This window comes from Alnus glutinosa, chromosome 7, assembly GCF_958979055.1.
Source record: "Alnus glutinosa chromosome 7, dhAlnGlut1.1, whole genome shotgun sequence".
NCBI classification, from domain to species: Eukaryota; Viridiplantae; Streptophyta; class Magnoliopsida; order Fagales; family Betulaceae; genus Alnus; species Alnus glutinosa.
In genome coordinates, this window is record NC_084892.1 from 12,856,952 (window position 1) to 12,929,040 (window position 72,089).

Below are 72,089 nucleotides of genomic sequence, written 5' to 3' on the forward strand. Positions count from 1 at the left end.
AGTTTCCATCACAAAATAAAACTGTACTATGATGATCTATCAGCTCTACAGTCCATTGTCCACGAAGGAGTCCCCAGGTACTAAAACTGCTACTATTTACAAAAATCTATATCTTCAGCTAGTCCACAGTACAGTAAGTCCAGGTTGCCCACGGATGAGGCCAGATCTATGGATCACTGACAACCAGGAGTCCTACTGGTACTCCTCCCCTCATAACTATTATATAAACCTTCATCTGAAAAAGGTTATAAGGAAAAGGGGTGTGTTCGACAACTCAGTAAGGAAATATCAACACCAGAAAATAAAACATGCTATAAAATCATTAATTATGCATAATGACAAAAATATCAAAATGAGCAATTAAGACAGAATTTATAAGTATAATTAACAGAACTTAAAAATAGATGAACAAGAAACATGAATAATGGCATAATCAAATCAACTCTTTCAATTTATTTTCTCTTTTATCCTTTCACTGTGGTTTAACCCTTTACAGACTCTAAACCGTTGTTACCCGTGAGCGGAGCACGTTGGCTTTTGTCACACAGACCTATGGACTCAGCCTGTCGTCACAGGGGAGAGCCGTTCCGAGTTGGGGATCTTCCCTAGGTGAAGGCCAACCTCGGCTGGTAGCACACACCAACTTATAGTATGCTTGCCATGCTACCCTATGGGTACCAATCCTAACTGTAATAGTGCCTCAGGGTTAAACAATTACTGCACATGAACGTTTTCTGTAATACTATAGGCTCTGCTTTATCTGTATACTTTATTTCAAAACTGTAAGAGCCGCTTTCATAACTGTAGTCATGTGCAGAATTTAACTTTAGATTCTCTTTTCTTTCAAAACTGAATTCATGAATAGAATCATATACTTTGGAATTCTCTGCAATCATATCTTTGAAATACTCTTTATCATAACTTTGAAATACTCTTATGCATAATCCATAACTTAAAAATGCTCTTAATCATAATTGTAAAAATGCTTGAAATTGCATGAATAAAAACATATGAGAAATAACAACTTGGCATTTAAAATTTCACATAAATATAATGCTTTGTAAAATTTTCCCAACATTTTTCTCAAAAGTTTTGAAATAAAATATTGTTGGGATTTTTCGGTGTTGTATCCCCTTACCTGGATTTGCTCTTAACGACAAGATTGAGCTTTTACCTAAATAAAACACAAGGGTAAATTTTTAGAGGATATTCTGAAGTTTAGGTAACCGTTTATAATAGTTAAAAATAAACCTTAAAATCTAAATTAGAGCTTATACTTACACTATCATTTTATTTATACCTTTTCTTTTAAAAAAAAAACTTATTCTATCTAATTAACCAAAACAATCCCACAATTAATCCAGAAAAAATACCAAACCTTGAGATAAATTAACTAATAAAACTTAAGTCTCAAAACTCTACAACTTCAACCCCAAACTCACGGGTCTTCCCAAACTCATACCAAACACAGAGTTAGCTAGCACTAACACAAACAAAACACACCAAGATCAAAAATCAACACGTCTAGAACCACCAAAATAACAAGGAATTCAAAAACACCCTCACAACCGGTCCTTCATCAACAAAAACCCATTCCACAAAAAAAAAAAAAAAAAACAACAACAACATCACCTCATCTCCGTTCATAGACCCATCCGAAAAAAAAAAAATACTCCACCAAAACATCAATACCACAACTCACAATAGATAACCAAGCTCAAACCCTTCCATCAACTACTTTGAACACCATCACCAAACCAAATTTTATCTTGAAACTAAGAAACTTCCCACAACTCAACCGGTTTACCCAAGGAATCTACTCCCAAAATCAATCCAAAAATCAACCCAAAAATATAAAAGTACTAGGATTTCACTTACCCATGGAAAATTTGGCTTCCAAAGGTATGGGTACCGGCAAAGTCGCCGGAAAAAGCTACCAGGGACGTCGCAAGCACGGGACAGTGGCCGGCCGTTTCGGCGGCTTCTTCCGCCCAGTCCGGTGGTCGACCAACCGACTGGGTCCCCAAGTTCTTCCTCCCCTCCCTCACTCGGCCAACCTCAACTCACACACGTCTCCCTCTCAGTTGGTGCAAGGAGAAAATGAAGAAGAACAAGCAGAGAAGAAAGAAGAAAAGAGGAAGGAAAAGAAGAAGAAAGGAAAGAAGAAGAGAAAAAACAAAGTGCTGTCTGATGGGACACGCACGGTTATTGAAAGAAGAGAAAGGAAACTGAAAAAAAAAAAAATAAAGAATAAAATAAAAGAAATAATATACACATGCCAAGAATGTTAAAGAACTAGAGAACAAAACAAAGTGCACTAGAACTCAAGATAATACCTGCTGGTTTCTTTTTCTGATTATGAGCTGCTCAGTTCACTAATGGAAGGCGTGAAGAAAAAAAATAAGATAAGCTCAGCCCTTAAGTAGATGACCGGTTTAAAGTTTACTTGGAGAAGAAGAAGCCACTTACGTGTGAAACACGCAGATTACGCACAACCATACAAAATTGAAGTTACTCCTTTGCCACGTGACCCTTTAATCTGCCAGAATTTTTTTTTTTTTTTTTAACAACTTATTATCTAATCTTAAAATGTTTTAATTATTATTATTATTATTATTATTATTATTATTATTATTATTATTATTATTATTATTATTATTATTATTATTATTATTATTATGGGGTGTTATACTCATATAATTGATGGCTTGGGTTTTCATTTATCAAAACATTGGATATTCATTGTGTTTCGTTCTACGGATACATTTGATGATTTGGTTTAAACTGGATATCTTTTGTGATTTGTGCAAAGAACGGATTCATTGAATGATTTAATTAATTTTTGAAGCAAAGTAGAGCATACCTAAGATTTGTATGTGAGAACTTCAAATATGTGTTGATGAGCATGAGAATATGTTGCTATGATTTGGTGGGTGTGGATTCCAAAACCTTAGAACCTTTTATTTTCATTAATTTTGTTTATGTTTTATTTTATCAAAAACCCCTAAATTTGGAACTAGGTTAAAATATGATTAGTTTAAATACCAATTAATTTTCGCAACTCAATTCCCTGTGGGATCGACCTCGCACTTGCAAAACGCTATATTGCAAACGATTCGTACACTTGCGAGTACATTAAAATTTTCACAACATGCACCAATAGAAGGTGTATTTATAAAATACAAGAGAAACTCTAGTTGATTTCGTGGCTGTCTAGGAATTCTAGTCCAACTAAGAGAAGGAAAAGATCTTTCCTTTTCTGATTTTGCCCTGCTGCTAGTTTTGTCGCCTCTAAGTGCGCTCCAGCCCTTTGGATGTGCGCTCGAGCCCAATTGTGCTCGAGCTCTTATGAAAGGGTGCTTGAGCGTAATTTGCTAATGTGGTTGGGCTCCAAAGCTCGATGCATGCTCGAGCACATGTTGCTCCTAAATTGCGCTCGAGTGCTTATAGTAGTGTAAAATGTTGGATTTGTCTTGTGGATTTTAGCTCTTTAAGTCCAGAGAATTGCTTGTGTTTTTCCCTTTAGCTCTTGAGAGTACTGTTAACATAAAAAACAAGTAAAACATCAAATCACAATGAGACTAAGAGGCTAACATATGCGAGTTAAGAGCTTGAATGTGCAACATTCAATCCTCATCACACCCTCAAACTTACATATTGTTAGTCTCGTAGCAATAGAAAACAAAACTAAAAATGAAATGTAACTGGTCTTTTAAACCACTAAGCCTCCCTAGTAGACGAGTGAAGTCCCGTGATGGTTTGCCAGGAATGCTACCCACAAACATTATATAAGATCATGTTTTTCCTAATAGTAAAGTGTCATAAGAACAATGATTTTCTATTTGCCAACAAACTTAACAAAATAAACTTCATCTTCAAATCTGAAAAAAATAAATATTTGACTTCTAAATACCAAGTGTGTGTTCGTGTGCAACAAAATATCTTAAATGCAAAATATAAAAGAGACAAGATATTTGTTGACAAAGTGGAAACTCTATGAAGAGAAAAACGACTCCGGGACAACCAAACCCAAGAAATTCACTATCCAAAGACAAAGCAAGTTACAAAGCACTCATACTCACAAAACCTATTGCAGTAGTCATACCTTTAACTATAACACGAAGCCCATCGTGAACGCTTCACAGCCAAGTCTCCTACTTGAAGGGGTCTTTGATGAAATATTTTACCTTAAGGTCGACCCCTAAGATAGACTTCACACGAACAAAGAGCACACACCGGCAACGGCTAGAGAGCTAGCGGATCTTCAATTCTCCCTAAACACCTTCTCTATGCACTATGAAATTATATATTGAATTCTTACAAAAACAAGCCTAGAGCTATCTATTTATAGGCTTACAGAAAACCTAATTCTGCTCAAATTTGGACTCTGGCGAGATGGCGTCCGGACGGAAGTTAGCCTCGTCCAGACAGTCTTCTGCAACCGCCTTTCCAGAATAGCGTGATTCTTCCCATAACAAGACCACGTCTGGATGGCTTGGCCAAGCATCCGGATGGTCTTCACTGTCACTCCTTTCTGCGTCTGTAAAGGAAACCCGAAATATTCTAGAATGCAGGGTAGCGTCTGGATGTGTTGCCACGTCATCCGGAGGTATAGAAAAACCTTCCCAAATAGTGTCATCTGAAATCCAACTCCATGTCAAACTCGGAGTAGCTTGACCTAGTGTCCTGACGGTGTAGCTCGGTCGTCTGGACAGCTGCAACGTTGAAGCTTCTAGACACTGTGGGGCGTCCGGACACCTTTAAAGGACCGTCTGGACGGTTGCATAGGAACCGGCTGTTTTGACATGAAAATTGCATTGAATCTTCATGGACATCTTATAGAAACTTGCGACCAACACATGGCATGAAATGAGACATTGTCCATACTACATGAAAACTCTGAATAGAACTAAAAATCCTGTTTAAAAAGCAACTGTTACATAAAGTGTTTTTGTCAACCAAAATATTGCCAATATAAAATACTAACAAAATCATTTAAGAATTCCAATGTCTACACATTTACCAATGACTAACAAAGATAACCCAAGCTCAAGTTGGTGTGAAATGAACTAACGCACATTTATGAAGCTTCAAATTGATTTCAATTTGCATGACTCAATACCTCAAAATTCATTAGGATCCCCATTAGAAGAAGTAACAAAGGCATGAAGATATTTTTATTCTCTTTTATCAGGTTGTGCAATGCTTAGCTTCTTTAAGCTTTCTAATTGACTCATGCATCGAGTGTTAGGCCAATGACTCCTAAACCAGATGATTTTAGGGCATTAAGTGTAAAACACCCCAAAGACTTACTAACTCGAGTAAAAAAGGCTACAAAGCTAAACTTAGCTATATTTTATTCAAGCCACTTTTCACACCTTTTGACATTAACACTCAATGCTTGATGAGGCAAGAGATCCAGTTACTCAATGGAAAATTCAATTCTACATATCTTTTTATCTTTCTTTTTTTTTAATCTCATGCCAAGATTATATATCCAATAAGTCACCTACTTTATTTCAGGATATTTAAAACCGACACCATTGATTTCTCATGTCATACCTCACAACCATGTGCTAATGTGCTTGTGTAAGTTTTTTACAAATTGAAACAAGTGAAATCTTATTTGCCAAAGGTAAATGCCAAGACTTAGGGTACTACTGAGATGATCATGTGTTCATATTTTTTAAGCTTGCCAATGAATTGCAAATCAAGGTTCAAGTTCAACTTTGTTCTTAGAAATAACATGATGCAATTGTTTTTTTTTTTAAAAAAAAAAAAAAAAAACAAAAAAAAAAAAAAAAAAAAAAAAAAAAAAAAAAAAAAAAAAAAACAAAAAAAAAAAAAAAAAAAAAAAAAAAAAAAAAAAAAACAAAAACAAAAAACAAAAAACAAAAACAAAAACAAATTAAAAAAAAAACATAGTGCGCTCAAGCCCAATAGAGTGTGCGCTTGAGTCCACTGTTACAAAAACAGAAAATAGAAAAACCGAAAGAAAAATTTTCCAAACGAACTTAAAATCTAAGCAAAACATTAAACAAATAAACATAAAAGCAAACAAACATGGTAATCCATACCCCCAAACTTAAATCGCACATTGTCCCTAATATGTGGACAGAAAAGTATACCTAGAGGTGTAGGAGCCAAAAAGGCTCATGGGATCATGGAGGTGGCAGGGCAAAGGGACCCAAGGCAGGTGGAAATCTCTTCAGAAGAGGCTGCAGCAGCCGTTGAGTTTGTATGTGAGCCTGCTCATTCCTCAGTTGGTCTTCTTGGTATTTGCAATGATGATCGGCTATCTCGAAGGATAGCCTAGCCACTTCATCACAAAGATAAGTATACTCAGCACATGCGATGGTGTCGTGCATGGATGGATCATCTCCATCCTGATCATCACCCTCTTCAAGTTGAGCGGGATCCGCCTCAGCTGTATCTTCATCCATCTCCTCCTGTGCACTTTCTTCGTCATCATGTGCCTCCGCCGCCATGATTGGCATGTGTTGGCGCATATGGGAGGTACTCTGATTCCATAGTGGCACCCTGAACTAAGGGAAGTCTGTTAGGGTGTGGTCTTCATCTAGAAACTCTACACCCCTAACCAGCAGCAGCTTGGTTACAAGACATGGGACTGGTAGGCTCCAAGTGTCGGCACCTTTGGTGTGTTTGTTGATCATGCCATCCCAACACTTGTGCATTTGGTCCCAAATGAGGGCTGGAGCTGAGAACCAATAGCCCATGTGGACAGCAGACAAGGCTCGCAAAAAGGTGTCGCATCACGTCCCTAAAGGGCATACATTCTTTTGGAGCACCGAATCAACAAACCAGAGAGTAGGTGGCAGCATGGATTTACTAGTGCAATTGCGAAGCTCATTGGTGTATCGGCCAGCACACATGTCATTAACCATTGCTTGGACTGAGAGACCGGTAGGGAAAGGGCCGTATCTGGGAGTGCCATCACTGTGAACCAAATCGGGTGGACAATCGAGTGCAAGGGCAATATCCTCCACGGTGATCTCCATGGCAACCCCATCGAAGGAGGTTGAAAGAATGACCGGCCTATTACAGTCATAGGTCAAGTTTTGGTAAAAGAGGTGAACATGGCGTGGGAACACTGTGTCAGTGCAAGGCTTGAACAATACATCCAATCTCCTCTTCTTGAATGCTCGTACGGCCCATTTGGTGGCTTCAAAATGCTTGAAGTCATCTTTGATGGAAAAATGGGTGTCAAGGGTGAGTGCCCGACTCCTCCATTCCCCATTAGCGAAGCTACTGCGGGTGTTGGAGGAATGAGAAGTAGAGGTTTGTGTGGTATGCATAATGAACACTAGTTGGGGCACTTGATCAAACAACTTTTGGGCGTGGGACAACGCAGCACGACAAACCCCAAACTTGGAAGAGAAAGCGGCTAGGCAGCACCAAGGAGAGATTTTGAAGCTTTCCAGGGTTGGAAATTGAGGTACCAAGGTGGAAGAAGGCCGGATTGAAGTGCTCAAGGGAGAAGAGCTACGAAACTTTCGTCTGAGAGAGAACTAGGGCTCGAGCGTGTTGAGATAAAATGAAAAAATGAGGTTGAATGCTCTTATAAAAAGAGTCATGTGCCCTACTCTGTGCGAGTGCGCTCGAGCTCAGCTAGTAATGCACTTGAGCTCAATGGTGCGCTCAAGCTCAATTGTGCGCTTTGGCCAAGTTGAAAATGTGCTCGAGCTCAGATTCCTGTGCTGGATGCGCTTGAGCTCATATGAAAGTGCCTTCGATCGCATTGAGGAACCCTAATCTAAAAACATAAACTATAGTTAAAAAAAAAAAAAAAAAAAAAAAAAAAATGTCACAAGATGGGTTGCCTCCGACGAGCACTAAGTTTAACGTCTTCAGCTAGACAAGTCAGATCAAAACCAAAAAGAAGTTAAAAACAAAGAAAAAAGATATGAAAGACTCATTTTAGTCTAAGTAGATGGGATTCGTCAAGTTGATGGAATCGGCATCCCCATTCTATGCAATGCCCTCTATGTAGGGCTTCAATCGTTGCCCTTGGTAAATCTGTTATTAACCTTCTTGGACCATTTTGAGAGAGTGTCGAAATAAAATGAATCTTTGTAGGATAGGGTCTATGTGAGGGTGTGTCAAGCACCAAACGATGTCATAAAGAAAGTACTTGTATTAAGAAATAAGAATAATCCATCTTTGGTTGGAATGGATCGCCCACCTAACTACTAAAATGCGGAACAATCTGTTCTTCCCTTGGTATGAATTATCAAATCAATTAATTAGCATACACGTAATCAAGGAATAAGCATAACTCATCTTTCAAAAAGAACAAAATGATTTACCTAAATTAAACTAACTAGGGTGTAAAACAATTTGTTCTTCCTAGGCATGGCCTATCAAACCCTTATGATTTCGTGTCCATTAATACCATTGTAAAACCATTGTTCAAACAATCACAGAAAATATGAACGTTGAGTTCCATCAAGATAAACATTTTTCTAAGACAAGATAAAAGATTTATCAAAATTGAATTTAGACATTAAGAAATATTCTCAAGATAAAACAACCAATACTCATGATATGAAATTCCCAAGTGATAATACAATTATACCATTATTACTTTGAAAAGGGCTACATCAATACCCTATGAAGGATTTAGCCGCTCATGGAGATGCTGGAAATTGCCTTTGTTGAAGAGCATTCCATTCCAAGAAGCTGCTAGAAAAATAAGAACTCTTTTCTCCAAACCATAGCCATTAATCCTATTGATTTCTATTCTCTAAAAATTTGTATGTCATGCACCAATAGAAGGTGTATTTATAAAATACAAGAGAAACTCTAGTTGATTGTGTGGCTGTCTAGAATTCTAGTCCAAGTATGAGAAGGAAAAGATTTTTCATTTTCTAGTTTTGCCCTACTGCCAGTTCTGCTGCCTCCGAGTGCGCTTGATCCCTTTGGATGTGCGCTCAAGCGCAATTGTGCTCGAACTCTTATGTTGCTCCTGGATTGCGCTCGAGCCCTTTGGAATGCACTCGAGCGCTTATAGCAATGTAAGATGTTGGATTGTCTTGTGGATTTTAGCCCTTTAAGTCCGGAGAATTGCTTGTGTTTTTCCCTTTGGCTCTTGAGAGTACTATTAACATTAAAAATAAAAAGTAAAAAAATAAAAATAAAAGAGGAGGCTAAACGTCAAATCACAATGAGACTAAGAGGCTAACATATGCGAGTTAAGGGCTTGAATATGCAACATTCAATGTTCATCAAGGTCCAACTTCGAACATTCAAGATCAAGCGTCCAAGGACAAACTTCGAACATTAGGGAGACAAAGGAATTCTTAAAAGTCCCAAATTCTACCTCTTAACACTTACAATAACCACAATACTCAATTATACCAATTAGAGAATACTTAATCTGAATTAAATGTCGGGATATTACACGGTTGCCCCTCACAGGTGAGTGGGCCGCCCCTTGTTGATCTAAGGGGAGATTGCCACCTTGTGAAGGCCACCATCCCTTCTTTTTTGTTTATCTTTTTTTTCTTTATTATAATCTTTTTTCTTTTTCCTTTTTCTTTGATGCTAATATAACTTTCAATAGAGAAATGTTATATACTACACTTCCATCCCGCTTTCATCCCACTAAGCTGGTATGGTAGTGTCTATCAATTTTTGGATATTTTATTTTTAACAATGGCTGATCCAATGGCTAATGGACACTGCAACATCAATCCAGTGGAATGGGGGTAAGGTGGGGTGGAAGTATAATATACAGCATTACTCATTTCGTTAATGATATGGCCTTTTTAATTGACATAGCATTGACGTGAATCATGCGACATGGCAACAAGGTTGGCTAACTCATCAATTACGCCACTTGTCATGCGAAGAAAGGTGTTGACATGGAGGTCTAACAGTTTCAGTCTACCAAATGTAGACCATGGACTAATTTGAACAATTAGCTTACGCCACATATCTACAAGATAATTTTGGTATATATTGTAAGGATCTGTTTGGTTCAAGTGCAAACTCAAGAGAACATATCAGTAATTTCTCCTTTCTTTAATAACAAAAACTTGAATCATTAGAATAAGATAAGGGGTAAGAACGTTTGAACATCCCTCGAACCTTTGGGATTAGTGATCCTTGAAAAGTAATCAATAATGCGATAAACCTTGGAATAAAGTTTCACTATGCTCTGGTAATCAACATCTATGCCCATTCAGATCACATCATATGCATGCTCTGATCAATTCCTATGGTATGTAAAGCCGATTGTTCTGATACCACATTCTGAAATTAATTAACAAAAATAATTAACTCGGAGTATCATTCGTAGTGTCTCCAAATTAATTAATTGATAATTAACTTGAAGTGCGATATTTATTAACAATTATCAAAATAAATGCAGGGAAAAACAACACTGATCTAAGCTAAAAGGCTAATTACCTTTGCATTCTTTCTATCATCAAAACAAAACAGTTGAAATACACTTACTCTCTTAGGAGTATAACTATACACAAATCATACACGTAAATCTGCATCTACAAGCCTTCACTTAGCGACTCGAGTCCTTGCAAAGAACTTTAATCTACACCCTTGGGGCTAATTTGCTAATCTATAAAATAATAATGTTTTACAAATGAAAATAAAATACATAAGTTCACGACTTAGTAAATTGCAAACGAAACTTATCCCATGCAGAGAGTTCGGTTTATGCTCCGTTTGTTTCGGCGTAAAATGATTTCCAGAAAATGATTTCGGTATTTTACAGTGTTTGGTAGGGGCGAAAATAACAGTCAACGAAAATCATTTTCGGTTTGACCGTAAAACCTTCTTTAATTTTTGGAAAACGATTTACGGTTTTTAAAACCGTAAATCGTTTTCCAAAATTATATTCTTCGTCCTTACACGTACGTTTGATATCTGATTGTCCAAATCCTACAATAGTCGGTCGTTCGAAAATAGGCAGCACCGGTATCCGGCATCATCAAGTCACTGGAATAATGCCGGCGTCGGAATCCGACCACCGGAATCCTGCCGACTGCCGGAATACCGCCAGCCGCCGGAACACCGCCGGCCGCCGGAATCCGGCCATGGACAGAAATCTGCCGGAACCCGGCCTGATCTGACCGGATCCGGCCGAAATGGCCGGGATCCGGCCGGATCTGACCGGATCCGGCCATTGACCCCGCCGGATCCGGCCGGATCTGACCGGATCCGGCTACTGATCCGGCCGGATCTGGCCCAAATGGCCGAAATCCGGCAGGATCTGACCGGATCCGGCCACTGATCCTGCCGAGATCCGGCCAAAATGACCGGATCAGGCCGGATCTGACCGGGCCAGGAGGTGTCCTGCCGGAATCCGGCAATTTTGGCCGGATCCGGCCAAACATGTTCGCCGGATTCCGGCGACGGCGACCGGTCGTCGCCGGATTCCGGCGACAGTTGTATTTTCCCTTTTCGTAATTTTTCCGTGCGAACCAAACGCCGAAAAATATTTTCGAGAAAATAATTTCTTTTGAAATTGATTTCGTCGAAAATATTTTACGACGGAAACCATTTTACGTCGAAACAAACGGAGCATTAGTTGGAAATATTTGTATAAAGAGGAACTTTTTCAAAAGTGTTAGGAGGTTTTGAATAAAATAAGTTTGATAATCATTAACGTGTTAATTAAGCCAATATGGAAAATAGTACATTTAGAAGGCAATTTATGGCATAATCTAGAAAACATGATGCAATTTTAAGACAGAAAGTCATGTTGATAGAATGTATAATATAATAACAATAATGATTTCATACTCCATAACCATCCTCCATATGGTCTATCTAAACTGTACTTGTAATCTTCGTACGGTATGGCTTGCACGTTCTGTGGGACTTCAAATTCAACATCGGTGCATCGATGGGGTACAATAACCAGTCACTACTAGTTGTCCGACCAAGTCCGACACCGAATGATCCACATGATTAACAATGCCGCTGGGTTTTACCACCATCTATAAATGGTTGCGCCAGTCACTTTAGCCTTCAGATCCAAGGTATAGAACATTAAAAATAAACATGAACCGTAGAGTCAAGCCTGTATATTAGTGTGCACACACCCCATACTTTTTACTTCTTTTTCTCATGACAATACGCCACACAACAACATTATAATCCCAATTATGAGAGCATAAGTTATTTCACAAGTATCACAGTAAATATCAAGACTCACAAAATATATGATTTTTGAGTATGGCGTTCTCATTGGCAATTACTTACCTCAAGCGCTGAATCCCCCCACATGATTGATAGAACAAACTCAACTTTATCCCACACCCATAACACGTTGAGCCCTAAACACTAGCACTACATGATCATTGACGGTACTCAAATGACTTCTTAGAGTTTCCTTATGATAATCTGCATTACTCAACCGTAATAATTTGACTCTATTACAATCCATAAACTTGAATGAGAATTTAGTTATCTGCGTCAGGAGTGTCATTTCTCAGGTTTTGCATAGACAAAATGGTGCAAAAAGAACACATCATGATAACCACTTGCTTTGCTAAAGTTATTTTCTCAAAAATCATTGCAAACATCTATTTTTTTACGCATAATATTGATCTATACTTCAATCTTCAAGAATTTTTGCCAAATGAGGCCTTCCTGCTTTAACGAAATTGCATGCTATATCGACATGGAATGGGTGAGAAACAAAAGGTAATGTAATAGATTTGCTGGTTTTTCCTTTCCCCCTTACATTTCTGCAGATTGGAATACACAAAACAGAGGTAATGCATGTACCAAGGCCTGCCACCTATGTGACTTTGACCTGAAAATGCATCTACCCGCTGGATTTTTGTAATCAAATATTTACACGCACAAAAAACAACATATATCCACTCCAATGTGAAGCCCCCCCAACCTTTGCGTCAACTCCTCCAGTTTGGCCAGTTGAAAGATACAATTGAGTCCTTTTGAGTACCAGAGAAGTGGTTTTAGCTAGAATGTAGATGTTCCTCCTCTGTCATAAATGTAATACAAGGGCTAGTAACAGAGAAAATGCCCATTGAACAGCAGGAAGAAAGGCTGCAGAAGCTGCAAAATTAGAATATTAGCCCGCTAAGTGTACTATATATCTAAGATCCATAAATAGATTAAAAGAAGTTTAAAACTGTGTCCGTCAAAATGATGAGACCAACGGTGACATGCACAAAAGATTTGTCACAAAACTGAGAGAAGATAAAGATAAATTGGTCATATGAGATCTATGCTATCTTTCTTTCTTTTTTTTCTTTTTTTTGACATGTAATTTTTTTCATAATTAATCAAAATATCATTAAAAGCGTAAGCCGCCCAGGTATAGAGAAAGTATACAAAATAAAATACCTAACTAGAGGGAAGAAAAAAAAAACAAGTTAAGCTTCTCCTATAAGCTGAACCATTTAAAATAATTGTATGACACAACAGCAAATTGTATCAGATATGTCAAAATTGTTGGCTATATTTGGGAAGTAAACTATGGTCATTATATTTAGAGTACTCACATTTAGATGGTGATGGTGCAACTGACGGCATAGTGTCAGGATGTTCTGAATCTGATTCACTCTTCGATGGGGGTTGAGTATGAGCAAAAACTACATTTGGCAAGGGACTAGAAGCAGGTACTGTATGAGATACGGGTGTCGGTGGGACTACTGGCGCTTGTGGTGAGGCAGCAGGATAATGAGGAGAAATATATGGTGATGCAGCAGGGGCTAAGTGAGACTGCTTTCTGGCATGCCCTGAAGAACTCCTTTTATATCCATGTCGGCAACCAGGAGGCTTTGCTTCATAACTTCTCTCAGGAGCAGGCACACTTCTCTTTGGGGCGGGTGAAGTATCCTGAGGAGCAGGTGCACCCTTTTGAGTTGCAGGCACACCCCCCTCAGGTGCAGGAGTGGGAGGAATTGCAGGAGCTAGATGGTTATCATTGTGATGGTGGTGATGATGGTGATGGTGGTGGTGGTGATGGTGAGGATGGGGCACAGGTGCAGGAGAAGGTGAGGTGCCACTGCCATCACCACCATGGAGGGAGTGTTGCAAGATAGATGAAAGACGAACTTGCTTAACCTTACCAAATACAGTGTTATTCAGGCCAAGGTTTCTTGAATTAGAGCCTGTAATGGTTTGAGCCAGTTGCTTTAATCTTTGCGTTGAGAGAGTATTCCCAACTGCCAGGAGAACAGACGACTGAACAATAGTGGGGGGAGCTACGGTTGAACCTTTTGAGTTTGATAAGCGAACATACAAGTTCTGCATCCAGATGACAAAAAATCTCTCAGAATCTGTATAGTGCATACGAAGACTAACAATTCATCAGACTCTTACGATAAATAACTTGAAGATATCTGCAAGCATTAAATAATAGAGCTTCCATGATCTATAAAACTAATGAAATTATAAGTTTCTTCCTTTGTAGCAGAAAGAGTTCCAATTATAGTTTATGATAGGTTAAAATATATTGTGGTCCCTGGACTATGTGCCAGATTCCAATTTGTCCTTAAATTATTGATCTTTTTAATTTTGTCCTTGAAGCTTGCCTTATCATACCTTACCACCACTCAAAGAATAGTAATTTTTTATGCAACAGAATTTATTTATTTTTGGCACACATCTTCATAATGCTGATATAGCATGTTAGATCAGCTTGTCTCACAAAATCAAAATATATGGAGACACATTAATTTAATTTAATAAATAATAATTAAACAAATAGAAAACAACATGCATGTCACGTGTTTTATATGTTCGTATTTTTTACACCAAGAAGTAACCTAAAGTGTCATGTCAATATCATAAGTATATGTGGAAAAGGGGAAAAAAAAAAAGGTTTGGCACAATAGCAATTGTCATTTGCATAATAACAGTAAGATAGGATAAAATTAACATTGAGGCGTTTTTAAAACTTTTTTTTGATTGATAAGTTACGCGCACCCCCCACCGTGGGACTTGAACCCACCTTGCTACAAAGAGAGGAAGTACCATTTGAGCTAAAGCTCAATGACTAAATTAATACAATCAATAGGTCAGGAATAAAATTGAAAAATGACATATTTTAGAAATCAAATTGCATTTTAAATTTTATGATATTATCATTATACACCTTCCTGCACAAATTTAAAGGCCAAATCCTTCCCACTCGCTTCAAATGCAGAAACAACCCGAACAAGATTTTCATGTGTAAAATATATGGAAATAGTGGGCAGGATTGGGCCATTCAATTTACACAATGAAGTAACTCAAATCAAGAAATTGGTGGACATTGATAAATTGGAACATGCAGCCACTACATCATAGTTTTCCTCAGGCAAAGATATGCATAATAGAAGCATTCAACAGAAAAAGGAAGATTGCCAAACCTCATAGGGCACCAGATTTAATCCCGACTTCAGCTGGCTTGTCAATTCATCAAAATTTTTTTGTATTTGATCGATAGGGAAGTTTAAGGTGAAGTTGAAAAGGATTTTCACTTTCTGCAAAAGAAATGCACTCTGAGGAGGGATTATAGTAATTCCTCCTGGGAATTTTTGCACCTCAAAAAGGGATGGTTCACCAAACAAGGATGTAGTCAGGCGAAGAGGAGGTTGCTGTATAACCAGAGAAACAAAATTTTCCCTAATCAAACTTTGCACAGTTTGGGATATTTCTGAATATTTTGCATCAGGATCAACTGCAAACACAACCATTGTTGAATTTGGTCGAGCTATGGGTTCTAGAGATAAGATAACCACCTGGTTCAAAAAATATGATTAAATCAAAATACCAAAATATGAAGAATTAAGTATGTAATAAAGAAAATAAATGAGAGCTAATACTTTGATGGAGGGAAAGTTTATCTCATTAAATATGTCTTCCTCAAGCTGCAAGATATTCTCTTCCAGCAAAGAAAATGACTTGTTAAGATAGAAACTTGCTACTATATCATGATCTGGACAACAACAAAAAAAAAATTGTCAGTCACATATTATAAAAACTAACCAATTTCACTGCAGAGAATTCAAATCGTGCTCACATCATCTAGAATATAAATACTTTCTGCCAATAAATTTCACAATCCAAACCTGTGAGATGATTTATGAGGAGTACCAGTAAAAAAAAAAAGGGGGAAAAATATAAAAAAGTCCCCTGAATTAACAGCCAATTTTAAAATAGCCCCCTGATTTCCAAGTATACTAATGTGACCTATCAAACTATCAAAGTGTCAAAAATGCCACTTTTATTGAAATATTCCTATAATACCCATATTTTCTTAAAAACTAAAAAAAAATAAAAAAAAAAATAAAAAATGGATAACTTCATAAGGGTATCGAATTATACGCCGTTTTGAGATAAGGGTACTGAATTAGCAAACGTTTCAAATTTAGGTATCCACGTTTCCAAACGTCTCACTTAAGGGTATTCCGTTAGGATTTGTTGTTAAATCCTAACGAAGTACCCAAAATACCCTTCTTACTTTTTTTTAGATAAAAAAAGAAAAAGAAAAAATACTAAGATTTAGGTATTGGTCAAAATTTAACGAAATTTACAAAAATACCCATGCCTGAATCTTTGAAAAATTTTATAAAATTTTTTTTAAAAAAAAAAAATATATATATATATATATATATATATATACACACACACACACACACACACAGGGGTATTTTGAGAATTTTGGCAAGATTTAACAGCAAATCCTAATGAAGTACCCTTATATGTGACATTTAGAAACGTGGATATCCCAGTTTGAGACGTTTGCTAGTTCAATACCATTTTCTCTAGACGTTTGCTAGACGTGAATGCATTAAACTATTTTTTTTAAAAAAAAAAAAATGCAAAATCAATCCATGTGGTTGGCCTAAATTACAAATTGCTCACTGCGGAATAAAAAATAATTCAAAGGTCTTCAAGGTAGGTAAAAAATAACATTTTAGTCTGTAGTCAAATTCTGTCAAAATACTTGACGGATTCTCTTAGTGTTAACATCAACACCAATAAAATGATGATGTGTCACTCTTACTAAAAGGATATCAATATATTAAAAATATACATTTATAAAACCAAATTACTCCCTGCAGTCAAATTCCGTCAAAACTCTTGACGGATTCTGTTAGTTTGCCACGTTAGCATCAATAAAATGACACGTCACTGTTAATAACATATATATATATATATATATATATATATAATTTTTAGTTTGGGGTGGCTTGAGAGCCACCCGTTGTCTTCTAATTTTTTCGTTTTTTTTAATTAATTTTTTAAGTTTATAATTTCTTTCACTTTTTAGTTTTATATTAATAGTTTTTTTAATTTTATTTTTATTTTTTATTAATATTCTATTTCAGGTTTTAAGAGCATAAAGGCATTATAGGAATATTTCGACAAAAGTGGCATTTTTGGCACATTTTGGTAGTTTGATAGGTCACATTAGTGTACTTGGAAATTCAAGGGGTTATTCTAAAATCAACTGTTAGTTCAAAGGGCTTTTTTATATATTTCCCAAGAAAAAATAAATAAATAAAAACAAGAACAAAAACAATACAAAACAAAACAAACAAACAAACAAAAAACAATCTGCACTGTTTTTGTAATAAAGTACAAAACTTGACAGAACACTTGAACTGAAGCACACAATCACATTATCAAGGTAGAGTTACAGGTACACTTTTGCATTTTCCATTGCCCCAGACACTCTTTGACAGTGATGTATCACAGATCTTGTTATGTAAATCTACACAAGCAATGGATGGTACATAACACGAGGGCCTCAGATGGTAAATGGAATGTCTGTCAAACACACCTCAATAACAATATCTTAGCACCAGATTCAGATTCATCTCACGTGCAGCAGTTAACACTCATGCCGCTACAGAAAGCATAAGAGCACTACAATAAGCTCTTTATATTTGGTTTATCTCTAAAATTTTAACAAAATCCACAAAAACTACCATTTAACAAGCTCTTTATGAAATGTTAAGTTTAACATTTGTCAGTCATCCTCTTTACACTCAAAGAGCCAAAAACATGAACGTTATAATTTTTTAATATTATTTTTTGCATTGAATGCTTCAAACGTTTGGCTTGAATATTGAATTTAATGCATTCTTTTGGCAGTTAATTTTATCAATAAAAAATAGTATTTATTTAAAGTAGAAAAACATTTAGAGAGTTTGTTGTTTGATAGTTTTAAAAAGTGACTAGCTAAATCAATAAAAGTAGATTTTTAGAGTTAAATTTTGAGAAATTTTAAAGAACTCATTGTGAATGCTCTAACTATCAATGATCACCATAATGCACCAATGCCACTAATCACAGCATCTTTTTGCTGCTACACCATCCAATATCCACTCCTTTTTCTTTCTTTTTCACCCGAAGGAAGAATCAATATTTTCATCTCAATAATAACAAATTGAAGCAAAATGGTGCCAAACTAATGATTATAACCATGAATGCAAGACTCCACAATCCCATTTGCAAATACAAGAAATCTAGGAGTATTGGCAGAAGTGAAAACAGAACATTATTGATCCCAAAACACACAAACTAACATATTTCCTGGTTTCAAAATTCAGAAACATTAAAAATAGAGTACCTTTTTAGTTGATTTATCCGCAAACATCTAAAAACATGTTATTAACTAATCCTTCATTGTTTACAAATTAAAAGTACTTTTGAGCACAAACACCAATGTTGTTTGCTTCTAGATATGCACCTGAACTCAGCTTATCAGAAGACTTTGACTCAATTATTTGTGTCCATCTATTGAGGTGCTTCAGTTTTAGCTATGCAAGAGGAACAAATAATTGTTCTCAACAAATTTAGCAAAGAGGCACGATGTTATGAGAGAATATCCAGAGGAAAGTAATAACTTTACAAAGAACAAAGGCAGTACAATATCGGTAAAGAGCACCTACACTATCTAACCTCAGATATTCTAAGAAAATATGGAAGACAAAATCAACTCAATCGAGAAACTGATTAGCATCAGCCAAGTGGCCAAGGACCCCATTACTTTTGTCACAGAACAAATAAACAATAAGAGCACATGAGAAAGGTGAAAATCTATTTGATCAGCAATCAAAACTTAGCAAGCCAATAAGCAGATTATTCTGTATGAAGGGGATTCCAAATTATGGTTCCCACATATCAATTTACATTTAGAGCATGTGGGAAATGGCCACAACAATTGATAGCATCCTCACTAGGAAGCAAAATATAAACAATTAAAAAAGTAAACCAGAAGCTTGTCTTACAGCCAGTAAATGACAAACACGTATAGTATATATGCACCCCGACACACTTTCAAGTATAGTATGCTGAACTCAAACTCTACCAGACCTTATTGAAATGGCAGCTTCATGAATTTCAATGTATACAAAACACCCAATAAGGCAACAATAAAGGTTTCCATTAACAGTAACTTCCCAGGGAAATCAAACTAAAAGTACATTAGAGAAAATAAATAAATAAAAAACCATTTTGACGCCTCAGATTGCAGGAATGATAAGACCGCCGTGCAATTGGTACAAGCTAGATAGCCAGTTGATGCCAGATCACAAAATTGTCCAAACACTGTCAAACGTGAACACCCTCAAACCAAATTGGAAACTCAATCAATGTAGGTTTACCCAAATAAGTTCAAACACACACACGTGTGTTGTGTGTGTGTGTGTGTGAGTGAGACAACAAATATCAAACATAACCATCCAGCTCAAAATAAAAACGCAAAAAACTCACCCATCAATACTCTGACTCAAAACATCTATATTTAGCATCTATAGCCAATTCCTGAAACCTAGGTCCATATCCTTATAAATCTGAATACTAAAAATAGAAACGCACAATATAACAACCTTAAATTCGGACATGATACAGGATACCCAATTTTTTTCTCTTCTGATTGCAATTGGCCTAAAGTGTAGGAAAAGAACCGAGACTAAAATCCTAAATTAGAGAAATTCCATATCTTGGGAACCAATCATAGGAAAAACATCTAAGCCTAGTTAATAAGTTTCTGAAAACTTTCCAAATTAAACAACGCAAACAAAACACTTCATTTACTTCCTTATCTTCGCTACATTTTCCCACTATAGCAACCACAAACACCCACCGACAACCACCACCCAGAAATACCTTCGACAACTTCCCCAAATCTTTATGCCAAATTTAACAGAGAACCCAAATTAATAAATCTTACGAATAATGTTTTCCTTCCCCTACATCTTCTCATCAACCAAACAAAAAGTCACCACCAAACCCCAACAAAAAAAAAAAAAAAAAAAACCCATTAAACAAATCTAGATCTACACCCGTCATACAATGTTGCAACCCACAAAGCCCAAAATCAAAAAAGAAACTCAATACCCAAAAAATAAAATAAAAGAAAAAGAACAGAAACCCACCTTTGAACTTTGAATCAAGATCCAGATTCTCCTGATCTGCGAACCGCAGAAACGGGGGCAGCCAAAAAATAGCGGAGAGGAAGACAGCGGCGGAGAGCAGCAGGACCAGGAGACATCTGATCCCAATGAGCCTCCGAACCCCACCACAGCAGCACCCAAAACCACAGTTCCCACACCACCGTGCCTGCGCATTCTGGTCCAAAGACTCGGCCCCCACCCTGGCCGGCACCGCCTGGCCTTCCTGGGCCTTTCCCATGGGCACCACTGCAATGCAGCTTTCTCAAGTGGGTCTCGCTCCATCCCCCAATCTCTCTACTGGGTCGGCCTCAAATGCATCCATTCTGGATTCTTCTGTGAGAAACCAAAGGAGAAAGATGGCAAGAAAGAAAGAGCTTGCTTTGGTGCTTAATGGCTGTGCTTGTGATTTTTTTTTTCAAATTTTCAAATTTAGTAATTTAGGGTTTGAGAGAGAGAGAGAGAGAGAAGAGAGAGAGTGAAGTAGCTTGTGCTGCAAATGACAAGTATGGTCTTTTAGTAATGAGATGGTGGTTGTTTATCTGTTTTTATTTTTTATTTTTATTTTTAGTTAATTTTCTATTTATTGATTATTTTTTTGTTTTTCTAGAGTTTCTGCGCACTAGAGGAGAGGTGGGGGGGTATCGTGGAAAAAGGAGAGATGCTGTGATAAACAATGGAGAAGTGGGAAGCACTGCATATTTAATTATTTATAAAAATAAAAAAAAAAAAAAAAAAAAAAAAAAAAAGTGGAAGTGGTGTTGGTTGTTTAACTTGTTTTGACTTGGGTTTAACTTTTTAAGTGAGATGGAATTTTGGAAAATGTCAAGTGCAATACAAACACAGTGTTTCTTTTGTATGTTATCCCTTGCTTTATGTTTTTTCACCACTCCATCATCACTAGTCTTTCTCTATATTTTGTGGAATTAAGTGTCCACATATCACAAGTGGATAAGGACATTAATTATTCTTTGAGTTAGATCACTAGTATTGACTATGGCTCTACAAGCAAACACTTTATTAATATTTAATAGCAACTAATTACTACTTACGGTTATTCACGCGTCCGAATATGAGTAGCGATTTTTAAGGTAAACGAATACGACTAAGAACCGTATCAACATCCACTTTTAAATGTGTTGCATTTAGACTTAATTTGTGTTTTTTATATATTTGCTGGGTTTGTAGTTTGTTTTTTTAAAAAAAAAATGTTTGGTTGTACACTCTCATTTCACTCCTATCCCACCCATGTCTACGTGGACCAATAATGTTGTTAAAAAAATCAAGATCCCACTACACTCTCTCTACTATCTCTCACCTTTCACTAGCTTTGGGAATGGACGAAGAGCTGTCGTTCCCTTTAGTGATTTCGCACGTTAAGGTGAAGGGCATAATCGGTAGTTTATGAGAAATATAGCACGTGTGTCGCATGTGAGGGGGTCTCCTTTAGGATTTAACAGAAAGTCCTAATGAAGGACTGAGATTGAAATTTTTTTAAAAATAGATATTTTAAATTGAGACATTTTAAGGTTTAGGTACCTTATTTCAAAATGGGTGAAAGTTCAGAAGTTATAAAATAAGTTTTCCATATATATTATATATATTTAATTAAGTGCACTAAAACGACATCGTTTTGAATTTGATAAGTTTAGAACATTTAGGTTATGTTAGGTTTTTTCACTATCATCTTAAAGTCATACATCAATACATTTATTTTATTTTTTTTTCTTTTTTTTCGGTAATCCAAATCTCGATTACTCTATGAGACAATGATCATTTATGACTAATAATCGTGAATTGTATAACAAGTGAAATTTTAATTTATTTAAGCTTGTATAGAGTAATAACCACATTATTTAATTTTGCATATAAATTTAGATAGTAATCCAAAACACATAATATCTTATATGTGGATAGCGGATAATAACCACATTTAATAACCGTAGTAAGTGCATGATACAGATGCAGATACCTAAAATTGATACCCGCATTATGCGAATGCGGATGCAGATATTGCTAATAACCGCATCCATATCCGCATTTTCACCCCTATTGGAAACTAGCCAATTCTGTGTTCCCAAAATCATATCAACCACAACTCAATTGGAGACAATGGATTCTGTGTTCCAACACATCAAATCAATTTGGGTTGATGTGTAGGTATTATGTACAGATCAGACCAAGGGAGTTGTTTTTCCACTAAAATATTATCGATAAGAAAAACTCATACTCCCAAGACTTTTTATGATATTGATTATAAATCCGGAGAGGATTGTGTACTCAAATGTGAAATGTAGATCACTTTGATGTATTTATGGATGAGACTAATATGATGATCAGCATTCTCGGTACGTTAGGTGATCACAATTAACATTGTGAGAAAGCTTTTCTCAATAAATAATCCAAGTCCTTTATTAAAAATGATAAGACATTTCCATTGAGACAAATTTTATGGATTGGATTATTCTCGATCACTTTGATGCATTTTGGTACAAGAATAATGGAAAAAATTTGTGACTCAGAATAGAAAGGTAAATAATTAAATTACAATATCTTGGCTTTAATTCTGCTACAAAAGATTTAATGGATGAATCAAAAGTCAATATTAAATAAGTTTGAAGGATTAATTGTTCTAATAAAAAAATATAAATTAAAGTGCAATTACAATTGTTTAGTGGAATTAATTATAATTAAATAGTGACTTAATGAGTTGGAACTATTTTGGCTAGTTTTTTTATTTTTCCTTCAGGTCTCTTACCAAGCTGATTTAATTTAACCATGACCATGTTTAATAAACCCCTCCCCTCTCCCCTCCCCCTTAAGTCCCTGTTCCCCATAATACGGTCCTGCTGCGGTTTCAACATCCCAAAAAGCAAGTTTTGAATCTTGCTAAAAACAATACCCATTTTACCCCCTACATACCAAAACAGCAGAAAACTTTACTATTGCTCGCCTATCAGCTGCAGCTGCCATCACCCCCGCATACGCTCCCCTGTACCGAGAAAACCGCTTCCCTTCCATAAGCAAAACCCATAAAGCTCCCATTTTATACACGGCTTCCGCTTCACTGGAACTCACAAATTTTGGTGAAATTTCAGAGTCAACAACCTCTGCATCAAGCTCTTCATCCTTTCATCCTTCCGCTTCACGCCATTTGTCTTTTAATAATTTTTTTTTCTTCCCCACTTCTCCCCTTTCTTCCTCGGCGCCTCTTTCCTTTCCTTTTCTGAGGATTTCTCCCCTCTCTTCCTCAGCCGCCCTTTCCTTTTCTTGTTCCTTTTCCTTTTTTGAGAATTTAGGGTTGACAAGGTTGACGACAGAGATGCATAGAACACCGAGAACGCCGGACCGCCAATAACCCAGACATCCCCGAAACGCCGAGAACCAGACAACGCCAAAATGCCTGAAAGCCGAGAACCCAGACAACGCCGAGAACCCAGACAATCTTGTGTTTGACCTCGAATTTCCCTTCCCAGAGGTGAGTTTCATAAATTGTTTTCAATTGATTTAAGGTTTCGATTCAATTGATTTAGGGTTTGAAATTGTGGGTTTCGATTCATCTTGTGTTTGACCTCGAATTTAGGGTTTCGATTCATCTTGTGTTTCAGCTCGAATTGGCTTGACCGATCTAGTTATTTTGGTATTGTGTTGATGTTTGGCTGAATCTCTGGTATTCTGTTGATGTTTGGCTGATTTTGAGATTTCGATTCTCTGGGTAGCCGATTGTGGTGAGATTGTTTTTGGTAGGCAAATTTTGATGTTCATATAGTTGGAGTTCGTGCTTGGTTGAGATGAAAAACATGTGCCAGTGTGTGTGTTAAATCTTGAAACTCTTGACCTAAAACCTATTTCTGCTTACTAGCCGGTTTGTTATTGCTTAAATGTTCTCCGGTGAAAACTGCCTGTACTTTATACATAATGATTTGGAGCCTAGAAACATTTGTGGATGTTCTCAAGTGTATATATGGGTGCCCAATGGATGTTACATCGAATAATTTGGTTCCTCTTGTTGAGGTAAACAATTGCATAGTTTTGATGTTTATATTATTTCACCCCTTTGTTGCTAGTTTGTAATGATGGGCAAAATGGACCGAGCGATCTAAAAAATGTTTTACGTATTTGTCTTACAAAGTTTAAGCTGGTAAGCCCAATGTTCAATCTGATTTCTTTATTATGTTACTTTTTTAAAAAAAAAAAATTCACTTATAACACCAGATTTGTTGTGTTTTGATTTGGTAGTCTTTGATTTGTTGGTGTTAAACGTGAGTCTATTTTGTGTAGAGTGTGCTATAATTTTTTTGATGACTGTTAGTTGTTGCTATGGAGGTCTATTCTGTGGTGTTGATATTTATGTGATAAATATATTCAATGAATTTGGGGAAGACACGCATGTCATCACCTATGCTTGTCAATGTAGGCACGCGTAAATATGTCTACTACTAGCGACATATCAAGTTGTCCTCCGTTATGTAAATGTGGAGTTCCTTCACAAGTAAGATACTCTTGGACCTCGACCAATCCCGGTAAAAAGTGGTACGGATGTATTAACTAGAAGGTAATTTTAGCCGTTACCTATGTCTTATGTTCTGACGTTAGTAGTTCTTGACATTTTCACTATGTCCATGCAGAAAGCCGGAGATTGTGATTTTTTTGTATGGGCTGATAGGGAGATGTCACCGTACGAGAAGGGTTTAGCGAAATATCTAAGAGAAATGGAGGAGAAAAAGACTGCTGATAATGACAGAATTAGTGCATACATTAGGGAGAAATGTATAGAACAATACGACATATTACGGCGGGACTTAGAGTTGGGTCAAAATGACAAAGTTGATGCATTGGTTGGAAAAAAAATGCAAGAAACATTATGCCAAACTACGGCAGGAGCTTGGGTTGTGTCAAAATAATTCGAAGCTGTTGAAGGCTTCATTCTTAGTAGTCATTTTGGTTTTACTGTTTTATGTTAGTGGTTATAGTGAAACTAGAAGTACTAAGTTAATGTTAAAATGACAACTACGAAAACAGTTCCCTGTACGTTTTCATTTTGAATGTTATGTTTATGTATGTACCTAATTGAGCTTCTACGTGTTTTGAATGCTATGGTGGTATTAAAAATAGAGCATTCCGAACATGTATTGATGAAAACAGGTTTTATGTATTCAACACTGCGAAAAATGTACATAGCATAAACAAAGCTTCATTTCCAAACATATCCAACTCCTAAGTCAAATATCATTAGCCAAATACCATATCCATCGCTAATACCGACCAAATTACAAGTTATAAAATTACAGCCAAACAATACATCACCAAATAGCAAAACATTGATATTGTTGACGTTTATGCCCTATTGACCCAATCCCACATGCTATTCTTCATTGTGTTCCGATATGCCCCCATGTATTGTGCACTTGCCTGTGATTGATCTGGTCGAAGTCCAGGTGTTACATGCGTTTCACCTGGCATATTAACCCGCTGTGAGATATCGATCCAAGCTTCACCATATAGTTGTTGCAGAGCGTGTCTGAATAATGGATCAATATCCCCACAGTCCTTGCGGATGAAGTTGTGTATAGTACAATACGCAACCACAAGTAATCGTTGGTCCGGTATCGCGTACGAGGGCATATTTTCCAAAATCGGGAACTGATTCTTCAAAATCCCAAACGTCTGTTCCACCGTCGAGCGCAATGAAGAGTGTCTATAGTTTAACAACTCTTTACCATTCCTGAGTTGGGTTCGGCCACGGCGAAAGTTTTCTAAGTGGTACCTTTCATGTCGATATGGGGGCAAGAAACCCTTGTAGCAACCATAAGCTGAATCCACCAAATAATAATATCATACAAATTACATGTTTTCCATTTGTTGTAAGTATACCATTATCAAAATAGTAAACTATTAAGTCGCGAAACACAATTGTGCTACTAACAGTACCTTCGTCAGGCGTTGGGAAGTTCATGGTTGGATCGTTTATTGTCTCAGTAAAAATTCGTGCGTCGTGGGCGCTGCCCTCCCACCCACTGCAGACGAATGTGAAGCAAAGGTCGAAGTTCGTCACGCACATCACATTTTGCGTCGGGGTTGAGCTTTTGCCTTGAAAAGGGAGGTCGTTGTGATTCGTCACGAGCGCCATCAGGTGTGTGCCATCAATAGCACCTAGACAATACTGAAATTGGATAATTGTTAAAATTCAAATATTAACAAACACAGATTATAAAATTTATGTACCTTAAACCACGAGTTAAATCACACATCACGGGCAACGTAAGGATGGGGAATCTCGGTGCTACAAGGCGAGATGATCATCTTGCCCAATCTGCAAAGTGCCTTGCATACGCGATTAGCATATGCACTAATAGTACCAGTTGATCGCTGCAGCCTGTCAGACACAGTCCTTTGTGATTGTGCTTGTGCAACTACTAGGCAAAATGCTGCTACTTGCTCTGTGATTTTAACATAGCGGCTATTTCTCAGATAGCCGTTATGTTTTAAGGTGCAACATAGTTTCATGAAGGTGCGAGGGTACATACGAAAGCGCTCGTAGCATGTATTTGGGTTAGGGTTGCTCAAGACCCAGTGGATCCACATTGGGCCCTTCAAGGCAGACGTGCGTTGCGGAATATGCACAACTCGATCCAAGTGTTGTACGGTATAATTCAACTCTTGAAGCACCTTGAACAGTTTATGAAATGCTGCCTCTAACTCCTCAAGGACCTCTTGCGTGTACCTTTGCCCATTGTCTTCATCATCATCCATGTCGTTCTCCAAATTGGGATCGTCATCTATAATATCTACCCAATTTACAAACTCGCTTGATGAACCAGGGTCATCCATGTCAACCAACCGAAGCAAAAGGTATCACCTACATGCGGGTACTAACAACTAATCAAAATAACGAAATAGAAAGCAGGACGTAGGATAAATATCAAAATAACGAAATAGAAAGCAGGATGTAGGATAAATATCATAAACTTGAAAATGAGACCCTACATAGTTCTTGTTAGTCATAACATAGCCAAACTACAAACAACATTGAAAATTTAAAATGTCTAGAGAAATGCAAAACAACGAAATATAAATAAGGCTCAATCATCATCGCCGTCAATGAAAGTCGCGAGCCAGTCTATTTGGCAATCTTCTGTCATCGCTAAGAACACCTTCGCGATGCTGTTGTTTGTCATCATGGCTTCACATGCCTTACGCTGTTGACTGGTATTCAATCCAGTCTCAGGGGCCAATTTGTTTACTATGCTGACTGCGTCAAAGAGCCATTCTCGTTTACCGTCGGTGCTACAACCTACATTCCCAACGGATCCAATCGTCTCAGACTTTATCAGCGTATGCTCAATGTGATCTGCGATATCGTAAAATTCTTTTTTAAGGCCATGCAAAACCGCCTCTCCTTGCGATGACCGTTTGCTGCTATCCGGCGAGGGGTTTGTCGGGGAAGCAGCCCTCTTACCTTTCCTCTTGTGACTCCGTGGGGGAGGCTGTTGGGGGTCAGTTAGGTCGATTATGGCTGGTGAAAGGTTCAGGTCGACGCATGCGATGTCGTCGCTGTCGGAACTTTCCGGTGGGGACCGTGTGCTTGCATGTCTGTATTGACCAGTTGCAGTTGACCCTCCAAAGACGCTGTTCATGAGGGAGTAGTTTGCAGGTGCGCCGTTCCTGAATCTGTAATATTTACTTGTACCGTGTTGCTGCAACACAACATGAATGTGTTAGAGGATGAATAAAGTTTGACAAGTTTATATTTTGAAACAATAAATGATAATGAGATACTCACAGATTTCAGTTGTTGCCATTGGCGCTCGTCTAGCGCGACCGTGTTGTCCATCTCGTTCCAACCCACACCCGTCGCAACGTGTCCGGTGAGGAGGTCTGTGAATTCCTTCTAGTTTTTCTTCAAGTTCTCTATCTTCTTCTTCACCTGATCCTTACTGTAGTGAACGCCATCCATTTCTATACGTTTGTTCAAATTCTCGGTGATGGTCCCAAAATGGCCCTTGAACGACTGCCGCACACCTTTTGTGGCTAGGTCCAAGAGTTCGTAAACAAGTGCCAGTTCATGCTCTTTGTTCCATTTAGAGGAACGGGGTCTTGACTGTGTGGAGGCCTTGGCTGGTACCGGGTGTTTCCTTGGAGACTTTCGTGGGGTAGATAAATATGACATCTATGAAAATGTTGAGATATACATGTACAACAATTTCCAATGTAATATATGTTAAAGTGATGACAACAGGAAATCACATCACAATGTTTAAAACCGATGACCAACCGTTTAAATTTGAAACAGCATCATACCTTTTTAATTGTCAGACGTGGGCGTAAGAAGTACCGTGGGTGCTGGAATGAACAAAGCTATTAAACAAACGGAATATAAAACAATATATTAACAACACTAGAAAACAAACAGAATATAATAGTTAAAAATATTAGGAATTGTATGTGTTAGACTGTGTCATTTTCGAATGAATGATATTTGTTAAATCCTTTACATGATTGCTCCTCTACAATAAACTATAGAATGATTTTTTTTTATGCAAGATTTAGTCCAACAAAAACTAATCATCATCCAGAACACTCCAATAAATCTACCGATATTAATGCACTCTAGAGCAAGAAGAAAGTTCAGATATCAGCATCCATGTCAAGGCCTAGCTACAGGGGTATAGACAAAAAGGCCTGAAATGGGATTCTCAAAATACATCCAAATATCTGTTTACTCATCAAAATATTGACAAAAGAAAAGAAACTTTACTATTGCCTCCAACCACAAGACAAAAACTTTAATATGCACACGCTTCACATCCAACATTTTCCCAAATGGGCAACTCTCAGAAGGTAAAATCTAGCAAGAGAATCAACGTGTCTGACATATGCGTTTTTTCCCAAATTAGAAACTACTTAGAGATTTCACAACTCAATCCAGGAGAAAAAAAAACAAAATAGTTTAATTTACCCAGCATGCATTTAAAAAAAAAAACAATATAAGGAGAATCCGTATAAACCCCAGAAGCTAAAATTATAAAGCAGAAACAAAATAAAAACAGGCAAAAAAAAGAAACGAAAATCAATTTGTATTCAGGACATACCCAATATAGAAAACGTAAACTGAAAATACAAAAGAAAATTAAAAAAAAAAAAAAAAAAAAAAAAAGAAAAAGAAAAAAAAGAAAAAGAAGAAGAAGAAAGAAGAAGAAAAATCTTCTTGACAGACACATCTTTGAAGAACTTATTTACTTATTCATCCATTTGTTTCGTTAATAATTTCACATTTACCTTGCCATTTTCTCTGAGAGTTAGAGGAGGATGTTGAACCAAATCATATACCATTCAGAGAGAGAGAGAGAGAGAGAGAGAGAGAGAGAGAGAGAGAGAGAGAGCTCTGTTAATGAGCTTTCCCTTTTGTCAACCAGCATAGTTTTTATCTTTGAGTTGTCGAAATATAGACAAAAAAAAAAAGAAAAAAAGAGAGAGAGAGAGAGAGAGAGAGAACAAAGAAAGAAGAAGAGAGATTTCATTACTGTGGAAGCTAAATGGCAAAGAAATGTAGCAGGTAACCTATTTCTATTTCTTTGATTCTTTGAAATTTACTTAGCAGCCAAATGCAAGGTTATTGGTCTTGTAGATTCAGAACCACTTATAATTTTACACTCGTGATAGGGATGCAGATTTGGTTCGAAAGATTGGGGAAGCAACAACACTTGAAGTTAGGGCAACCGGCATTCACTATACTTTTGCTCCCTGTGTGACTGTAAGTATTATAAATTTGTTTTGAAGTGATTGCATTGTTTAAGTTAACCGAGAAATTAAGTTTCAAAGCGTGATACCAATTGATAAGTAACCCAACTTGGTGTAAACGCATAGTTGCTACTCATATGGCTGGAGAAAACTAGGCAACTGACCCTTAGAATATGGCTAGAGAAAACTAGCTCTGGGTACAATAGCTACTCATAAAATCTTTTACACTCAACACCTACTGTTGGCTATGTGAATCCTGTATTTCCATTTGCTGTATTTAGGGTGCTACTTTTGTTAAAAAAAATACCCATGACCTTCAGGGTAAAACAGAGCATCACCAATAAAACAAACAAAGAACAAAGAACAACAAACAAAACCAGACCTACACAAAACAAAGAAAAAACTAGAGAAGCAGATCAGCGGCAGTGAATCCAACTAACTTAAGTAACTGTAATTTGCATTTCTTTATTATTTTAATTCTTTCTTTTATCTGCATTTGCATTCAACAATGACACAAAAAGCTTGGGTTGGAAATCTGTAACAGCAGCTTTTATTAGATATCTACAAAATAGTATGCAGAGTTGCAACGATCCAAGAGAAACAAGCATAAACAATCAAACCCACTCTTTAATCGATCCAAGACACCCCCAATAAATTCAATATTAAACATATAATCTTAGCTTGTAGCATTATTTTCGTGTTCTACATTTACAGAGTCAAGCAATTTATATGGACCAACCATTGTTCGACAGTTTTTTTTTTTTTTTTATGAAGTCAAGCTTGATAACCAAACCAAAAGGAGAAAAATGGAACTCATCCAAAATCATAGACACTGTTACAAACCAGCAAAACGTCTAATAGAAAAACAAGTAGCACAGAAAGAGAAAAGGAGAAAAGAATAAATTAGCTGCACACCTTGGAACGTGATCTGGTAGTTGGACCCGTGGCTGTAGAAGTCGACGACCGTCGAGCCAGACATGCACCGCCGGAGGCAAACCACCTAGCTTCCCGTGTAGACCAAAGTCCGATCGACCCAATATGCACCGACACCGGATGTTGCTGCATTGTGGAAAAACTTCGATCGGTTTATAGGCAAATAAAGAAGGATTGCGAAAATCCAAACAAAAGGGTTGATTTGCACGGAGTCTCGGGGGAGCAGATTCAAAGGACGGGCGATGTGAAATCCGTCTGGAGCGGATCGTACGGTCTCTGGCCGAGAATCGAAGAGTGGTTGAGGCGTAAATGATCTTCTTGCCGTTGGGTGGTTGAAGGACTACTAGGCATGCTGCAACAGGTAGACCTTAACAGGGGTGTGAGAGATTTGACGGAGGAAGGATTCGCTCAGTCCGGAACACTATCAGCTGCAGAAGTTTCAGGGGCATTCGGGTCTGGCCACTGTGCATGGAAATGAGAATTGCAAACGTGGAGAATCACGTCTCGGATAAAGGTGAAAATTCACACCTGCATGAAGTGATGTGAGAGATGGAAAGGGCGATAGGCGGGAAAGGAATTCATGGGTAAAATGGGTATTGTTTTTAGCAAGATTCAAAACTTGGTTTTTGGGTTTTCTCAAAGGATGAAGAGCTTGATGCAGAGGTTGTTGACTCTGAAATTTCACCAAAATTTGTGAGTTCCAGTGAAGCGGAAGCCGTGTATAAAGCAAAATCGGGTAGATTATGGGAGCTTTATGGGTTTTGCTTATGGAAGGGAAGCGGTTTTCTCGATACAGGGGAGAGTATGCGGGGGTGATGGCAGCTGCAGCTGATAGGCGAGTAATAGTAAAGTTTTCTGCTCTTTTGGTATGTAGGGGGTAAAATGGGTATTGTTTTTAGCAAGATTCAAAACTTGCTTTTTGGGAAGTTGAAACCGCAGCAGGACCGTATTTTGGGGAACAGGGACTTAAGGGGGAGGGGAGAGGGGAGAGGGGAGAGGAGAGGGGAGGGGTTTATTAAACAGGGCCCATATTAGGCTTTTAATTTGTTGGGCTGATTGTTTTTATTTATTAAAAATATGGGATAGAGATAAACTATGCATGAGATGCAAGATGAGAGATTAGACTTTGGGATAAAACTCAAGCCCAAAGGGATAGCAGATGACTCATGGGCTGTAGAATTAATCCTTAGCCTATGTGTTATGTACCTAGTGGGAGTTGTAGTTCAACTAGAACTTCTACTACAGTTTGTCCCACATTTTTTATATTTTCCACTCTCCTAGTATTCAAGCTTATAAATATATATGACTGTAGCTTTTGTAAAATAGTAATTGCAATAGTTCTTTAGTTTTTGGGGTAATTACCTTTTCCCCCCATCAACTACCAGCCATTGTCAACATGCCCCCATGAACTGACACCTCGACCAAAATAGAGCATCCAACTACCAACTTTACACACTTTGCCCCATTCTGTCAATGAATTCCGTTAACTTGGACGGAATATTTCATTTTTGGGCGTTAATTTTGGTTTAAAGACCAAAATGCCCTCCAACAGTAATTAATAAAAAAAATATTAAAATTAATATGTTTAAAAAAGTTGAGGGCATTTATGTCTTTTTACGAATTAAACTGACGGAAGGGAGCAAAGTGTGTAAAGTTGGTAGTTGGATGCTCTCTTTTGGTCAAGGTGTCAGTTCATGGGGGCATGTTGACAATGGCTGGTAGTTGATAGGGGAAAAAGGTAATTACCCCTTAGTTTTTACTAAGAACTAATCTTCTTGAGTTAACTCTTGAACATAAGTTTTAGTTTTGAAAAGCAAGCTGAGAATCCACGCTTTTGATTATCATCAGTTATTGGTGAGAAGATTTGAAGGTCTCATAATCCTTGAGATCACACGTTCTTAAGTTTTTTCCAAAAAGCCAAAGAGTTGCTGAATTCTTCAAGTAAGTGTTTTTCCTTTGCAATTATTTTATGGTTAAATACATTTTTGCCCCATGAGTTTTAACAACTTTATTTTTTTTCCCCTTGGTTTCACTTTCGATCACATGCGGTACCTCGCTTATGAGCATATATCCAAATAGTACATTCATCAAGAAAATTAACGAAATTCCACATCAAACCAATCAAAACTCGACACATGTCATACACCTTATTAAAAAAATAAATAAAATTAGAAATCAAGAAAAAAATTTAAAAAATAACTAAAAATAAATAACCAAAAGGGTAGCCCGAGCCACACTTTTGGCCCACCCCCATTTTGGCCTATGGGGGTGGCTAAACCTCCCCCAAGGTTGATCTGGGGGTGGCCAAAACAACCCCCAAGGGTCTTGGGGGTGGCGTGGCCACCCCCATTTAGCCTGGGGGTGGTTTCGGCCACCTAAAAAAAAAAAAAAAATTTGGTAGGGGTTTGACCCATTGGAGATGACCGAACTATCCCAATGGGCCTAGGGTGGCCAAAGCCACCCCATAGCCCATGAGGATGGTTTGACTACCCCTAAAAGGCCAAAAAAAAAAAGAGAAGGTAGGGGTTTGGCTCCTTGGGGGTGGTTTGGCCACCACCAGATTGGCCCTGGGCGTGGCTCAACCTCCCCCATAGACCAAAATTGGGATGGTTGGCCATCCACATTGGATAAAATGGGGGTGGCCAAGCACCCCATTGACTCAAAGGGGTGGCTCAAGCATGAAGGTTTTTTTTTTTAATTAATTTTTTTTTCTTGATTTTACATTTATGCTTTTAAAATTTATTAATTTATTAATAAGTTATATGACATGTGTCTAGTTTTGAGTAGCTTGACAGGAAATTCCGTTAGTTTTCTTGACGGCAGATGGACGAATGTACTATTTAGGTATATGCCTATAAACGAGGTACCGCCTCAGATCAAAAGTGAAATAGATGGGGAAAAAAATAAAGTTGCTAAAACCTATGGGATAAAAAGGTGTTTAACCTTTTATTTTAAAATAGCATTTTTCTTCACCTATTTCTCATAAAGTTAGATATTGGCTTGGGAATGTTATTTTTTGTTGCGCAAATATGATTTTTTAAACTAATTCCCAACAATGAGGGGCTAGTGAAATGGAAGCCAACACTCCAACCGGCCAATAGACAACTAGCCTAAACATAGCTTGCTTGAAGCACACGTTTAGAAGGACAATCCACTGTGAAAAGTAACATATAACGGAAATAATGGAAACACAACTCATTAAAGGGTAGCAGATTAATTATAAATTGCTTTATGAAAGCACACGACCAAAGATGTGCTTAGCCTATATAAGGTAAATAGGAGGTTAGATTAGGGATTCCAGATCAAGGACTAAGCGTGCGTAGTCACTGTTAATTCGGCACTAACAGTTAATTACACAAGTAGCCTAAGGGAATGTGAGACTACTGGAATAGAAGCCCACACTTCCACTGACCTAGTGGACAACCAGCCCAAACATAACTTGCTTGAAGCACACATAAAGAAGGGCAATCCACTATGGAAAGCAACGTATAACGAAAATAATGGAATGACAACTCATTAAAGGGTGGCAGATTAATTACAAATTGCCTTATGAAAGCACACGACCAAAGCTGTACTTAGCCTATATAAGGTTAGTAGGAGGTCAAACCATGTATGCTCTCATGTTATAATCTCCATCTATTTTCTCAGTTTCACCTTCATGCTTTTACTAACTTAAGCATCGAAGGTGGTGCCGCTACCCCCTCCCCCCTTGGCCATGCATCACTCTAATGTTTTGGCTATTTTTGCAGGGATCTATGATCTAAGCGTGCATAGCCACTGTTAATTCGGCATTTACAAAGATCATGATCAAAATTTAATGGGGTAATTACATTTTTCTCCTGTGAACTACCAACCTCTGTCAACATGTCTCCATGAACTGTTATTCTCATCACCAGATCGCATCGAACAACTATTTACTTACGAAAACTCCCCGCCGTTAGGGAATCTTGTTAAATTGAATGGAATATTTTATTTTTAGATGTTAAATTTTGTTTAAAGATATAAATGCCCTAAAAAAATTAATAAAATATATCAATATTAAAAACTTAAAAAAAAAATTAAAAAGAAAAATTAAATAAAAACCAAAAAAAATATATTTTTTTAAAAAGACTTGAACTAAAAAAAAAAAATTGATAAATGCAAAATCAGTTCATGTGGTTGGCCTAAATTATAAATCGCTCACTATGGTATAAAAAAATAAAAAATAATTTAAAGATCTTCAGGGTAGGCCAAAATAATAATTTAGTTCATATATTCGAATTCCGTCAAAACATTTGATAAATTTCATTAGTGTGCCATATTAGCACTAATAGTATGATGACACGTGTCACTCTTAATAAAAAATATTGAAAATTCAAATATATAAAACCTAAAAATTTATTTATTTTAATTAAAAAAAAAAAGAAAAAAGGAAAAAGGCAACCACCCCCTTGGGGGAGGGGGGTGGCCACGCGGCCCGCCGACCCCACTTGGTGTGGCTTGCCGGCCACCCCAGAGCAGGCTTAAGTGGTCGTGCGGCCACCCCTAAACTATCAAAACAATGTCAATGTTTTCTCAATGACAAAAATACCCTTCATAAAATTAAATTTTTTTTTTTTTTGAAAATTATAACCAAAAAGCTAGAAAAAAAATTAAGAAAAAGAAATGAAAAACCAAGGGGGTCATTTTAATTTTTTTAAAGAATTATTATTATTATTTTATTATTATATATATTTTTTATTTTTTTTGTCGAATTTATAAGGATATTTTTATCTTATTTAATTTTTTTTTTTTTTTTTAAAGTCATTTTTGTCTGTTTGCTGGCATTGGGGGACAATAACATTGTTTTTGTAGTTTAGAGGAAATATTGACAATAAGACGATAGTTTGAGAGAGGTAAGTGTACTTTTTCTAATTTAATTCAAGCTCAGACTTAGGCTTCGTTTGTTTCGGCACAAAATATTTTCTGAAAAAATGTTATTCGTATTTTTCGGTATTTGGTATGACCGAAAATAATAGTCAAACTGAAAATATTTTCGATTTGACCAAAAAAGTTTATTTAGTTTTAGAAAATGATTTTTATTTTTAAATTTCATAAATCATTTTTTGAGTTCGAGTTTATTCTTCTCAAATCGCTGAACCACCATCAAGTCATTGCTAGACCATCACAGATCACAACCAAGCCACATTGGACCATTGCCGAGCTACCCCCGAACCATTGTTGAGCCACCTCGGACCACCACTGAGCTACCCCCGAACCACCACATTTTTAATTATTTAATATTAGTATTTCTATGTTGTGAATAATAATTGATTTTTATAGGTTTCAGATGAAAATATACAAAATAGTTGCGATTTTTTGTACGCGCTAAACGCCAAAAAATAGTTTCAGCGGAAAACATTTTCTTGAAAAAATGATTTTATTGAAAACATTTTTCTACGAAAAATATTTTATACCAAAACAAATAGAGTCTTGATACCAAAAAAATAAAAAATCTATATTTATACCTTAATCCCCTTTAAAAATCATTAATAGATATACTTGATCAAAGGAAATAAAATTTTCTCTCTCCAAGACTATGTCATGTGGAGTGACCAACTCTGTGATGGCGGGCAAAACAAGTTAGCGTGTTGGGTTCGGGTTGACCAGCCAACTCGAACCCGACACGATTAGCTAGCTTAGCATCTTAAATTCAAACACGACATACTAATTTGCTTGGTAACCTGACATGACACGACTGATCCGGGTTGACACGACTTGTCTGTCTCGATCCGTTTAATTAATTAATTAATTATTTTTTTAAAAATAAACTTGAAAAAAAATCTAGGATAAACAATGTTTTGAGAATGTTTTAGGCGGCCACTCGCGAATGTTTTGAGAAACAAGCCTTTAGATTATCATCATCAACATTTCGAGAGAGGAAAACCATATTCAACATTTCAGGTAATACATCGGGGAGCTAAAAAAAAATGCTTTCCTCAAGGTTCAGAAAAAACCAAAAACGTTAGTGGCTTAGTGCTGAGGCCCTAGGCATCCATCACACATACAATTAAAAGAACAGATCAAAAACAAAAATTTCAACAACATTATAGAATTAATCAGAAAAATAATAAGTTTGATTTGAGCTAAAAAAGAGATCAAGAGAGGGGAAGTCAGAGATGATGTACTCACGGAGACGAGACGACGGGCTTGGCGGCGCCGAAGTCTAGAGAGTGGTGGAGACAAGTTTGAGTTGGACGGTGCCGTTGAAAGGTTAGGAGGTGAGAAAATCAGAAAATGTGAAATAATGTTAGGGTTAGGAGGTTTTGTGTGAGTGTATGTGTTTTTTTTTTTTTTTTTAAGGGTAAATGTATCATAAATTTTTGAGTTGGAGCGCGATTTGAAACTGATCCATCACTTTCTAAAAATCAATATTGAATTTAAAATCAAATACTCCATCACTTTTCCATTCATTTTTGCAACTTTCGTTAGTGTCATGTTAGCTTTTGTGCCACATTATCTTAAAATATTATATTTTTAATTTTGTTTTAAATTAAATTATTAAAAAAATAAAAAGGTTAACTCGTTTATGTTCTGAACTAAATTAATCTAAACCTCATAATTTCAACGATTCCGTATATATTTATATCGAATTCGTGAATCATGTAAATAATTGTCCGCCAAAATTATCCATAACATTGAATAAAAAAAATAATAGAAAAGACGAAGAAATTGTCCATCACATGGTGTTATGTTACACGATTTGCCCAATTGATCAAGAGGAATTAATTTTCCCCTATAAACAACCTTTTATATTTTGATTGTTTGCTCGTCGCTCGCCTATTCGTACATTCGAACCGCCTCTCTCTCTCTCTCTCTCTCTCTCTCTCTCTCTCTCTCTCTCTCTCTCTTACAGACACGCGTACGAATTCACAGATCTTCGCTTCGTCCTTCACTGGCAATTCTCTCACACAGCTTTCTTGGGCTTCGCTCGGATTCTGTCAAGCAGTCACAGACTTTCTCTGCCTTCTTTCTCTGCCTCTCTTTCTCAGTTTCTTCTTCGTTGCCCTAGTTTCCTTGTACAACAATGGGAAAAACCGTAGTTTCTGACGAAGAAGGTAAGCCCTCGAAAACCCCCCAGACTCTCTTTCTTTTCTTCGACTTAAAAAGCCCTAGAGTTTTCAGGGTTTCTCACATTGCTCGCCGTTGTTGTTGGATTCGGACGCAGATGAGGTCGAAGTCGAAGAGGAGGACGAGAGGGAACCTATCCATGGAGGCGCAGCCCGCGATGCCGATGACGATGAGGAGGATGAAGAAGACGGTAAGGGCTTTTGGGTTCCAATTTCTAGGCCTAAATTTGTTGAGGTTTGGGGCTCTGGGTTTCATTTACGTTTTGTTTTCGTTCGGTTCTAGTGGATTGATTGGTGGGTTTGGGTTTTAGTGTTCGAGTTAGGGGTCGTTCGGTTGCATGGAGGGTAAGGCTCCGTTTGGTTTCGTGGTTTGAAGAGGTGCTATTTGAAAACACAGCTAAGTGTTTCGAAAAATCTTAGTCCAAACCGGACCTTTAAAATCGTACAATTTTTTTAAAAAATGAATCCCATGACATGCGATTTGAAATGTAGATTTTTCCATGTTTTCTAACCTTTAATTTTTAAAAACGAACTCCAAACGATACACTTTAAGATTTGTTTATAAATATCTGTTTGGGTTTGCAATTTAAAAATAGAGATTTAAAATTCGTGCTTTTTAAAAAATACACCCATTGCCTGCTATTTGAAAACACATATTTTTGTATGTTTTCAAATCGCAATCCAAATTATACATTTTTTGCTATTTGGTTTAAAATCACACTTTTGGTGGCAAAATTGCAGTGCCAAACGTATTCCAATACCGGTCTCGGGTTTGGATTCAATATGGATTTTGGGCACGAAAATGATGGGAAAACGGTAATGGTGTTTTGTTTGTTGAGAAGCTTAGGGAGAGGCTTTTAAGGTTTTCATTACTTTGGACAAGAGAGCTCAGAAATTGAGAGTGAGCTGTGGATTTTTTTTTGTTGGTTTAGTTGAGACATGAGATTCCAAGTCTTATTTTTCCCTAACACTGAGCTTTGAATGGGTTAGACTTGATGACATTGTTACATAGTTCTTTTGAAGTTTCTGGGAAAGAATTGATTTCAGAAATTTATTTTCCTGACATAATATATTCCATCTTGGAATAATTTCCAGTTGGTGGTCAACTAACGTTTCAGTTGTGGTTTTCGATTGGATAGCATTTGTGGGTATGACTGCAGTCTGGAAACTTTTTTTATTTGAAGTTTCATCTAATACTTCTTTATAATTGATTGTTTCTTTTGGATACGAATCAACATGTATACATGATGCTTTCATGTTTACCCATAAAATTTATATTCTAGTTGGTATGGTCAAGGCCAAGTTCATATCTTTACTACATGGCCGTTAGTAATACCTGTGTTACGTTTTTATCTATTTATATTTTTATTTGTTGATAATGTTGTGCTATTGTAAAGTAATTCAACATTTATTTTTTTGGGACTCTTAGCTGGGTTATCCACTCTAGGAGATTATCGACGTGAATATTCTGGTGGAGACTATTTTTTTTTTTTTTAAAAAAAATTATTTCATTGTGCAGAAGAAGGGCAGGATGAGTATGAGAAGGATGGATTTATAGTGTTGGATGACGTTGATGAAGAAGAGGACCAAGATGAAGAGGAGAGGGCAGACAGTGATGAGGAGAGGCAGAAGAAGAAGAAAAGGAAGAAAAAGTGAATTTCTTTTCTTTGAGCTGTTAACTTTTTAGAAAATGCACGTTTCCTTTTTATGAAATGGACTCTGTTGTTGCATGGGAAATTGTAAGAAAAAAGAATAGATAAATAAGTGTCTTTAGTAATTGATACCGATAGAAACAAATGATAGTCATTTTTTTGGATCTAACATGTTAACTTTGTGGCTAGTTGATATGATATTTGTTTTCTTTTCCCCTCTAATGAATTTGAAAGTTTTATAAATTGCAAATCCTTGTTGTCTTTTGTGGTACTTGTGGAGGGAACGCAATGACAGACAGTTTGAGGACAAAGAAAGAACCATTGAGGAGCTCATTTCCATTTGCTTTCATTCTTTGTACTCTTGGACGGCTGCGTTTCTCGCACCTTTAGTGATTAGCTTTAATGATTTCCTTGTTTTGTTTCCTTTTTCTTTTTAGATGCCTTTTTTGTATACTCCCTGTGTACTTGATTGCGCTTTTTGCGTTTTTAATGATATTACTCTTTCTTATAAAAAAAAATAAAAATAAATTGCAAATCTTTTTCATCATTTCCTTAGGTTTTTTTGAAATACCCTAGCTGGGTTAAGTTCTTGTTTCTAACTACTTACATTTCCAATTTTTTAGAGAGAATTATACACTTGATGAAGATGATTATGAGCTCTTGGAGGACAACAATATTACTATTCCTCGTCGGAAGGTTGTGAACTTTCCTGATATCTTTTCATTTCATCCTCTAACATTGTTTTCAATCCTTCTAGAGAGGTATATGTAAGTATTATAGCTCATGTCTCAAGGTTTTTTCTTGAAACTTTTTCAGCAGAGCAAAAAGTTTAAGCGTCTGAAAAAAGCCCAGGGGGTTGGTGAGGAGGAATCCTCTGGGTTTTCTGATGAGGAGGAAATTTTTGGAACTGGTAAAAGTGGGCGAACTGCAGAGGAGAAGCTTAAGCGTAGTTTATTTGGTGATGATGAAGGTATTGTCTTCTAAAAAGGATCGGTTTATGTGCCCATTGACTGTGGACTTACTATATGCTGTGATAATGTAGGTCCTCCACTTGAGGACATTGGTGAAGAGGAGGAACAAGCTGAAGATGAAGAGGATGCAGACATTGGTGAAGAGGATGAGATGGCAGACTTTATTGTTGATGAAGAAGATGAGCATGGAGCTCCTCCCAAGTATATTTCATAGTGTGTTGTGTGTGCGTTTCTGCTAAAACTGACATGTCCTATTGTTTAACCAAGCAACTTATTTACTTAATTGACTCTTGTAGAGGAGGGAAGCGGGTAAAGAAAGTTGGGAATAGGAGGGCACCTGGAGTTTCCTCGTCTGCTTTGCAGGAAGCTCATGAAATATTTGGTGATGTTGATGAACTCCTGCAGCTCCGTAAGCAAGGTTTAGATTCTGGGGAATGGAGGGAAAGGAGACTTGAAGATGAATTTGAACCAATTGTTCTGTCTGAGAAGTATATGACAGAGAAGGATGACCTGATTCGGGAGCTTGATGTTCCGGAGAGAATGCAGGTTTGACATGCCTTTAGGGGATATACATTTATTCCATACGTCACCTAGGTGTTTTCATGTGATAAATAATATTTTTATATATATATATATTTTGGCAGATAACCGAACAAAACACTGGTTCCCCTCCATTGGATGAAGTTAGCATAGATGAAGAGAGCACCTGGATACATAGTCAACTTGCAACTGGTACGATACCATTGTTTGGCAAGAGAGGCAGGGGGACTCCGAAGGATGGCTGGGATCTATCTATTAACAAGGATGATATCATGAGATTTTTGGACCTATTGCATGTGCAGAAGTTAGATGTCAGTATTCTCTTATCTAAATTGGTATCCGCTCTTTGTTTGATCTGACTTTTATCTTATTAGTCTGGCATTTTCTTCATGCCTTCAGATCCCCTTTATCGCTATGTATCGAAAGGAGGAGTGCCTAAGCCTATTCAAAGATCCTGAGCAACCTGAAGTTGATGATGATATTCAGGATAAGAATGAGAGGACTCCCACTCTTAAGTGGCACAAGGTAAATGTACTAGTCATGGAATGAACTGGATAGTGTATTGCACTTGTAGACATAAAGTTTACGTCTAGTTAAGAGCATGACTAAACCAGCAAATAACTTCTATTTGCTACATGAAGGTACTTTGGGCGATTCAAGACTTGGACAGAAAGTGGCTACTGCTGCTGAAGCGAAAGAGTGCTCTTCAATCATACTACAATAAGCGATTCGAGGAAGAATCTCGACGTGTATATGATGAAACAAGACTCAATTTAAATCAGCAACTTTTTGAATCAATTATGAAGGCACTCAAGGCAGCAGAATCAGAAAGGGAGGTTGATGATGTGGACTCCAAATTTAACTTGCATTTCCCGTCGGGTGAAGTTGGTGTGGATGAAGGACAATACAAGAGGCCTAAGAGGAGATCACTATATAGTGTTTGCGGTAAAGCTGGCCTATGGGAGGTTGCAAGCAAGTTTGGTTACAGCTCTGAGCAATTTGGATTGCAGCTGTCATTAGAAAAGATGGTAAATTAATCTGATTTCTTGGATTTTTTATTTTTTATTTTTATTTTTATTATTTTTGTTCTTGTGAATGAATACTTAAGTTTCTTATTTCATTGGAATTGTAGAGAAATGATGAGTTGGAGGATCCTAAGGAAACACCAGAAGAGATGGCTTCAAACTTTACATGTGCTATGTTTGAGACACCTCAAGCTGTGCTTAAAGGAGCTAGGCACATGGTATGCTAGTTGTTGTCATCCATAGTCATCAATGCTAAAGCTTCTGTATGTGATGCTTGATCATAGGGTCATCTTGTAATTTTTGACTGACGATTTTCTGTGACTTGTCCAGGCAGCTGTGGAGATAAGTTGCGAGCCATGTGTTAGGAAGCATGTTCGTAGCAATTTTATGGATCATGCTGTGGTGTCGACATGTCCTACACCTGATGGGAATGTGGCAATAGATTCTTTCCATCAGTTTGCAGGGGTAAAGTGGTTGCGTGAGAAGCCATTAAATGCATTTGATGATGCACAATGGCTCCTTATGCAGAAGGCTGAGGAGGAGAAGCTTCTTCAAGTTACTATTAAGATGCCTGAAGAGGATTTGAATAAGTTGATAAGTGACTTTAACGAGTATTATCTTAGTGATGGAGTCAGTAAATCTGCTCAACTTTGGAATGAGCAGAGAAAATTGATATTGCAGGATGCACTTTTTGGTTTTCTTCTACCATCAATGGAGAAAGAAGCAAGATCTTTGTTAACTAGTAGAGCCAAAAACTGGTTACTTATGGAGTATGGGAATGTTTTGTGGAATAAAGTTTCAGTGGGACCGTATCAACGGAAGGAAACCGATATTAGCTCAGACGATGAAGCTGCACCAAGGGTCATGGCTTGCTGTTGGGGCCCTGGAAAGCCAGCAACAACTTTTGTGATGTTAGATTCATCAGGGGAGGTTCTGGATGTGCTTTACACTGGGTCCCTCACTTTGCGGTCTCAAAATGTTATTGACCAGCAACGTAAGAAAAATGACCAGGAACGAGTATTGAAGTTCATGACGGATCACCAACCACATGTTGTTGTTTTAGGAGCTGTCAATTTGTCTTGTACTCGCCTGAAAGAGGATATATATGAGGTGAGCATTATTTTAGCTTTCCATGGCAGTCACTGAATTCTTACTGTTGGGTTAATCTTCTTTAGATGATAAGCATTATCATATCTCTGGGACTTTTGGCACCCTGTGTTGCTTCAGTGGTTCATGGATCTCGTAGTTTTCTGGTACTCTTTCTTATGTTATCATTAGCATTTTATGCTGTGCTTGTGAGATGCAATGTGCACTTGTTCTTGTGTCTTCCCTTCTTCCTAAACTGGATCTGTCAGATTTTTCTCTTTTAAGATATTTCTAGCATTGCTCCACCAATTTTTGTCGACTGAAATGAAAACTGCTGTCTAAGAAATATATCTTATTTAAGTTTTAGGCTTTGGTTTATATGCTTCAGTAAAGATGGATGGATCCACGCAGTACTGCTTTTGATTCCCCCCCCCCCCCCCCCCCACCAATTTCCGAAGAGTTAAAACCTAAATACTTAAGCAATGATAGTGGTTTTTTTTCATTAATATTATTTTAAACAAAAAGCTATTTTGTTTTGCAACTTCTGATGTGAAATATGTAATGCTCCACTGTTGTTTCATTTTGTTTTCAGTGTATGTTCTTATTATAATGCTGCTTTGATAGGGTTCACTGTAGTTATGTTCCTTGGAAGAGTATATGGGTGTTAAAGCGCATCTGAGAGCTACTTTCTTTGTTTTATCAGCTGTTTTAGGGAAGATTTTAACAGTGGACAATCTGAGAAAGAGGGAGAGGATTATTGATGGTTGGTGTTGTCTGTGTAAATCTAGTGAAAATCAGTGGACCAATCATTATCCACATTCGAGTTGCCTGGGAGCAATGGGCTTAGCTATTTTCACTTTTTGGGGTGCAATGGGTGATGCAATGGTTATTAAATTGCTTGCTTGATGGAAGGGAAAGCTTGGGAGTCCTATAAGACTATGATGGGATGATTGCTTTGGGCTGTATATACTGCTCTTTTTTTTTTGATTTCCTTGATCTCCTTAATCTTAGACTAACTTTTGGGGATCCTCTTGTACCCTGTTTCTACTTTTTTTTTTTTTTTTTTTTTATAAAAAAAAATGTAATTTGAGTACTTACGGAGAAAAAAAGGCATCTCATGTTGTTGTATGTGTTGTGTTTCCACGTTTGGATGTATTCTTGATTCTCTAATGGTTCTAACATGGTCAGATGGTAATAGATTGCATTATGTCAATTAATAAGCACTGGGACAGAGGAATGACATTGACACTTATGTCATGTGTTGTTCCTGTTGATTAGATTTTCTAGCGTTCAGTAATTGAAATCTAACATTTGCTGTTACTAGTTTTCACTTCAGCTTCCTAGAATATGACTTGTTGTATACAGATGGAGTAATAGGTGCCAAACCTTCTGCTATCAGTGTAAACGAATTTAATAAATTTTTGTCTGCATCCTTGAATAACATAGACCACTTCCTTTTGGTTTCTTCCTTTTCTTATTTTCATTTGTGTTCCTTGTACCTTTGGGGTATTATATAAATGTGTTTTTGCTTCCCATAGACTTGAGTTCCATTGCTATGTGACACTTTATGAATCTCTTTTTGTTTGGAATCAGTAATGCACTTCATGTTCTTTGTTTCTCATTTGATGCACGGGGTCTTATTTTAATTTCACTTTGCGTTTATCAGATTATTTTCAAGATGGTGGAGGAAAATCCCAGAGATGTTGGCCATGAGATGGATGGGCTAAGCATTGTGTATGGTGATGAATCTTTACCTCGTCTTTATGAAAACTCTCGGATCTCATCTGACCAGCTACCTGGACAGTCAGGTACATACTTTGTTACCTTTTTCCTGTCTCTCCCTTAATGTGTTCTTTTAAATTTCTTTAATTGATTTTGTTCTCTCCTGTCAGGCATTGTTAAGCGGGCTGTCGCTCTTGGGCGATATTTGCAAAATCCATTGGCAATGGTTGCTACCCTATGTGGTCCTGGAAGGGAGATCTTGTCATGGAAACTTAGTTCACTAGAGAACTTTCTCACCCCAGATGAGAAGTATGGGATTGTTGAACAGGTTATGGTAGACGTCACAAATCAGGGGGGCCTTGACATTAATTTGGCTATTAGCCATGAATGGTTATTTGCTCCTTTACAGTTCATTTCTGGGCTTGGACCCAGAAAGGCAGCATCTCTACAAAGGTCCTTGGTAAGAGCTGGGGCAATTTTTACCCGAAAGGACTTTGTCACAGTGCATGGACTTGGTAAAAAGGTATTTGTCAATGCGGTAGGTTTTTTGCGTGTCCGGCGGAGTGGATTGGCTGCTAGCAGCAGCCAGTTCATTGATTTGTTGGATGATACAAGAATACATCCAGAGTCTTATGTCCTTGCACAAGAATTGGCCAAAGATGTTTATGACGAGGACATAAGAGGTGATGCGAATGATGATGACGATGCACTGGAGATGGCAATAGAGCATGTTAGAGACCGGCCTAATATTTTGAGAATCCTTGATGTTGATGCATATGCTAAAGGCAAGAATCGTGAGAATAAGAGAGAAACTTTTTACGACATAAAAAGGGAACTAATGCAGGGTTTTCAGGATTGGCGTAAGCAATATGAAGAGCCAAGTCAAGATGAGGAATTCTATATGATTTCAGGTGAGACCGAGGAGACCCTTGCTGAAGGGAGAATTGTGCAAGCCACAGTCCGCAGGGTGCAAGCTCAAAAAGCAATTTGCGTGCTTGAATCTGGTTTGACCGGGATGCTCATGAAGGAAGACTATTCAGATGACTGGAGGGAGAGTCCTGAGTTATCTGATAGGCTACATGAGGGTGACATTGTCACCTGCAAGATTAAATCGATTCAAAAGAACAGGTATCAGGTTTTCCTCGTTTCTAGAGAGAGTGAGATGCGAAGTAATCGACATCAATATGCTAGAAACCTTGATCCCTACTACCATGAAGACCGGAGCAGGCTACAGAGTGAGCAAGAAAAAGCTCGCAAAGAAAAGGAGCTTGCAAAGAAGCATTTTAAGCCAAGGATGATTGTTCACCCTCGCTTCCAGAATATAACCTTAGATGAAGCAAAGGAGGTATGTTATCAACAATAATTTTGTTAATATCCAATGGGCATGAGACTGTATGCTTATTTATGTAGACTCGTGGACCCCATAGGAGGTTTGAGCAGAGCTTTCTTGCACTCGTCAGGCAGTAATCTTGAGTATGTGAGGGAAGTGGTGTCAACTGTTTGTGATTTTCAGGGAAATCTCTTTTTGTACATGAGTCTTCTTCCCTTTATCAATAAAATCTCCGATTCCTTAAAAAAAGAAAAAGAAAACGGAAAACAGTGGTTTACCCGTGATCTCTTTGAAATCTGTAAAAAATGATTTCTAGAAAGGCAACCCATGCCCATCTACTTATGGGTTTCAGAATTTTCTCTCTGAAAAAAAATTATACTTACAATGGCGGTGACTTTGTTAATTAAAAACTTATAAAAAAAAAATAATTAAACTGAGCCTGTGCTCTGGATTTAGTGTAGAACGAGTACTATTTTAGTTCCACAGGATTTTGTATTTTCTGTGTAGGTGCTCTGCGTGCCATTGTAAGGATAAAGCTTTTGTTCAAATAAGTGTTATTTATTCACTTGATTAGTTGAGGTTTTTTGTTGTTTTGTTTTGTTTTTTTAATAATGATTTTGAAGACTAAAATTCTACTGTACTTTTCAGATTTAAATGGCTCAAGATATTTCTAAATTGTTTTGAGTCTTATCTGTTAAAATTTTGAGCTTTGATTTTACTTGAATTGTAATATTTAAATCATACTGTACCATTTCTTGAAGGGACCAAGATATAATTTTATTTACGAGAATATAGTTGTCCTTTTATTGTGTCATTACTTTCCCTTTATATTGGCAAGACTTTAAATTCTCCTCCATTATATCCTACAGTTCTTGTCTGACAAGGATCCTGGCGAAAGTATTATTTGTCCCAGTCGTCATGGGCCTTCTCATTTAACTCTAACTCTCAAAGTTTATGACGGAGTTTATGCTCAGAAAGACATAGTCGAAGGTGGAAAGGAGCACAAGGACATCACAAGCTTACTTCGTATTGGGAAGACATTGAAAATTGGGGAAGACACTTTTGAGGATTTGGATGAGGTAAGTATTGTTTTTCAAAGGGCTTTTTGCTGATTAGTTGTGTTTTATTTATGATATTTATGATGATGGCAAAGTGCTGAAAGTTCTGAATCTTCTTGATATTTTCTTTTTGACTAGTAATCTGTACAACATGTATATTTGATTAATGGGGCATTCTGATAACTGATCTCAGGAGCTTCTCAAAGCGAGCTGAATCTGCTTGACATAACCTAGCAAATCAGCTTATGTATTATTTTGGAATACCTTCTATCTTGAATTGGAACGCCTTCTGTCTTGAATGAGTAGAAGTGTAGAACTAATCACAGAATAACATCTAGAATTTTATCAAGGAAAAGATGGAATGCATTTAACTGTCCTAAGGTTTTTAGTTCTCGTTCCTAAATGGGTAGATGATATATTTATCAAATTTGTAGGAGTTGTATTTATTCTGGTAAGAAAAAATTCAGCTCAAAATACTTTAGTTTACAAATTTGTAGACAAATAGACATTTGAATAAAAAAATGATTTTGAAGCCAAGTAATATTGTATCCTTCTTGTGTTTGGTGGGTGGGGGCATGAGCTTTTGTGCCTCTTGATGTTACTCTTATGGATATGAGTTTAGCAGAGGTAAACTGATAACCGTTTTCTATGTGTTCACTGAATGAAACCGTAGGTAATGGATCGATATGTTGATCCCTTAGTGTCTCACTTAAAGTCAATGCTAAATTATCGCAAGTTCAAGAAGGGCTCAAAAGCAGAAGTTGATGAACTCCTGAAGATTGAGAAATCAGAGTATCCTATGAGGATAGTTTATTGTTTTGGCATCTCTCATGAGCATCCAGGCACATTTATCTTGACTTATATAAGGAGTACAAATCCACACCATGAATATGTTGGTCTATATCCTAAGGGATTCAAGTTCCGGAAAAGGATGTTTGAGGACATTGATCGGCTTGTGGCATACTTCCAGAGACATGTTGATGATCCTCAGTCAGCACAATCTCTGAGATCAGTTGCTGCTAGGGTGCCAATGCGAAGCCCTGCAACTGGGGGCTCATCAGGAGCATCCATGGGTAGTGGCTGGGGTGGTTCATCGAATGAGGATGGTTGGAGAGGTCAGTCTTACGACAGGGATCGTTCTTCTACTCCTGGTTCTAGAACAGGTAAACTCTGCAGAAACATCAAATGTGTTTTTGCGACTTCTATGTTTTATGCATCAACACTTGGTTCTGTTTTGTGTTATGGTGCCGTTCCTTTATCTAGAAATTGTGACTTTTGTGTGTTTGGTTTTACAGGAAGAAATGATCACAGAAATGGTGGTGGTGGTCGCGATGGGCATCCAAGTGGGGTGCCTAGGCCGTATGGTGGGCGTGGTCGAGGCTCATATAACGGCAGCAGAGGAAATAGTTCCGGCAAGGAGAGACAGGATCCGAGTTATGATGGTGGTAAATGGGATACAGTTAGCAAGGACGGGGAAGATGGTTGGGGGAATTTTCCAGGTGCTAAAGTTCAAAATTCTCCTGGCAGGGAGGCTTTCCCAGGTGGTTGGGGTAGTGGTAGTGGTGGAGGTGGCAGTGACAACGGTGGGTGGGGCAATGGAAGTGGTGGTGTTGACGGAGGAAATTGGGGTGCTGCTGGTGGAAATGATGCTGCTCCTGATAATAGGAGTTCCGGTTGGGGAAGTTCCCCCTCCCCCGCCCCCAAGAGTTCTGCACAGTCCCAGCCTGGGAATGGATGGTCTGGAAGCAGTGGTGGAGGTTGGTGAACCACGTAAAGCTTTAATAAACTTTCTTTCCAAACTAGTAAGTAACGGATGTTTTGAAATGACAGCAGCTTTACCGGTCCTATTTTGGACCTCTCGTAGCCTCCCGGGTAGTGATGGAATTGATTGTAATCACCCTCACGCTTGTATCTAGTTATTTATAAATTATTTTCATACATTAGTAAAAGCATCTTGTTCAAATGGTTGGCTGGACTTGTGCTTTTCCTTTCACCTATTTTATTTATTTTTTTTTAAAAAAACTGCATCTATTTCCTCAAACTATCACCTAATTTGTAATGCTCACTTTATAAGTTCTTTATAAGTTAAAAGTTTCATCGAGTCCCTATCATAGATTTTATATAAGCTTATTTGAGTTGGGTCAAATTTATACGAGTATGTTTTGTTTTGTATTCAAACATATTATTGCGTTCACAAACATTTATACGAGTATGTCTTGTTTAATATTCGAATATATTATTGTGTTTACAAACGACTCATTTATTATTCAAATTAAGACTGAATCGTGTTTAACCGAATTGAGTTCGCTCACCTTACACCTAGGGTTTGTAATTTTTGACATAATTCACGAATCTGATATGAAGTTATAAGGTTTGGGTTTATGTTAAACAGGTTCGGGTCGTTTAACTTGTTTGTGACACATTTACAAACGGGTCAACTCACTGTCAACCCGTTTATAACATGTTTAATTAATTGGGTCAGGTTCGAGTTGGCTTAAATAGGTTGTCGAGTCGACTGGATCAATTCGAACTTGACACGATAGCTCGTTTTGTCAATCATGCTTGCACTCCTAATAGTAACATTTTGAAATGTGAAAAACATTGTAAATTGGGTGAGTAGTAATTTGAAGAGTGTAGGTGTATTTTTTTTTTTTTTTTTTTATTTAAAATAAAAAAAAAACAGAAAGACAGAAAAAGAAAAATTAGTTTCTTTTGAGATGCTCCTACCTTATTGGCCTTCTAACTTGTTTTTGAACTTATCCTGGCTGCACCATTATAATAAATCCATTACTACTACGAATTAACATCTAGAAAATGTTTTTCTCATTTTTTGGTGTTTGGATTGAAACAAAAAGCCTTTCTTCTTTTCACTTTTGTTTTGTGTTTTTTAAACAAAAATATTAATAAATAATTCGAAATATTGGACACTCAAAACTGTTGTCATCTTTATATAACATCAAACTTCAAGACATTTTTTTTTTTAAAAAAAGAAACAAGAATAAAAAGCATCCTTTAAAACATCTCAAGTTAAAAAGCCTATGATTTTAGAAATATAAACCACCTTATTTCTTATTCATTTATTTATAAATGATTTTTGCTTTCGCTTTCTCTTTTTCCCCTCTCTTCTCTACGCAAGTTTGGGTTGTGATTCATACACAACAAGATTTACACAACTTTTACATGACACACTCATATAAGGTCACCTCACATGAGTGTTGTGTAAAAATTGTGTAAATATTATTTCTCTGCAAGTTTACCATTTGAGGCGTGAGCTTGTCGTTTGGAGTTAAAGAGGTCTCATTCCTGATGTGACTTGACATTATGTCATGTCACATGGCTCAAAGTAGCTGACATGCAGAGCAACTTAAGAGCATTTTCAGCAGCTTCCTAGTCATTTTCTCTTAATATAGGAAACAAAACCACTTTTTACTTCCCTATCAAAACACATCACACATCATATTCTCTTTACATTTTCCTGTATTATTAAAATAATATATATTTTTTACTTTATTCCATAAACTAATTTTTTTTTTTTTAATTTTCTCTCTCTCTCTGATAGTAGGGTTGCAGTAGTTCTCGAAAGAGGTCAGTTGGGCCTAACGGTATCTTGTTAATATGCCATCTCCAATCATACCCGGCCCATTTCCCCCCACCTCTACTTGGATCGATTAAACCCTGACCATTTCAAATTCACCCCAAGAGTAGTAAACTGATAAACTCAAAACCTCACGACAAATAGGCAAAACTAAAAAGCTTTTAGAAATTCAGCATGCTGGACAGACCAAGTGGGGAGATTAAAAAAATACAAAAAAAGCTGTGAACCTAGGTTAGCAAAATACAGCAAGATTTTCTTTTCTCAAAAAATAAATAAATATTACAATGAGACTAGCAAATGTATCTTGAATTTCATCCTGTGCACCAGTGCCAACTGCCAATGCACATATGGCTTTAGCATTCTGATTCCTGAAGCACATGTATTATTATAAGCAAAAAGTTTATAGTATTGCATTCTTTGGAAATGCAATTCTATAAACTTTTGCTTATAATTTTTTTGAATAAAAACCAACATTCATAATGTATTATTATATGGGTAAAATTTGAATAGCAGAAAACTATACCAGCTCTAATGAATGATTTTGGGGTTTGCTGCAGTAGTTGAAGTCTTCTACAGTTATCTCTGCAAACTGTTTTGGTTGAAGGATTTTGTGGCTGCTGTGTTTGCTTCTGGTGGTGGTAACAACAGAATTGAGGGGTTAAGGGAAAGTTGCAACTGAAGTAGTAGTAGTTCTCTATGCTCTGCTCTATGAACTTGTTCTAATTGAAATAGAATTCTGTTGGAAATTGTGATTGTTTGATGTATTTGAGTTTTGTATAGTGGTTGCTGTTTCTTTGTTTTTTAGTGATTGTCCTTTCGTATAGTGTTATTGTCACTTCTTGCAATGGCTGTATAGGGTGTTGGAGATGTTTATAACAGGATGCTCTGTAGGCATCTGGGTTCCAGCAGATTCTGCTGGAGGGTGTCTTCTTTGTTTGTTGATAGAAATTCATATATTCTACAGTATAATGTATATAGGTACAAGTTGTAAAAACTATCCTCATCATCCTCTGTTTGTTGAGGATACACATCCTCAATTCGTTGCCTATATATATATCCTCATCATTCTCGGTTTGTTAACTACATATCATCATCAGTATCCTCGCTTCGTTGAGGAAGATTGGGTGTGTAATAGTTTTGGATTCTCATATTCATATAAGGCGTCACTATCACCGTCGAGAAGAAAACTAATTGGAAACATTCTCCGAACGGAAATGTTTGCACTCCGAATTTATAGGTGGTGAGATCGAATGCGAGAAGGGTCACTGCCCCAGTTGAAGCACTCCTAACCAACCAATGGAAAGCACCCTTCGAGAAAGCCGGCCCCGAAAGAAGACCAAACTCCTCCTTGCAAGGCCATTCATCTTCTACTTTTCTCCAAGTAATTTGTAATCGTTGTTGACTGGGTCACACCCGAATGCTGAATACCCAGATTCTTTTTGGGCCAGAGGGCTCGGGCTTACCGTCTATAGGCGTAAAAGGTAATTTCTTGTGTGTTTTTGATTGATGGGTTCCAAATCACAATTTCGTAATCGTAGTTGCGGACGCAAACCAAGCCGTTGCAACAGCCTATCACTGAGGTTGGAGAATGATAGGAGAATGGTGGGAAGATGTTCACGGGTTCGCCTAACCGATCGTCGTTGGAAACGTCTACCAAGCGAGTAGTATTCCCTTGGGCAATAAGAGAGCATTCTCGATTGGTGCCGGCATGGATGTTGATGAAATATGGGTTGCTGATTAGAGCGGACCATGACTTGGAAACGCACTGGAAACGTAGCAGAGGCTTGACGGGTAGTAGAACAAGTATTTGGGTGATGAGCTCTTGCGGAAGCATCGACATCTTTAATTCCCCGCTGGCCCGAGTAGTTGAATGAATTTCTCTCTTGTAAGCTAGGCCTTGCAGCGAAAGATTGTGCGCTCTCTGTTTTCACTCCTTCAGGCGGCAATAAACAGAGCTGTACGATTCTATTTGTTTCCCTGACTCTTTGCATTTATTACTTAAAAGCTCATTTTTTCCTTGACTCTATTTGCATTCTTAGATTAATATTTTTCAGATTTCTTCAATTAACTACTGTCCACTAATAATCGAAGTCGAATTGAGCTAAACTTGGTTGTTCGAATTTGGCTTAACTAAAAGGGATAAATGTAAAATAAGTTATAGTAGTTGCACCCATTTGTACTTAGCTCAATGGTATAAAAATTGGTTGATAATTTTTTGTGGTAAGCAAAAAAACTCAAAAAACAAGAAGTCTCTGCATTCAACTTCAGTCCATTTTTTTTTACGAAACGGTCAAATATTATGTCGGCACCAATCATATCATGGCATGTGTCACCCGTAATACAAATATATATATTGAAAAAACAAAAAAAAAAACCAAGTGTTGGTCAAGTCACCCCTTTTGGCCAAATGGAGGGGGGCCAAACCACTCCCTTTGATCATATATGGCCAGGTTGCCCCCATAACTTCTCTCTTTATGGGACTGCTCGAATTGCACCCTAAGTTCAGGAGATCCAATTTGTGAAGAAGACTATTGTGTGTTTTGGACCGAAAAGAAAAAGAAAAAGAAAAGATCAAGAGTGTGTAGTTTGATTGAAACCCGAACCCAAACAAAGGCATGGTATACCTAGGACTGTAAATGAATAGGGCAGTTTGGAAACATCTTGAGCTAAACTTGTATAAATTCTATTCAAGTTTGTTTCATTTATTAAACAAATCAAACTCAAACTAAATTTAGGCTCTTTTATTAACGAGACAAACTCGTATAAACTTGACTCGACTCTTATAAGCTTGTATAAGTTTGTATACTTTTACATTTTATAGTATTATCTAACTTTTTAATATGAACATTTTAAGTATTTAAGAATAAAAGGAATTCTCTTTCTAATGTAATAAATATAGTTTGAATTATTATGACTGTGAATCTTGATATAGATATGTGTGTTTATCTCTAAACGAATGTATATATGTGTATGATATATGTGTGTAACCAATTTATGTGCAAACTATAAAACATATATATAGACAGAAAATTGGATTGTTTAAAATTCGAGTTAAAAATAAAAATTTTAGTTGAGTTACTCGTGAGTAACTCCGAGTTTGTTTGATAAATTAAATTAAATGAGCTCATGCTTAAAATAAAATTAAATGGACGAACATAAACCACCACCATTTATACGGGGTCTCATCTTGAATGTGAAGGGTTTTAGGGTGGGTGTCGTGTCTTTGTGTCGACTGCTGCGAAGACATTTGAAACGAACAACACGATGACTGCTCAGACCCAAGAGGAGCTCCTCGTTGCTCACCTTGAACAGCAAAACATTCACGTAATCTCTCTCTCTACACACATGCATTCTAGGACAAGAGTAGAGGCCATTATTTGTCAACCATGTGTATGTTTGTTTTTTTTTGTTTTGTTTTTTGTTTTTGTCCTGGGTCTTTTTGACTTTGGAGAGTGCGATGCTTTGTACGACCAGAGTAGGTGTTTTATATAACTATAGGTTTCGATAAACAATTGTTGAAATAAATTTTGAAGTAATTTTAAAAATTTAATTGTGTTTTTATGGGCATTAAACGTCGTTTGTTTAATGCTAGAAATGGGGTGATTAGACGATTATGTGATTGGTACAATTAGTTGGATTGGCTTATGCATTTCTGGACGCGTTTGGTTCTTCTTTGAGTTGCCTTGACCTTGTTATGAAGTTGAGCTGTTATAAGAAAATTTGACGTGGGCTTTTGGCTTTCTAACTGGAGAATTTAGAATATTGTTTGAATCCCTGTTTTTGGATGAAGGAGATACCATATTGGAAAACAGAGCATCTTGATGAACAAACAGAGTAAACGGAAAAAAGAAGAGAGAAATATGGGAGAACAATCTGATTCTCATTAATTGAATGAATGAAATACAAGATTACAGTATATATACATCTGATTATAGGAAGAGCTTCTTAACAGATTACATAACAAACTATCCAGCTAATCAACAGGTGATATAAAACTTTGCCAGCTCATGTAACTGACTAACCATCTCATATAACACGTGTAATAAAGCTTAAACTGTAAAACCCCCCTTCAAGATGGAGCATAAATGTTCAATAGATTCATCTTGGACAAAATTTTAGAAAACACAGTAAAACAAAGGGCTTTAGTAAACACGTCTGCTAGTTGATTTTTGGAAGTGACATGCAAAGTATGAATCAATCCCTTTTGAATTTGCTCTTGAACATTTCGATATACTTTGTCCTCTCCTGAAAAACGTGATTAATTGCTATATGAAGAACAACCTGACTATCACAGAAAAGTAATGCAGCCTGAGAATGATCAACTTGTAAATTCTGCAGCAGTGAAGAAATCCACATCAGTTCACAACAAGTGGATGCCATTGAACGGTACTCAGCTTTAGTTGAGGATCGGGATACTATTTGCTGTTTCTTGGATTTCCAAGAGATCTACGAATCACCAAGGAAAACAAAAATCTAGTGACTCATTGACGAGTATCTGGACAAGCAGCCCAATCTGAATCACAAAAGGCTTTCAATCGAAGATCAGATGTAGAAGAGTAGAATAATCCCTCACTAGGATTATTTTTGAGGTATCTAGTACTCGGTGAGCAGCATCCATATGTGGTTCGTGAGGTTGGTCCATGAGCTGACTTAGAGTTTGTACAGAGTAGGCTAAATTAGGCTGAGTTATGGTGAGATACAAGAGACAACCGACTAGTCTTCGGTAGCTAGTATGATCTGAGAGCAAAGGCCCGTCAAGCCGAGAAAATTTAGCATTGGCTTCCATAAGAAATTTTACTTGTTTTGCTGCTAAAGCAAAAATCCTTATATGGTTTAAAGCAGGCGTCTAGATAGTGGTTCTCTAAATTTTCTATTGCCCTAATCAATCACCATTTTCTTCAATTAAATCTGATTATTCTTTGTTTACAAGGAAAATTGGTTCATCTTACATTGCATTACTGGTATATGTAGATGACATTGTGTTGGAAAGCAATGATTTGAATTCTATCTCAGATATTACTCAGCTTCTTAATGATCAATTTAAGCTTAAAGATCTTGGAACTCTCAAATACTTCCTTGGACTTGAAATTGCGAGGACTTCTCAGGGTATTTCAATGTGTCAAAGAAAGTATGCTTTAGAGATTTTAGAAGATTCTGGGCTTTCAGCAGCAAAACAAGTAAAATTCCCCATGGAACCCAATGCTAAATTTTCTCTGCTTGATGGACCTTTGCTCTCAGATCCCACTAGTTATTGAAGACTGGTTGGTTGTCTCTTGTATCTCACCATAACTTGGCCTGATTTAGCCTAAATTATGGGTTTTTAACAGCAAAACAAGTAAAATTCCCCATGGTACCCAATGCTAAACTTTCTTGGCTTGATGGGCCTTTGCTCTCAGATCCTACTAGCTACCGAAGACTGGTTGGTCGTCTTTTGTATCTCACCATGACTCGGTCTAATTTAGCCCACTCTGTACTAACTCTAAGTCAGTTCATGGACCAACCTTGCCAACCACATGTGGATGCTACTCACCGAGTACTTAGATACCTCAAAAATATCAGGGATTATTCTACTCTTCTACATCTGATCTTCGCCTGAAAGCCTTATGTGATTTAGATTGGGTTGCTTGTCCAGATACTTGTCGATCAATCACTGGATTTTTTGTCTTCCTTGGTGATTCGTTGTCTTTTGGAAATCCAAGAAACAACAAACAATATCTTGATCCTCAACTGAAGTTGAGTCCCGTTCTATGGCATCTACTTGTTGTATTGATGTGGCTTTCTTCACTACTGCAAAATTTACAAGTTGATCTTTCTCAGACTACATTACTTTCCTGTGATAGTTAGGTTGCTCTTCATGTAGCAGCTAATCCCGTTTATCATGAGAGGAAAAGCATACCGAAATAGATTGTCACCTTGTATGAGAGCAAATTCAAAAGGGATTGATTCATACTCTGCATGTCACTTTCAAAAATCAACTAGCAGACGTGTTACTAAAGCCCTTTGTTTTACTATGTTTTCTGAAATTTTGTCCGAGATGAATCTGTTGAACATTTATGCTCCGTCTTGAAAGGGGGTTTTACAGTTTAAGCTTTATTACATGTGTTATATGTGATGGCTAGTCAAATACCACGTGTTATATGAGATGGTTAGTCAGTAAGATGAGCTGGCAAAGCTTTATATCACGTGTCGATTAGCTGGGTAGTTTGTTATGTTATTTGTTCAAAAGCTCTTCCTATAATCAGATGTACATATACTATAATCTTATATTTCATACAGTCTTTCAATGAGAATCAGATTGTTCTCCCATATTTCTCTCTTCTTTCTTCTGTTACTCTATTTGTTCATCAAGATACTTTGTTTTCCAATAAAAATCTTATCCGATTTTTTTTATTTTTATTTTTATTTTTATTTTTATTTTTTTTAAAGATTTTTGTCAATTTGATGCACCAAAATTGGTTTCTGTTTATTCATTATGAAAGAACGCATTGATATGAACTTGGGTTAGAAAATTGTAAAGGGTGCTAAGTTCTTAGTATAATCTTGTGATGTTGTGAAAAATTTAGTGTTTCCTACTTGCCTTAGTTGTGGTGGCTGGTGGGTTGAATATGCAGTTTTCGGCATTTGCTGAAGAATGGGACGAGATGTCAATTGGCTGAACCCATCTTGAACTTTGATTTTCGGCCCTACCTCTTTGCATTCATTACTCAAGCATACTAAATATCAGCTTTATTGGATTGTTTTGCATGCCAATAAACTTTGGCTCAAATCACACTTCCTCCCCCATAAGAAAGAGATGGAGGGGGAAACGGTGCATTCAAGATCATTGGGTGCTTGTATATCTTATCAATAAAGAAAATAGTATTGTTCAAATTTTTGTTTTGTGTTGTGAGCTTTTCAACTGAGTCCATTCATAAAAAAAGTAGTATTGTTCAATAAAGTAGGCGTTCTAAATTTGAACCCCAAGATGTTGCTCTTGGCTTTTCTTACTCATATTGAAATGGCATAGGGACCTGTTTGCTTGGTTGGAGTTGGATGTGGGTCACGCCCCATCCTGTTTAGTTTTTGTGTGGCTGGACTGATGAATATTAGATCTGACCGTTTATATAGCAGAATACAAATACAAAATTGTCTTTCAAGTGTGGATCTGTTTCAATTTTTTGTGTTTCTGAATTATGTGTAGACTGTTATGTTGGTGACCTTCAAATTGATATTTTAAGGGGTAATTACCTTTTCTCTCATGAACTATCGGCCATTGTCAATATGCCACTATGAACTGACGCTCTCATCAAAAGAGGGCATTGAACTACCATTTACATACCAAAACCCTCATTCCGTTAAGGAATCTCGTTAAATCGGACAGAATATTCTATTTTTAGACATTAAATTTCGCTTAAAGACAGAAATACCCTCAAACAATAATTTAATAGAAAACATTAAACTTAAAAATACAAATATATGAAAAAAAAAAGAAAAAAAAGGGGAAGCAACCACCCCCTTAGGGAAGGGGGTGGCCGGCTTTCTTTTTCCTTTTTTTTTTTTTTTTTTTTAAAATTTTTTTTTTAATTTTTTTTTTTATTTAAATTGTTTAATTTTGAGGTATTATATGTAAATTTGATTATAAAGTTAGGGTATTTGAGTCTTTTAACGAAGTTGATTGGCGGAAGGGAGGTTTTGGTATTAGTTCAATGCTCTCTTCTGGTGAGAGCGTCAGTTCATGGTGGCATATTGACAATGGCCGGTAGTGCATGGGAGAAAAGGAAATTACCCCATGTTTTAAGAAGCGATTATGATGTGTTGCTTATTGACTTGGAAGGATAAGGAAATAAGTTTACTAGAAAGGTTGATACACACTCCATTGAGTACAATAATAAATTTCCTTGTCCCATTTGAAGTGAAACAACAATCAATTGCCATTCTGAAAGGCAAACACAATTTATTTATTTGAAAATGTGGATTATTTATTTTCTACTGGTAAGGAACTTGAACAAATAACAATTCAAAAGTATAAGTTTTATGATTTGTTCAAAGTCTTGTTGGTTACTTTCTGCAAGTGACCTCCTTAGCGATGTCATGACTGCTCTGAGAGAATTGATAGGCTATGCTCTTTTGAACTTGGATTTGTGTCAACCACTTTTGTGAGCTTCCATGTAATTTAGCCATATGATATTGTTATCTAATGCGCTACGGAAGTGTAAATTTGTATGGATGCCTTTGGATGGCCATGGTATCTATCTACAGGAAGCTTGCTTCTGTAGATGCAACTGCTTGATCTTTGATCAAATTTTCTCATATCGTCATAAGCTAATTATGGGTTCTCTTAGGAAAATATGTGATCAACGCCTATGGAATCAAATTTACTTCAATTGATCATGTATAGTTTAGTGCTTAGTTTGGTTCTTGTCTTCACAATGGTTATGAGCTTGGTATGTTGTCCAAAGTTTTCAGAATCAGTTTCACTTCCAACTGAACGTGTATAGTGTTTAGTTTGGTTCTTGTCTTCACAATGGTCATGGGAGTGTCTTCATATGCTGTCTACAAGCATTCCGAATATGGGTAGGCAATCGATACTGAGTTTGTAAGATCCTTCTATTGTAGATGGGAATTTAATCTCCCTCTGATGTTGGAAATTTTTGGGTCATGTTGTGTAGATGCAAAGAGAAATGCAAATTAATTGTCTTTGAAGGTCTAACATCAGCGTTTGAATTACTTACTGCAAAGGAAAATCTGTTGTGAAATTATTTGTCATCTGACTGGAGAAGAGGTAGTCAATTTGTGATTACACTATTTTGAGATTAGTTAGGCCGGTGTAACATATTGTAGCACTAGCAAAGGCAATCCTACATAAATGGCATTGGGATGGAATAGAAAGAAAAGTAAAAACTAAACGCAAGCCTCTATATCCCACATGGAGTAAAACATCATGACAGTTTTACAATTATAAATTATGCTATTTATTTTAGATTATTCTCTTTATTTTTCTTGTAGTCAACATTTTGTAGTGTCAGAGCATAATTCAGAATTGCATTTGAGCAGAATTATAAAAAGCCAGATTAGGTCCCCAAAGGATAATTTCTTTGGCAGTTGTGATATGCCCAATCAGACTTCTGACCAAAGAGATGGTTAAAAATAAAAGAGAAAGTCACTAGTTCGAATGACCCATTGAAAAATCTTATAAAAATAAATAAATAAATAAAATAGAATTTTCAAGAATACTGTCTGGCATTTAGAATATTGTCTATATACTTTTGAGTTATTCCTTGGTGAGAGCATGCCATTGTCATGCCTTAGTTGTAATGTTATTTATGTTTAAAGGCCTTTTGCTTTCAAGCGTATAGTGCTCAGTAGTTCTTAAATAAGGTATTTGCATCATTGACAATTTCCACCTTGAGCGACCAAGTGAACAAGTCTTGCAAGTGGCCACTTCTCATGACCTTGATATGAAGTAGGCCATATTCGGGTTTCATACAAAGAAAGAAAGATTCCTCATGAGATTCTAGAACCTAACACATACACAATGATATTTTTCCTCTGAGTGATTAAATCTATGCAAATTCATAGAGGTGGGTTATTTGGGCCTTTTTTTTTTTTTTTTTTTTTTTTTTTTTTAATTTATATATATATTTTTATAACATCGAAGCCAAGTCGTTTGAGATCCTGACAGAAGTTGGGAACAATGGATTTTGATTTTCCAAGAGGAGTAGAGGTGTATACCGGGTGGTGATTTTGGGCAAGTTGAGTGTGATTTGGTTTTTGAAAATGGTGGAGGAATTGATTAAAGGAGAGAATTTGAGAGTGTTGAACACATCAAGATGGTAGCATAGCGTATGTGGCACAACAGAGAGAGAATAGCTATGGAAGATTTTTGGAGCTTTCGGAACACGGTAGGCTCCTTGGGAATAGTTTGATCATAAGACTATCATCATGAGCCACTTCAACACATTAGGCGGGTAGGCATAAAAGGATTTCATGTGCGTAAAGGGATCCCTCGTTTCACTATGTAGGTTCAACTACCTTTTGATGTGGGCCCTCTCATTCCTTTAAAATCTAAGGATCATAGGGTTGAGGACCTCAAAATATGAATCAACAAGAAAACTATTGCTACAATCAAACTACTGTAGCAGTAGTTTTCTTGCTCGGTTTGAGCGATCAAATCAAATAGGGTCTTTCCCTTGATAGGCTTCCTTAGCATCCATAAATTGCAGCCTACGGAGTGGTGAATTAAACTAATAAAGAGGAGCAGACTGGCCCCTAATAATTGGTAGTTGCACAAGCATTGCTCGATAGGTTAAAGGACTTCTCTCATCCGCGCTCTTGCTTAAATGAATTCCTCTTTTGATCCTACACCCCCTATTCTTATTCGTTGTTGGAATTTGACCTCCGTTGATGGATCTTTGGCCGTAAGGGTCCTAGATGGGGTCAATAGCTTGAAAGTTCATTTGGATTGGGAGAGCAAGCTTCGAGATTAACTCGGCTATATATCTGTAGGATCTGCTCGTGATGTTGACTTAGGAACGAATTATCCAAGTGCACCCTCTGTGTCCCTTACTGCTAGTTTTGTTGGGACTGTGGAAATGAGAGGACCCGTCAGTGTCGATGTTACTGCATGTAGCGCCCCATATTTTAAGCCATTGAATAAAATGTTTTAAATTAGAATTTAAGACTGAGTGAAATAGACAAGTCTAGAATTGACGTTCGATCTACATTACTCGACGCTCGAACGACTTAATATTGTAGGAAACAATATTCACATCCAGCAGTTAATAAAATACGTGGCTTTAAACATGAAATTTATCCCCGATAAATAATAAATAATAAGGAATATATGAATATTTATAAAAATAAATATTCCTTAGTCTTATTATTTATAAACCATGATTTTATAAATAAAGAATAATATTATTAGACTCTAATAATATTACTTAACTATTAAATAGACAGACTGAATTATTCAGTGGGCTAATTGATATAATAATATTAATGAATAATATTATTGTGTAATATTTACTATGTATAATATTATTGTGTAATATATATACGGTATATATATTTATGGTATTATAATATTATTGAGATAATAATATTGTCAATGAAACGAACTAGACTCAAAAGAAATTTATATTATAATCTTAATGAGTTAGATTAAATGGTAAAGATCCGATGTGAAAATATCTATGAAAAATATCTACGATAAAAATGTAATTAGTAAGTTTTGAATAAATATCTACAAATTAACCCATATTAATTAAGTAAGATAAAACTTAACCATAGGTTGATCAAAGTATCCGTGGATATTTTAATAAGTCATCATTGCATTTGATGACTCATCCTATGACTCACCCCTATGACTCATTCCCACGCTCAGCTTGTATAACCGTACACCTTTCCTGTTTGAACACAACTTTCCTCCTTTCTTATTTTTCTTTCTTCTTCCTCTTTTCTCTTTTCTTCTTTTATCTTCTTTATTCTTCCTCTTTCTTGGTTCCACTCGAGAGACACAAGAACGAGTGAGGGAGAGGAGAGAAATTGAGGGAGAGAATAGAGAGATTTGGCGAGAAATAGAGAGATCAAGAGTGAGAGCTGGAGATCGAGAGAGGGAGAGATGCTGTCGGAGAGGGAGAGACCGAGATGTAGAGAGAGAGATCCAGTGACGATCGAAGCCGGTAGAGACCGAGGGAGAGGAAGATCGGACTCGATCTTCAGGTGGGTGAAGCTGGGTTGTTGCCGGTAGAGCCAAAGCAGACGATTTCCGGTGAAACCAGGAGAAGACCCGTGACCCGTCGAGCCTAGAGAATGCCAGAGGATGCGATTTTTCGGCTGAATCAGAGATGATTTCCGGTGGATTTTCTAGAAAAATCCTCTAGGTAAATAACTCTTGAATGTTAGCTAGTTACAAAGACAAAGCTATTCAGAAGACAAAGTTAGTTACAAAGCAGTAGCACTCATATACCCTTGATGCAGTGGTCGTACCTTGAACTCTGATGTGTAACCTAACATGAACGCCTCTCAACCAGGTCTTCTACTTGAAGGGGTCTTCAATGAAATCATTTACCTTAGGGCCAACCCCTAGGATAGACTTCACAGCTGATCAAATCACACACTGGAAACAGTTAGAGAGCTAGCAGATCTTCAATATCTCTCTAAAACACCCTATCTAAGCTTACAAAGAATTCACTACGGAATTCATACAAATTATATGCCTAGGAGCCTCTATTTATAGGCTACAGAAATCTAAAATCGAGTCTGGTTCGAATTTCCTAGGAGGCGTCCGGACGGTAGCTGAGGGCGTCCGAACGGACAACTGTACACTGGCTTTCCAAATTCGCACGATATTCTTTCCTGAATAGAGCCACGTTCGGACGGTGTTGCCTTAGTGTCCGGACGGTTGCACTTTAGCTGCACGCAATTTCCATATCAAGGTTATGAGCATCCGGATCATGAAGTCTGACGTCTGGACGGTTGAACTTTGTATGCACGATTTGCCTTATCAAGATAGCGTCTGGACGGGAACACACATCGTTCGGCCGGTTGCATCTGTCTTCCCATAACTGTCTGAGACAGAAACCCTATTACTTGTTGAACATTGAATGTCGTCCAGACGGTATTACCATATCGTCTGGACGGATGCACTAGAATGCTGGATTCTTCTTGAACTCTGAAGAGCGGCCGAACGATTTGCTATTACGTCTGGACGGATGCAACCTTGAATAGTTCGAAGCTTCTAGACACTTATGGGGGTTCGGACGGGAGATTCTCGTCGTCTAGACAGATGATGCTGACTGATGAGCATCCGAACGGTTTACAGGGACGTCCGGACGGATGCTTGGGATCCGACTTCTCTGAGTTGGAATCTGCACAAAATCTTATTGGAACTTCTGAAATAGGTTACTTCATACTTGTGACACTGAACTTGTCATAATAAGGCTCCTCCCATTTTAGAGAAATAAACTCTAGATAATTTGAAGATTTTGGAATATACGGCATCCCTGTGAAAATAACAACATTACATGATAGTGATTTTGTCAACAAAATGCAGTCAATACAAAAACTAACAAACTCCCCATTTGGCCATTCTGGGACAAAAATCACTTGACCAGTTAAAAATACATTCCCGGTCCAAAAACTAACACATACTCTCTTTTTTTGTCTCAAAAGGACAAAGGGTAAAACAGAGTATGAAAACCACAGCCATAAAATACTCCCTTTTGATGTCTCAACGACAAGGGTAAACAAAGCATAGAAAATTCACAAACAAAAACATTCTAAAATCCAAAACAATAGGAATAATAGAGAAGAGTCTGCAATTGGCCCAAAAGAGAGGAGCAAAAATCCTCCAAGTACCAAATCTTGTTGATCCACTGAAAGCAAGTAACGAAGAGAAATCCGTACAAACAGCTGGATTTGTGTTACTTCGGCTTCTAGCTCCGGAAGCCAGGAACCATGGACAGAAAAACCTTCAGTCTCTTGATTTTGCAAAGTTTGAAACTGGTTATCCGCAGATTAACATCCTCTAAGCAACTGGTTTGCAAGATAAATGAGAAGATTCACAATTGAACCTCTAACTGATATAGATCTGAGGGAGATGCTATGGAAGGCTCTGCATGAGTAGGGGAAAAATCTCATCTTAAATCCTAAGACCTTTGGAAATATTTAACATATGACCTCAAACAAAATTAATTTTTCAAAGGATCCATCTGTCAGATACTATGCTAGGAGCTGCTGGATGACATATTCCTGAATCAAAATTAAACAGAAATATCTCTAGAAATACCTTTACTAAGAAAAATCAGATCCTGTTAGTTTCAAAAACAATGTGGTATTTTTGACGGCTGTCAAATGGATGCAAAAGAAAATTCTAAGCAATGCAGGAATTCATAAGGCATAAATATATCAAGATCAACCCAGCACACAGACAAAATAGGATTTTCATGCACAATATCTCGAAATATATTCCAATCAACAAATATTCCAATATTTTAAAAAGCACAAAAACTTAAAAGAACAAAGGAAGATACATCAAATACCAAGGAATGAGAAGAGATGTGCAAAGAATGTCAAAATCTCGGGAAAAATCCACGAGAAAAACACACAACATGACATGATAAATCAATAAAAATGCAGAGGTGTGCGTATGGCAGAGAAAGAGACGCAAGTCTTAAACTTGTAGAGATCCTGTCTGGACGTGTCACTTAATTGTCCGGACATCTACTGCTAGGTCAGCGTTCGGCAAGATTGCTCTAGTCCGAACGTAAAAATAGGTCCGTCCGAATGCTTCGCACTAAAAATCTGAAACTGTAGAAATATTTACAGAAAAATATTTTTTTTCCTAAAGTTAGCTTTAGAACACACATATATAATCAACTGATAAAGCAGTCAAATAGCATTGCAAAAATATGCAAAGATATAAATGAGAGTTAAGCATTCAATAAGCACAAATTTCCCTGCAGATAGAAATTTTAAATAGATTACTCAACTCATGCAATGCGTGTGTGTGTGTGAAAGCTTTTTCAATAAGGTATGAAGTTCATTGATATGACTTAAAGCAATTGTATTTTCTAAACAAGAGAAAAAATCAATGATAGATCAGTCAAAAGTCAAGCCTTATCTTACTAGGGCTTAGCCACCCACATCTGATACACTCCCCCTAAGATGCAGCACCTAATTGTTTTACTTGTACCATGAAAGACAAGATATAAAGCTAACTCATCACATAAGTAGTGAATATAAGCATATAACAAGGAATTTAGTAGAATAACTGCTTGTTTCTGTTTGGTGCTGCAACCTAGAGAGAATGCTAGAATTTTTAGGCTCTAGGTTCAACTAGCATATTGGTCAATTTGACCATCTTATCAAAAGCATCTATCTCATAAGAATTTTCAGAAGCAATAAGTCAGAGTGGAAAATGATGTACCTTAGGGGAGTCTTGGATAGTGCACATTTTCATCGCATGCGGAAAGTAACTATCTAGCATTTAGATGCATAGGAAAAACTTGGCAGATATTTAGTCATAAACTCTCAATCATATAACGACATAATCAATTTATGCGCAATGAATTAAGATATCAGGCAAAAATACATGCAATATCTGACATGCCAAGAAAAAGAAAACAATAAAATTCTCCATCTTCTCCCCTAATTTTTTTATTTTTATTTTTTTTTTTTATGTTGAAAAAAAAAAAAAACAAGGACATCCTTATGGAAAAGGAAATAACATCTAGTCCCAACATGTAAGGTAAAATAAAACCTGTCATCAGGGAGAGAGGTTTAGAAATACCAAGACAGAAAAGCAGCCCCTTGACATTCTTTTAACTATCATCCTCAAAAAAATATCTGCAGAAGTTTCTCTAGATAACAAGAGAAAATAAAGGGATAGAATAAATGGTTCTTCGAACAGAATACAAGGCATGAATAAGATATGACATGATAAGCAATGCAATGGAAACATACCTGACATGCACTAGGATTTAGGAACTAAAATCCTAGGCATGATGAGACTTCACCTTTACTAGGTGAGTCCACTCCCCCTCAAGGGATGAATGGTCTCATCATCCTTGACCCATACCTGCTTGACTCATGGAGATGGTTTGCGGGTCATGTCAATTTTTCTTAGCATACCTTACATCAGGCTCAGCAACCCTTCATAACCATGGTTGCTAATGGGCTTCTGCGACTTTCTCTTGTAGCGCCTTGATTTGTTCTTCTTTGATTTGCTACTTTGATTGGCAGGAACAAACTGTTGTTGAAGCCATGGGGCCTGATGTGCCATCGGAGGTAGAGTGCCTGATGTAGCTCTTGTTGGCAGCTCCCTTTGAACCTTCGACTTCTGGAGCTGTAGACATTTGGGTCGGATGTGACCGGTGATGCAGTCTCCTTTTGTTTGAATGCTTCTTGACATTCTCTGCAGAATTATGGTTAGCATTCTTACAAATATCATTGCCCTTACCTTTTATATGTCTCCTATGAGGAGAGACATATTTAGATGAGGAAGAATCTTCAACTTTACCTTTCCTCGGAGCATCCTGCTTAATCCAAGGCCTATGAGATTTCAACAAACAACAATTTGGTCTAATATGACCAATTTTCCCACAATTATGACAAGTAGGAACAAACTTACCTGGTGTTCCTAATTCCTTGGACTTTGGCATCACATGATTATTTAAGCAAAAATTTTCTAAAGAAGCTATATCTACTATCACAAGCTTAATATAAATAGAATCTAATTCAGAATTAGAAGCATGTAAAGTAGATGTACTCATATCATTAACAATTAAAGCAGGCTTGTTAGAAATATCTGAATGAATACAAAGCATGCTTTTCAAATTATCACTAGAGAATTTTTTCAATTTATTCTCAAGTGAATCAATAATGTCAAATAGCATGGTATTCTCAGATTTCAAAGAGTCAATCAAAGCATGTGATTTAGATAATTGATCAATCAAAGACTTTTTTTCTTACTTCACATTTTTAAGCTCTTTATGAGAAACTTTAGAATTTTTAGCATTCTTCAATTTATCAAAAACTTTAAAGAGCTTAATATCAGAATTCTCATTAGATAACTGAGAAGAATTCATGATAAAAGGTGTAATAACAAATAGAAGTCACAAAAGATAAGGATCACACTCAAGAATTAAATCCTTTAAATGGAGTGTACCCGTTCCGATACCAATTGAAAATTAAAGATGACTTCTAAATTATCAAGTGTGTGTGAACAGTGTGCAACAAAATATTAAATGCGAAATTTAAAGGAGACAAATATTTTGTTGATGAAGTAAAAACTTAATTAAGAGAAAAACCACTCCGGGGTAGCCAAACCCAGGATATCCACTATTCAGAAGACAAAGCTAGTTACAAAGCAGTAGCATTCACATACCCCTAATGCAGTGGTCGTACCTTGAACTATGACGTGTAACCCAGCATGAACGCCTCCCAACCAGGTCTCCTACCTGAATGGGTCTTTAATGGAATCTTTTACCTTAGAGCCAACCCCTAAGATAGACTTCATAGCTGATCAAATCACACACTGGCAATAACTAGAGAGCTAGCAGATCTTCAATATCTCCCTAAACACCCTCTCTAAGTTTACAAAAAATTCACTACAGAATTCATACAAATTACATGCCTAGGGGCCTTTATTTATAGGCTAAAGAAATCCAAAATTGAGTCTGGTTCGAATTTCCTAGGCAGCGTTCGGACAGTAGTTGAGGGCGTCAGGACGAACAACTGATCAACCGGCTTTCTAAATTTGCACGATATTCTTTCCTAAATAGAGCCGCGTCCTGATGGTGTTGCCCTAGCGTCTAGACGGTTGCACTTTAGCTGCACGCAATTTCCATATCAAGGCTATGAGCATTCAGAACATGAAGTCTGACGTCCAAACGGTTGAACTTTGTATGCACGACTTGCCTTATCAAAGATAGAGTCTGGACGGGAACACACATCGTTCGGACAATTGCATTTGTGTTTCTATAACTGTGTCTGAGACAGAAACCCTATTACTTGTCGAACACTGAATGGCGTCCGGACGGTATTGCCATGTCGTCCGGATGGATGCACTAGAACGCTGGATTTTTCTCGAACTCTAAAGAGCGGGTGAACAATTTGTCATTACGACCGGACAGATGCAACCTTGAACAGGTCGAAGCTTTTAGACACTTATGGGGGTCTGGATGGAAGATTCTCGTCATCTAGACGGATGTTGCTGACCGATGAGCGTCCGGACGATTTACAGGGACGTCCGGACAGATGCTTGGGATCCGACTTCTCTGTGTTGGAATCTGCACAGAATCTTGTTGGAACTTCTAAAATACCCTTCTTCATACTTATGACATTGAACTTGACATAATAAGGCTCCTTCCATTTTAGAGAAATAAACTTTAGATAATTTTAAGATTCTGGAATATACGGCATCCCTGTGAAAACAACAACATTACAAGATAGTGATTTTATCAACAAAATGCAGCCACTACAAAAACTAACAGATTTGAACTCTTTACTGCAGACTCAGGCTGCAGAACAGTTCAAAGCTCCTAATATGAGTGGTGTAATTCCGAAGCCTGATTCATGTAATAGATTGACACCAGCCCTTAAATCAACCAATGCTTGATCAATCTTAGAATAACCTATGATGCATGGGATAATAGGAGATCCTAGATCGTTATACTTCAATGAAATTTTCTGCTGAATTATAGCACTTACATGTTCTGTAAAAAAAATGCATTCTTTTGCACAAAAAGTTTATGCTTGACAGTGTAAAGATCTTTCCAAAATTAGCATATGATGAAATTTGTTTGATGGAATCTAACAAAGGGATATTGATCTTCAACTATTTAAACAATTCCAAAATGTCCTAATTTGTTGTCCCCTTTTTAGATGCAAGCAGCCTTTAGGGGAATGGGGTAACATGCTTATACACTATTTCCTCAATATCCTCAACATCACTAGGCTTCTCATCATCCTTAGTTTCTAAATTTTCCTTAGGTTGTAAAACCTTTGTTAGAGTTATTAACAATTTTTCCATTCCTAAGAATGGTGACTGACTTAGCATGTTCCATTTGAGTATCTTTGACCTCATTGATCCCACCTTGAATCCTTGGGTTAGGTTGAGGTTGAGCTAGAGACATTCCTTTCTCCCTTACATTCAAATGGCACTCAATTATATCAGCCGAGTTTTTCAACTCTTTAATATTTTGTTGTTGTGAACTATGCCCTAAATACCAATGTACGGTTGACATTCAAGTCTTGGTGATTTACCTTAATAAAGCAAAGTTGGAGCCTTCGAGTTGATGTGTAGGTGTTATGCACTGAGCGGACCATGGTAGTTGTTTTTCCACAAAAATACTGTCAATGGGAAATATTGAAACTCCTGAGACTTCTTATGATATTGATTCTAAATCTTGAGAGGATTGTGTACTCAGATGTGAAGTGTAGATCACTTTGATGCATTTATGAGTGAAATTTTTATTATGGTCAACATCCTCGGTGTGTTGGGTGATCATACTTAACATTGTGAGAAAGTTTTTCTCAATAAGGAATCCAAGTCCTTTATTAAAAAGGATAACAAATTTTTTCCTTGAGATTGATTTCATGGATTGAATTATTCTAAGTCTTTGGCCAGAGGATTTTGGTATAAGGTACTGAAATACCATGTACATGTGATAAGCCTTTCACAAGTACGAGACTAATAGATAAAATCAGTGACTCAAGGATAAAGAGGTAAATTTACAAAAATCTTCTCTCCAAAAGTCACGCCACTAGGAAAATCCCTCCAAAAATTAGAATTTTGAAAATTATTCTTAATTTCTTCAAAAAATCACATTTATTAAACACCTAATAGATCAAATGGTCAAGATTTTGAGTTTGAAATTAAAATTTTGATCGAATGGCCAATATTGGGACTTTGATTTTGACCTAATGCATCAACAATCAGGTATTAAACATGCTTTTAATCCAACGGTTGCGATTTGTCATCATTAAAAAATGAGGAGATTCGATCTAAAATTTTGATCCGAATGGCCAATATTGGGACTTTAATTTTGACTTTATGCATCGAATGGTCAAGTATTAATCAAACGGCTGTGATTTGTCGTCATTAAAAATGAGGAGATTTGGTCTAAAAGTTTGATATGAACGAGACTTTAATTTTGACCTAATACATCGAACGGTTAGGTCATTAAACTTGCTTTTAATCCAATGGCTGCAATTTGTCATCCTTCATTAGTTTGTTTCAGAGAAAAAGGTGGGACTGTGGGGCAATTAAAAGTTTTTGTTCCCTTCAACTTGATTTTAATCTCACGCTTAGACACGTGTCCTTCATTCACGTGTCTGATCTTCAGATTCAGTCCTGACTGTTGCTTCTTTGTCGCTTGAAATCCACCAAAATCGGCTCGTCTTTCTCAAAAGAAACAAAACTTCTCACGAACTCTCAAATCTCATCAATGTATTTTATTCGTTTTAGAGAAGTAGGTGTGACAATTATGTTGTTGTTCTCATCCCAACTACTCAAAGGCGCTTTGGCTAGCATCCAACTAAGAGATTTCGTTGATCAAACAGTTGGATTCAGTTTGATGCTAAAGTGGGTTTATCTTATTGGTTGATCAAAGGGTTTCCTAACCCTGCTGGTTCCTTTCTCGAACTAACCCATCCGTTCATTCTCTAGTTCTCCCCGTCAATTGCTTTTTCGAGCCACCATGTCTTTGTTGTATCTGATGCTGATTGATTTGCTACGCAGCCCACACCTACTCAAGTGTGGCCTTTTGATGTCAGGAGTAGATTGTGGGTTTCCTCTTTTCATTTGGCTTTTCTTCCATTATTTTCATATAATACTCAAAAAGTTTTGAAGGGGTGAGGAAAGCCCCGATCTCTTCCTCAAACACTACAAGTTAGGTACATGATTTGCTTTAACCATAGATTTCTTTGTAACTCTTCAGTTTACATTTTTTTAGCTATCTTCATTTTTGACTTTGTTATTTCCTATTTGATTTGTATCTTAACAGGGGACGAGTATTTGGTTTCGGTTCTGCACCCTCAAAACCGAATTATTTTTGAATTATATTGAAGTTTCATATTGGATCTACAACCTACAAACTGGTATCTTATATTGATACTCTTAAGTGTTAGTTAATATGTTACTGATAACATGTAGTTCACATGCTTTTGTAGACTTGTAGATGTAGTCACTTATAACAACAATAATTTTTTTTTCAATAATTATCTTAAATTTCTAGAGGATTTGAATCTTCCAATGGACGAAGTGGAGGAAGTAGAAATGGAAAATGAACATGGGGTAGTTTTTCACATTGCATATCTGATAATCATGAAGATGGTCGTAATTTAGATGGTGTCACTATTGGTGAGAATCTTTCGATCGCTCTGGATGATGTCTCTACTATGGTGCATGCAATTGAAGAATATGCATAGAAGCTTGCATGCAAGAGGAAGCCG

At 37.0% G+C, this 72,089-nt stretch overlaps 3 protein-coding genes across 4 annotated transcripts; 1 reads left to right on the forward strand and 2 right to left on the reverse strand.

Annotated features, from left to right (window-relative positions):
- Positions 1-12,680: 12,680 nt before the first annotated feature.
- Positions 12,681-20,919, reverse strand: LOC133873507 (uncharacterized). Its single transcript, XM_062311216.1, has 5 exons — positions 20,397-20,919; positions 15,831-15,943; positions 15,375-15,746; positions 13,521-14,268; positions 12,681-13,071 (listed from the first exon to the last, which is right to left on the reverse strand). Exons 1-5 carry the CDS (start codon positions 20,650-20,652, stop codon positions 13,001-13,003), a joined length of 1,560 nt encoding a protein of 519 aa, XP_062167200.1. The 5' UTR covers positions 20,653-20,919; the 3' UTR covers positions 12,681-13,000.
- Positions 20,920-25,748: 4,829 nt separating this feature from the next.
- Positions 25,749-27,242, reverse strand: LOC133873258 (uncharacterized). The gene is made up of 3 exons (XM_062310983.1): positions 26,745-27,242; positions 26,343-26,574; positions 25,749-26,224 (listed from the first exon to the last, which is right to left on the reverse strand). The coding sequence occupies exons 1-3, from the start codon at positions 27,240-27,242 to the stop codon at positions 25,749-25,751; spliced, it is 1,206 nt and encodes a 401-aa protein (XP_062166967.1).
- Positions 27,243-37,912: 10,670 nt separating this feature from the next.
- Positions 37,913-49,520, forward strand: LOC133874252 (transcription elongation factor SPT6 homolog). Of its 2 annotated transcripts, none has more exons than XM_062312128.1 (17): positions 37,913-38,161; positions 38,272-38,364; positions 39,693-39,825; positions 40,449-40,521; positions 40,642-40,795; positions 40,868-40,997; positions 41,093-41,342; positions 41,441-41,647; positions 41,736-41,861; positions 41,978-42,364; positions 42,469-42,579; positions 42,692-43,471; positions 45,114-45,255; positions 45,340-46,514; positions 47,369-47,578; positions 48,231-48,720; positions 48,853-49,520. In XM_062312128.1, the coding sequence occupies exons 1-17, from the start codon at positions 38,131-38,133 to the stop codon at positions 49,320-49,322; spliced, it is 4,962 nt and encodes a 1,653-aa protein (XP_062168112.1). In that variant the 5' UTR covers positions 37,913-38,130; the 3' UTR covers positions 49,323-49,520. The 2 variants fall into 2 exon arrangements, with proteins under 2 accessions (XP_062168112.1, XP_062168113.1); XM_062312129.1 differs by having other exon boundaries at positions 40,645-40,795.
- Positions 49,521-72,089: the final 22,569 nt, after the last annotated feature.

Coding starts and splice junctions, on each gene's coding strand:
- LOC133873258 (XM_062310983.1), bottom strand. CDS start 27,242: ATGGATGACCCTGGTTCATCAAGCGAGTTTGTAAATTGGGTAGATATT. Junction 26,575..26,744: donor TTAGTGCATATGCTAATCGC/GTATGCAAGGCA, acceptor ATCCAATTTCAG/TATTGTCTAGGTGCTATTGA. Junction 26,225..26,342: donor CTTCCCAACGCCTGACGAAG/GTACTGTTAGTA, acceptor TGGTGGATTCAG/CTTATGGTTGCTACAAGGGT.
- LOC133874252 (XM_062312128.1), top strand. CDS start 38,131: ATGGGAAAAACCGTAGTTTCTGACGAAGAAG. Junction 40,522..40,641: donor TTACTATTCCTCGTCGGAAG/GTTGTGAACTTT, acceptor AAACTTTTTCAG/CAGAGCAAAAAGTTTAAGCG. Junction 40,998..41,092: donor GAGCATGGAGCTCCTCCCAA/GTATATTTCATA, acceptor TGACTCTTGTAG/AGGAGGGAAGCGGGTAAAGA.
- LOC133873507 (XM_062311216.1), bottom strand. CDS start 20,652: ATGGGAAAGGCCCAGGAAGGCCAGGCGGTGCCGGCCAGGGTGGGGGCC. Junction 15,747..15,830: donor TAAACTTTCCCTCCATCAAA/GTATTAGCTCTC, acceptor TTTTTGAACCAG/GTGGTTATCTTATCTCTAGA. Junction 14,269..15,374: donor TAAATCTGGTGCCCTATGAG/GTTTGGCAATCT, acceptor ATCTGGATGCAG/AACTTGTATGTTCGCTTATC.